The sequence below is a fragment of the Colias croceus genome, chromosome 20, assembly GCF_905220415.1.
Source record: "Colias croceus chromosome 20, ilColCroc2.1".
Classification (NCBI taxonomy): domain Eukaryota; kingdom Metazoa; phylum Arthropoda; class Insecta; order Lepidoptera; family Pieridae; genus Colias; species Colias croceus.
The window spans coordinates 9,606,790-9,678,878 of record NC_059556.1 but is presented as its reverse complement, the minus strand read 5'-3'; the positions used below and the strand labels follow the sequence as shown (position 1 = coordinate 9,678,878).

General features: G+C 35.3%; 2 protein-coding genes across 2 annotated transcripts; both read left to right on the top strand.

Moving 5' to 3' along the window:
• The first annotated feature begins 34,741 nt into the window (after positions 1 to 34,741).
• LOC123700707 lies at positions 34,742 to 69,478 on the top strand. Its single transcript, XM_045648017.1, has 7 exons — positions 34,742 to 34,827; positions 63,629 to 63,831; positions 64,895 to 64,999; positions 65,614 to 65,844; positions 66,014 to 66,204; positions 66,871 to 66,940; positions 68,172 to 69,478. The coding sequence occupies exons 2-7, from the start codon at positions 63,661 to 63,663 to the stop codon at positions 68,400 to 68,402; spliced, it is 999 nt and encodes a 332-aa protein (XP_045503973.1). The 5' UTR covers positions 34,742 to 34,827; positions 63,629 to 63,660; the 3' UTR covers positions 68,403 to 69,478.
• Positions 48,569 to 49,399, top strand: LOC123701071. The gene has a single exon (XM_045648482.1). It carries the CDS (start codon positions 48,569 to 48,571, stop codon positions 49,397 to 49,399), a length of 831 nt encoding a protein of 276 aa, XP_045504438.1.
• Positions 69,479 to 72,089: the final 2,611 nt, after the last annotated feature.

Genomic DNA, 72,089 nt, shown 5'->3' with positions numbered 1-72,089 from the left:
GTGTCTGTGTCAGCCCGGAGTCGACGAGACGGTTTCTCACCTGTTGCTCGAGTGTCCGATTTTTGCAAGAGATAGATATGTTATTGAGCAAAAATTGGGCATCGCGATGACGGGTGAGAATCTGCCCGCGGCCCTGGGGGATAAAATGAGAACTGAATTTTTGGAATTTTGCGAAAGAATTGTGAGGGTGGTGAATAAACGAAATTGTGATAAGCTACTGTGATATTAGGGTTAAGTTTTATAAGTGTTGTGCCGTATTGTTTTATTGTTTTTATAAATTTCATTGTAATGTTTTTTTAATTTATGTAGGTTTTAAATGCAATATTAAATTTTAGTATTTTATTTGTAAATTTTAAACTGTATTAATTTATTATATTTTATTTTTCCCATTGCAATGTTTTAATTAATGTAAGTTTTTAAAAGTAATATTTAATTAAGTAATTTTTATGTTTTAGTATTAATTTGGAAAATTGTAAATTATTAACTTGTATTTTTTTACTTAAAATTGTATTATTTAGGCCTAATTGTTAATAAAAAATTCTTGGTATTTATTTGATTGAAAGCAAAATAAACATCTCTGGACAATATTCCAGAGGAAAGCATACAACACCCTGAGATGGCGGGTGCTTTTACAAAAAAAAAAAAAAAAAAAAAAACCTAACCTAACCTAACCTAACCTAACCTAACCTAACCTAACCTAACCTAACCTAACCTAACCTAACCTAACCTAACCTAACCTAACCTAACCTAACCTAACCTAACCTAACCTAACCTAACCTAACCTAACCTAACCTAACCTAACCTAACCTAGGAGTTTCTTGCCGATTCTTCTCCGTAGATACTGCTTTCCGAATCGGTGGTAAATGTTAAAATATGTAATGACGTTTCAAAAGTGCTTGTAAAAGAAGTCTAATTGAATAAATAAATGTTTGAGTTTGAGTTTAAGAATGCTACACAATAGTTTTATTCGTGTCTAATTAAAACACATGATTAAAAATTAACATCTCAACTATCATCAACAATTATATTGTCAAGGTTCGCAGCTGGAAGCCTAATTGTGGGTTGGTGTCGTGCCCATCCAAAGTACCACACAATTACCATCACATGGGCACAGCAACCCGCAGTTCGAAGTTCACAGTTCGAAGAGTAGCTGCTTATGCACAATTAAAATGGATTTAAATAAATAGTCAAGTAAAACAAAATTAAAATATTAATATTTTTCAAATGGCCGTAACTTTTTACTGACAGCTTATTTTTTTTTTTGTGCTGAACTGAAAGTTACTCTATATTTAGTGGACTTATAGTATATATTTAGTGACTTATAGTCAACATAGGTCTCGTTAGTGGTGGATATTTGGACCACTTTTGGTCATTCTCCTTTGACACACACATTCTCCTCATTCTCCACACATATAAAAATGAACATATTATGAATATTTTTTTCCAATTTTCTGTTGGATTGCTAGTTTAGGAGATAAAGTTTGTACGAGTATCACGAAGTTGTATCATTATAATACGTTGTCCTTTGTAATATGGTGGACGCAAATAAGGCTGGGGACAAACTGGTAGAGCTACTATATTACTAGCTGTGCCGCGCGGTTTCACCCGCGTGGCTCCGCTCCTGTTGGTCCTAGCGTGATAATATATAGCCTATATAACTCGTGGATAATGTTGCTTTCGAATGGTGAAAGAATTTTTAAAATCGGTCCAGTAGTTTATGAGCCTATTCATTACAATCAAACAAACAAACAAAGTTTTCCTCTTTATAATATTAGTGTAGATAAAAGTTGTAAAAAAAGAAACTATAAAAAGGATCCAGGAAAGGACTATCCGACAATAATTGTCGAAGTATGAATTCGGGGTAAGAATAAAACCATTTTTTTTTCGACAAAAATATATTTCAAGTAACACTAGCTGCAGGTTATCGTTACCTAAAAAAAAAGTATCCCAAAATCTTGTCTAATTATTCCTAAATTTGGTATCAAATAATTCTAACCCTTAACAATAATTATTATTTTTAGAGCGGTGGTAGTACTATTAAATTTCGTCACAGAGTTTCTCTTACTATGACGTAAACACTGATTTTGTTTAAGTATTTCGACAGTGATATTAAAAAGGTTCAAATGGTTTTTATAGTCTAAACAGAGAACAAGTGCAAGACATGGCTGCGGATACAATGCTCCCGCGGCACCGTCTGCTTCTGGAGTGGAAAACATTTTCGATGGTTCCGATTGTTTTCTTTAACCTTACAAGCCCCTGATACTTTATCGTTATAATTCTTTAATTTTGACTATATGGTACAGAGATGTAAATTATGAATAACAAATCTACACCGCTACTCGGCTTCGATGTCTTAATGTTATTAAACCCAATGGGGACCGACTAGTTGCCCACTTCAAACTATTCAAACTTACAGCTACTTTATGCAAGTCGTTTGTAGTCAAATATAATACGAAGCTTTACCCAAAACTTTCATCATTATTCATTTGATAATTGTCCTCACGGAGCATTGTTGCTAAGGACGTGTAATTTTCTAATTATATTATGTGTAACAAAAAAAAAGTAGCTTACATTTTTTTAATTGTTTATTTTTATTAAAGAAAATTAATCTATAAGTTTGTAGTGCAGTCAGTCGCTTAGTTTGGCCAAGAAAGCTTCGGGAGTTTTGTAAATCATGGATTTTATAGATGTCAATGTGCTCTTGTCACGTCACTTCTCACATGACGTGACAAGGTGATGATTAACTGAATGGTAACCTTAGTGGGGGACTGGATCGTTCTTTTTGTGAATTTTCCTTTTTCAAAACATCTTCCGGCAGAATTCAATTTCAGAAAACGTTGATATTATAATTTAATTATCTACGAAAAAGATTATTAAGATAAAAGTTGTTGGAAATCTCTTGTTTATTTTTTCAATACAAATTTTACCCGTGAAAAGACTCAAAAAAGAGAAATATACCTACAATGGAAATTTTCTATGCGAACTACTTGAAATATATATTACTTTATTTTTAAAAAGAAAAAGAACTGCATTTGAAGATATTTGAAAATTCACTACTAGGCCATTGAAACTTTCCAACGTTTAGATACCATAAACCTGTTTTACTACATCATTTTTCCAATATTACGTTTGCACGGGCGGAATAGATAATAGATGGACAAGTATAAATTCGAAAAGAGCACCTCATAATCTATAGAATCACTCTTGTAAAACTTCCGGAAAAGGTCCCAGGCAGTACGCAGTAGGCGTTATTGTATTATGATGTCCAGTTTCTACCTCGTTATTTTTGTTTATGTATTACTTTTTAAGCGTATTTAATATGTAATGTGATTTATCTACGACGTATTTCATTGTCTGATGACTGCGGTGCGGCAGTAGTGGTAGTGGTAGTGGTGGTGGTGGTCGGCGGGTCCAAGCCCTTGATCTCGAACGGGCCGCGGAACAGCGGCCGGAACAGGCGCAGGAAAGTCTGGTACCGCACCGCTGAGTTCTGAAATATATTATACAACGAGGGCTTAGCTTTGAAATGCAACCATCTGTTCTGTACGCTTTGTTTTTCAGGTTCGGTACTCTAACGGTTGAATGGGATCCGTTTCTTGTAACTACGATAGTTAGATAGACACACAGTACAAATTATGTATTTCGGTTGAAATCAATTTAGGTACATCGAAATAAAAATAGTAAGCGACGTATCTGGAATGATGATCTGAATGATTACCTGTATAACATCTCCGATGATCTTAGTGGTCTTGATAAGGAGCGACACGGACGGTCCAAACAGGTTCCCAGGGAAGTCCAGGCTGACCTTGTTCCGGTCGAACACTGGTATATCGTCCGTAGGCTTCGGGCTCGCCTGGCGCTGCAGCCTCGTAGCCGGCGAGCGGCTCGCCGTACCGAGCGCCGTGCTGCGCGGCGTGCTGCTCGACGTGCTGCTCGGCGTGTCGCGCGCCGTGCTGGGCGGGCGGCGCGGCGACGTAGCGCCAGTCTGCGGCACAACATCCCGTTGGAGCTACGCGCCAGCCTCCGTCGCGCGTGTCGCGTCCGCTTGGTGTGTGTGTGTGTGTACCTACTGTGTATTGTGTATGTGTATACTGTATGTCCCTATTTTGTGTGCATTAGTGTTTACGAATGTATCGCCCTCGAGGGCTAGAGTATAACTATTCTTCAGATCCACTTAATGTTTTATGAATTTTTAGACAAAAATCGTAAAATTATAACTTTTCAACTAATTACAACTTTTACTAAGGTGTAATCGGTAACAACGATAAATGAAACATATACTCAACTATTAGATATCGAAGAAGTTATCGCTCGTCATAAATATTTTGTTCTCGTTCATAGGCAAAAGTTCTGCGCTTGGTCTATTGATTATTTTTCCTGAGATCATCATTTCTAAATTATTTTATTTCAGGACAGAGTCAAGTCGTCACGTCGGCAGACACACAGAGCCCGGTCACTGGCGTTCCTGTTCCACACCGCTACCTAACCTTACTCCGTGTCACTTCGAGGCGCGCGCGTCGCACCGAACATAAAACAAAATGTACTCGCTACAGTCTTACAATCCAATGTAAAATATCGAAACTATCGTGACATGTGGCAAATATTGTGATGTGAGATGGTTCGAAGACGACATGGATGAGTGAATGAGCATTGTGGTGAGATGCAGTACGATGTGACGACGACAGTGCGGTGCGCCACGCTCCCGACTACAGGCTAGGCGGATTATAGACTGATACCGATTACCATATTACACTACCGTAAGTTACCATTTATCATGCAAGTAAATATGTATCTACGATCTATTCATGGAGGGGAAATTCAATTTTATCTATACAGAATTTAGAAATATAATATACAGTTTACAAGGTTTACATTCTTTTTTTATTTACATTTATTACTAACAAATCTTATTAAGTATAGTTAAAATAAAATATAAATACGAATACCTTTTATTCAGCGGGACAAAAAGGTCCCAATATTTTGTTTTTTATACTCATTATTTCTTAGTGTTAGTTTAATGTATCTGTTTAATTTTTATAGTTCAAAGTATGTGTATTATTATTTACAAAAACTTACATGGCTATAAATAAGTATAGGTACCTCACATTTTTATGTATTGCAAATCTACTGCAAATGAACTAATTTCATGTGTTAGTTAACCAATATTCAACAACGACTATATACAACACATTTAGAACGAGTAGACAGTTAGGTACGATGTATAAATTCAGATGTACAGTTTCATAAGTTTTGTGGTAGATCACGTGGATATATATAATGTCGCCGTCATCTGATGGAATCTGCTATTTGATTGAATGACTAGCGCGTTAGCGCGACAGAATTCACTTTTTCCAAACACAAGAAACTTGTGGGACTTTGTCGCGTAGGCTTGCAACCGTTTTAATGTAGCGTTCAGGCGAGATTGGACGTTACGTACGAACATTAAATTAAAAATGTCGTAATTCAATGAACGCGCTAGTCATTCAATCAAAAAGGCGATTCAACCAGATGACTGCGACGTATGTCGTATACATCGCTCAGTTCATCGCGCACATCTGTACAGGCGCCCGCGCACACGGCACGCAGCGCGGCTCGCCGAGCGCGGGGCGCGGCACGGGCGGCACTCGCGTGTGTGGGGAACTGGGGAAGGTCACTCGAGTTGCACATATTTTTGTTTACGACATATGCCGCGATCGTTGACCTCCATTTGAAATTGGAAATTTATTCAAACTGTTTTCTATCTAGATTTTCAAGCTTATCGCTACAATGTCATTTTATTGTGAAATATTTCAGATTTCACAAAAACAGTGCTTACTCACATAATATTTCATTCTAACTAGTTAGTACTTTATTCGACAAATCTGTGTATGTTATGCCTAAAACTAAGCTTCTAATTTAGGTACTTGAATAGATATAGCCTGATCGATGACATTTTTGTCTGTTTAAAAAATACTATAATAAGTAAGTGAGAAGAAAATGACTATAAAGTACTGATTTACTGAAATATGTGTGAGATGGGCTCTGATTTCTGAACCGCTAAACGCCAAAGACTGGCGAGCGGGCGGCGGGTCACCTTCGCCGCGGAGGCCACCCTGATGCAACCACTACACTTCACTAATACCAATTACATACTCTGCTATTACACAAACATCATAAAATAAACATGAATAAGTGACTAGCTTTAATGTACCAAGGGAAGATTGCATTTTTTATAATTCAATTTAAAAAAAGTGTCATAATTTGACATTATAATATTAAATTTCGTTAAACAGTTTACTTATTACTTTTTTATAACAACGCGTAAGTGTCCTAAAAGTTAAAAAGACGAATCACCGATTCTGATATAGCTGTAAACAGAAACAACAAGGAGAACACAACTACGAAGTTATCTACAAGCGTGCTTCACTCCTGTTCACTTTAGTGAAAACAATAAACACAAATAATTACGGTGCAACACATGCAGTGCAAAAAAACAAACAAATACAAAAATAACATATATTATATTTATCACCAAACTCACCTAACACTATTTACATTATAAATACAGGTTGTGGCGCGGCGCGGACTGTACAGGCGGCGCACCGGCGCGCGCCACGCGCGGTGACGCGGCGGGACGTACAACAACCACGCTAGCTGCCTCGGGACGGTGCCAGAAATATATAAAAGTATACAAATATCACAAACGCTGTGCGTCAGCACATTACAGCACTTCCGACCTATAAACTACTCGACATAATATAATATTGTGTGTTACGATTAAAACGATCACCGTGATTCTTGTACGTCGGACGATAGTTAACTACTACTTTGAAAGCTCATAAGGAAAGATGGCGCGTCACCGGGCGTCGCGGAGTCGCAGAAGCGGTAATGTACAGATCACGAGTCGTCCTCATCAGAGTCTATGGTCTCGACAGTACCGCCGACGGAGACGCCCGCGCCGCCGCTGGACGACGAGCCCGACAGGGACGTCACCAGCGACAGGATGGAGCCGAGCCCGGAGCCCGAGCCGGAGCTCCCGCCTGTGCTACCGCTGGAGCCCGACGACAGGCCGCCCAGCAGACCCGACGCGGCCTGCAGCTTGGGAGCGAGGAACTGCAGCTTCGGCCCGATCACTTGTCCCACGACGCTAGTCAGCGAGGCGAGCCCGTTCTGCGGCGCTTCGATCCCGTACTGTTTGTTCAGCTCGATATTTTTCTTGTCCAAGTTTTCCACGAGTCGGGTCTTCGCGTCGATCAACGAGTTGATTTTCTACAAAAGAATGATTCGTTACTTAGAGAAGGTGCCGTTAAGAACCCGGTCGGTGTGCGGCGAGAGAGATACTCACGCCAAAGACGAACCCAAGGACTGCGTTCTTGACGCCGAACTTGGCCTCCGTGACGCCCTCCAGCTTGCGTTTCTCGCGCGCCTGCTCGTCGCCCGATTCCTGCACACACATACACACCGCTGTACACACACACTACACTGCACCACATGCTACACCACTACATTATATAGCCACCACCAAAATAAAGCTACGTGCCTGAAACTGTGTTCAATAAAGCTTCAATGTTCGAAAGATAAAAAAAGCAAAGTGAAATTTAACTATGCTCTATAATAGTCGTCGATAAAATAAAAATAAACCCTAAATTGACAGGAATATCAAATTCATGTGTAGGTAGATAGATTTATTTCAATACGATATTTTTCTAATATCCGTATGTAGGTTTAGAAAAAATAACACTATAATAAACTACGAACAAAAATAGGAGTATAATATTATATCGCAGAAATCTGGTCTGAATCTGGTATTTGATAGAAAGAGTAGCGCGTTCATTGAATGACGACATTTAATTGAATGACTAAAGGACAACTCGTCAAGTTGTTGAATGTAACGTTAACTGACCGTCATTTAGCATAGTCATTGGTTTGGATAAGGCAGTGGGTTAGGTTTGAAAAAAGTAAATTCTTAGCAACTTTCGTCATTCAATGCAAACGCTAGTCATTCAACAATATCCGCTCTGTTCATAGAGCTATGTATCTGCTAACTAGTAGGACGTTGAGTGACACTTGTTACATCAATGTTCAGCCTAGTTATTCAATAGAATAACATCTCAATGAACGCGCTAGTCATTCAATCAAATAGCCGATTCAACCAGATGACGGCGACATATTATACATATTGCTTTTTACGCGCTGTAAACATAAATTAGGAGCGCGTAAACGTGTCCTTTTCTAAAAGGCATACGCTCATTGACGCCTAATTTATGTAGGTTGAGGTGAGCGAGACGAGCAAAGTGCATGAGCAAGTATCGCGTAAGTGTTCTTTGAGGTTGGGGTCACGCGCCCAGCAGGCCGCGGGCACCGGCAGCGGCGTTCATGCCGCTGGCTATGATACCGGTATGCATCAGAACTAAATGTATGGCCTAGAATTTTCACAAAATATTACGTGTTATCTTAAATTTTAAACAGAAAAGATCCAAAGCGAAATAAACGGTTTGATTATCTTACTACCTATACGATCGCGAGCTGTGTGTGTATTGAGAGCTATCACCGCAGAAAAGAGGAGAGAAACACGGTTTTATGTCAGCTATAAATAAGCACATAAATTGAATGATGGATGGATTTCGAAAGCCAGTATTAACCTTTAAAGTTTTAATAACCTTCAAAGCGAAGAAGCAAAGGTAGCGACTCGCTCTGCAAATAACAGAAGCGAGTCGGGTTGCGATTGTGCCGAGGAGGCGGCCGCGGCGGCACGCGGCACGCAATACTGACCGCTCCTACAACTACACTGTACACACCGCCTCCCCCGTTCCTAATAATGCTGAAATTATTTCAAGTTTTCTAGAAATAATATACTTACTATCTCCCATTAAAACTATATACTATGCTTCGGATATTTACTTTTCTATAATATTATTAAAACTAAGTGATTTTACTGTTTGTATGTGGGAAGGATGTCGATTAAATTCTCATTAAGTAAATCTAATTTCAAGGCACTTAAAGGTCACCGTGTATTTAGGATAATGAGAGGCAAATTACATATTATAGCGAACGGTGTGGCCTCGTAAGAACTAATTATGAGCTCAAATACATAGGCTTTCAAAAAGTTCTCGAATTATTTAAACTTAACTTTTCTATAATTCGTTGAAAATTTCTTACAAATTAACTTGACTGTCTTTGTACTCACGGATATTTTTCGTTTACACGAATAAAATTTATTATCCATTATTGATTTCAGTTTGTACACCGAGCATCAATTTTGCGGTCGCAGCAGCACAATGTGCGAAAAGTGCAAAGCTCTCGTAAGCCGTGCCCGTGCACTGCAGATTGACGTTGAAACAATGTAAAGTTGTGAAGGTGTACGTATTCCTAAAATAATGTTAAACTTGATTTAATTATTATTATCTGCTAATATGACACACTTTGACACTTGATCTGACTACTGTCTATCTGTAAACCCCATGTAATTAATATTTTCTTCATTAACACCTGCTGAAGGTCAGCATGTTAAATATGAACTTCTTAACTTAATTAAATTTGATTTGCATGAATAGTAGGTACACGCGTAGTGACCGTGTGGTAATTGACATAATATTATCACTTCCTGCTTTAAAGTTTACATTTCAATATGATCTACTGTACTCTATGTACTTAATGTTTCTTTTTTGTTGTTATTCATTAAGAAATAATTTCTTATTCATATTCCTTAGATTTCTTTGTAGACCGTACATCTTCGTTAATAGTGAATTGCATGTTTTTAGTACTTCGGATTATTTACTTGCAAAACTAATACTGAAAAGAATTAAGAGCGAAAGTAGTTAATGTTTAATTAAATATACATAGTTTAGGGACTCCGTCGACATCACGGCTGCGATTGCGTCGCCTTTGGATCAAAGTGCTACGGAGAAACCGCACGGACGATACTCATACACATAATTTGCTTTTCTTATTTGTTTACTTAGTTTCGAGTTAAATATTCATTTATGCTATATTTACAGAGAACAAACTTGTGGTATTAAAATTAAATGTCAAATTGTTGAATATTACGTATAATATTATGGTAAAACGTAGTATGACTTGGAATTTCGTTTAGGAACGAAGCGGACGGACTGCGGCAGCATACAAATGTGCAGCAATCGAACCGTGGCGTGGCCCGCATTACATCACACCACACACAACCACACAACCGTCTCTACATTCCTATTGTACTTCACTGTGTTCCTTATACTCGATACTCGATACACCCGATCGCTTTCATTCACTAAACGTTCTCAGAAAAGTAATGCAGATTATGCGAACGACAATATCACTATTTGTAATACTGTGACAATCTGTGACAATAATATCTACAGTGTAGTAACAAAACCGTTACTGATTGACTGAAAAACTGTTTTTTGTAGTATTTATAATCTCAGTGCACATCTTAGTGCACGTTTAGACCGCTACTCGCCAGTTACAAACTCGTTGCAGGCGAGCTGAGTGCGCGGTTTGGAAAGCGGGTGCGAGCGCAGAGCGAGGCGGAAAGGCGCCGCCGACATCGCTCCCCTTTCACGGCTCTATCGATATGTTACTCGACATGCGATCCATTGTACACTAGCCTAGCCGTGATTGCATTGAGTGCTGCCGTTTTGGACAATATTGCTGGGCTGCAATGCAGGAACTTGCCATCAATTAATTAATGAAAAGGAAACATCAAATCGGAGTTTCAAACGAAGATAATGATTGACCTCATATTGAACATATTGTGTTACAAAATTCATTTCGTTCCAGTTTTGGTTATTGTGATAGTTTCTATTACATGTTTTGCTAAAAGTAATTCACCGATTGTTTTATTTACTATTTAATTTGAATATTATAAGTTCTGTCGTAAAAAAATGAAAACGAATGTTGAATAGGTAGGTATGTGTGTATGAGTGTTCGGTCCTTGTAAGAATATTGGAAGCGACACGCAATTTACAATAACGTAATATACAAATATGTTCAAATATTCATATTATATAATTAATTTAAAGAGGAATTTCAAATGTAATGAGTTTCCTACATAAGTGTTTGCAATCTAGAAATTATTCTCAAAGATATAAAGATATTGCCTAATAATATGTTTATTTTTATTTACTATTTTTTCTGATTGGGGTCAATCATTCAGTTACACATTACATTGGCAACTTTACATTTATTAGAAATTGGCCTTTATTTTATAAGCTTATAAAATAGTTTTTTAAATGAACTTTGGACTAAATGAATATTTGGACATTTGCATGTAACTTATCATACGATAAACTTATATAATGTTCGAACTGAACTTAATAGTTCAAGTACAATGTAAGCTGAAATGAAAGCTGTATGAGAATTGTGATGAATGGTAAAGCTTATCCCGAAGCGGGAGGCGCGGCTCCGCACCGCCAGCCGTCAGCCGATATCGTGTCGCAAGTGGAGTCCCGAGCGCTATGCGATAACATTAGGTACTTAATTGGCCGCGTTGCGTCACGATACACTCTCACCGCCAGCGAGACGCAGCCTCCCGCCCGGCCGCGGCCCGCCGCCGGCCGCAGCTGTGTGCGCCGCCGTACGTGACCCGTACGGTGGGCGACACAGTTTCGACACCCGGCTTAGGTCGCTTCTCATTATTCATATTACAACAATGTAAATTACCAATTAAGTACATTAGCTCAGTGTTATATACGATTTTAATGTTTATTTCATAAAATTTATTTTTTGTGAAAATATTAAAATTAGATTTAGCCGTTAAACCTACATCGAATTATATAGGTTCGTTAAAAAGATTCTATAATTATGTTTATGAAATATCTAACGAATATCAAATTTAGATATAAATATCTCTCTATTTTATCTAAATTATTTCCGTTAATAATAATCAATCAAATAGGAGTTAATTGATATGAATTAGAAAAATCGCATATCGTCGAGTAAATATTTCTGGGAAGCTACTTCTGTTCGAGATCGATAAACTGTAATTCTAATAGAGAGCAATAAATTTAACATGAAATTGTTATCGACGAATATCGGGCTGACGGTGCGGAACGTCGTCCATACGTGATAGGACGGGATGAGGGCGCGGACGAACACTTACGTCGATGGGCTGCAGCGCGTCGTCGTCGGCGAGCTGGCGGCGCACGCGCGGCGCAGGCGCGGCGGCGGCGGCCAACGCGAGCAGGAGCAGGCACACAGACAGACGTGCGGCGGACATGGCGGGACGGCGGGCACTGGCGCTGCGCCGCAGCGCGCGCGCCTCCGCGGCCCTACCACCACCGCCGAGCCTCAAGGTGACGCGCGAGCACCAGGGAATAGGATCGCCCGAGGTCGCCTCATTAGCCTATGAATTTTAAGCATATATTATGGCTTAGAGACCGTAATTAGCGTATGACAGTACTCATGCGATTACCGCAGCCTAGCTGTGCCGCGAGGTTGAAACCTCCGCGACCGAAACCACTGGCAAGGCAAGTATTTCCATAGCTTATGCGCTATTCTGATAAGTGACCCACGGAACTGCCAAGTTTTGTCAAATCTGTTCAGTGGTTTTTGACAATCAATTAAAATAAATAAAGTAAAAAAAAACTCAAGACATTACTCTATTCTCACCCATACTTGTGTGTACAGAGATCCCGGTATAATTATTGTGTACAAAGTTTCAATTAAACCTGTCCGTTTAGAATGGGTCAAATTTGAGTAACCTTAAGAAAGTTACATACAAACATGCAGGTGAAAATATTCCCTAACTTTTCCTGATTTTGATTGATTTGTTTCCGTAGTTTAGTAGTTCTAAATTTAAACCTTATATAAAAAATGTACTAGTTCAGAGAGCGTACTACAGTATTCAGGAATATATTATGGACGATAAAAACCCATGGAGGGTTGTCACGTAAAAACCACAGGACAGTTCTTTGGCATATTATGATACATTATGAAGTTAGATATAAGTTACATATTATGTAATATAACATGATTTTAAAAGAGCACCTATAGAGTTTCTTGCCGATTCTTCTCCATAGATACTGATTTCCGAATCGGTGGTAAATGTTAAAAATAATTATGTAATGACGATTCGAAAGTGCTACTAAATAGTAGTCTAATTGAATAAATTAATGTTTGAGTTTGAGTTTGAGTTTTTCCTTATGGATCAGAATTTGGTAATTTTTTTCATACATATTTTGTTTTAAGTAGTGTCATTAGCAAGACCTCAAAAGTAAACTATATTTTTTTGTAGATATCAAATTAGTAATTAATATACACAAACTATGTTTAACATTCTAATAATCTGTTAGAAAATAGATTGCAAAGAAGGTTTTAAAACTAGGTACCTCTAACGTATGTTGATCGCCTTGATACACTTTTGTTCGTATAATTTACAATATTGAAGGTATCAACTATTTATTTGATAAATGCATTAGAACTTTAACATAGAATATAATATAAAGTTAGTGATGCTAGAATTATAATATAATTTAATTTTACTACATTAACAGTATTTTTGTAGTTATCTAGTGGCACTAGTGTGATATTACAATCAAAGAATATCAAAGACCGCAAACTATTCAGTGAACGTATCTGTTCAGACTTATTCACAATAAAATTACATTTAGATATTTAACATTGTTGTAAGATTTTAACAATAACATTGACATATTTTTTTAGTCTTTAAAATATTTATACACATTCTAATACTACAGAAAATAAAATTAAAAAGTAAATCATAGATGCAAGGAGTCCACTATATTATTATATCTTCCATAAAAGATGTAGAGTCGGAAGCTCTACAATAAAGTTTGATTTAAATAATTAGTCATATAATAGGTAACAATTTATTGTACATTAATATTTTTTTTTACTCTACCTATTGAAAACTGGTGAAACTCCACTATTGGTTTGGTACCTATTGGGTAAAAGCCTATCAGCTGATTCAGACGATAATAATATTATAATCTTATCCCTGTACCAAATGTGATACATATTCAGTAAGTTTTCTGTGCGTGAAAGTGTACGCGTTTGTATTCGACAGTAAGACGCTCATTTATACATTAATTCACAGTTATAGTTTTAACCTGAAAAATCGTTAATTTTAAAAAGAAGCGAATGCAACGAATTGTAAGTAAATGCAATATAAATAAGGTCGAAGAGTAATTTCGCAAGTTGTTACCATCCTAAAATATGATCGTTTCCTTTGAACAACTCCAAGGCCTAATTTTGAAATTACGGGAAGTTTTACTATAATTATAGTTATTATTTTAATATTATTATTATTGTTAAGGCTGAATTGCGGTACGTGTAATCATTATCTAAATTTAGAAGACATGTAAAAGTGAAGATAATCGTATATTGAGATGAAATTTGCTCTTAGATTCGCAATTTCTTAGCGTGCACAGTGTTTTAAGCATTGTTCAACTGAGTAAAAACTTTTTTGTGCTTCGTCAGTTGCCTGCATAATTACCAATGGAACAATGTAGCAGAATATATGGCAATAGCTCGCACACCATCAAACGACACACCAAGTATCGGTGAGATTATTATCTATATCGGTGTTACTTCAATATTGCTTCATATATGGTCAATTATCTTTAGTGTCGTAGGTTTCAAGTTTCAGCAGTTGCATACTTTTGAGACATATTGAAATTACTTGTATTATTGGAAATTGTGTCTCAGAATGACTTTATAGAAGTTATTATTTATTTATCGACTCGGCGCATTTCGCTACAGATTTGTTCCGAGATTTAGAGGTGTATTATACAATTCGGTTGTGTGACTGCCAAAGAAATTTTACAGGACGATTCTTGGTATATAAAACTGTTGTATCTATAATGTATTACCGTTTAACTCTATCTGTAGGTACGCAAATATTTGTGCGTCTGTCTGTGGCATCGTAGTTCCTAGATGAACATAATTGATTGTGATGTTTAGTTTTATAACAATGAATAATTGCTTCATAATTTTTTTTAAAGAATGGAAAGATTTGGTCACTAAACGAGATTGAAGAAGAATAATTGTTTCTCTCGTTTCAATATTAGTTTTAAAGCCAATATATCGAATGATTGTTATTTTTAATACCAGATGTTTAGTGTTAGTCAATAGTATTTATTCGGGTGGACGTAAAGCACAGATAAAGACAGTTTCTATCAATAATTATCAGTGTCAGGAATGCGCGAAGATGCGCTTCAAGTAATGCTATACGAGTGAATAAAGAAGAGAATGTGAAGGACATGTTATTCAGGAGCTGCTCCGACACTCCGGGAAGGCCCCACGGCCAGCGCCGCCGCTCGGGCTGCCGGTCTCGCCGCGCGCCGCGGCCGGCTCGCTGTCCCACTGGGCCACTTTTTCACGAGTTTGCTCTATCGTACGCGCTACGCATCGCTTGCGCAAGCGCCGCGCCGCGCTCAATGATCCGGTTCATATTAGCTTCAGCGTCATATACAGTTGTGTAAAGCGTGCAATACTTTATAGCGTTTTGGCAATTGTTTATGATTATAATCTTAATCGTATATCGCTGGACCGCTGTAATGTATGACTCAAAGGATTTAACGCCTAGGATAACCTAGTTTTGAGACGAGAGTCGAATATTGTATGAGATAAATGTTTACTCGGTAATTAAACTTTGTGTCGATAATATTATATTATTATGTCGGTAAAATTTTAGTTTCGAGACTATATGGGAGATCAAACAAAACAGATTTTAATTCTATGCGATGACTTTTTACTAAGTGGCCATGATCACGATCCTTATGGAAATTTATTGTTTTAAACTGACATCATTACGAATTGTAAAAACGTAGGGAAATATAGTTGGGCATTTGTAGTCTGGAGGCGTGACAGACGACAGACAGACGGCGAGACCACACACTTGACACACTCTGACACACCGTATCGTATCGACACACCGTTTCGATTGGGTCGAATTGTAGATAATTATCAAGAGTAGCAGCAATATGCTGATTAATTAGTAGGAACAATATACTTAGTTATCGCTATATTTCCTTCATTATTCTTAATGTTTTAACGATACATGGAAATGTAAGCATGTGATTATAATTAGTAATTATTTAAGTCACGTTCGTGTAGTTGGTTGGCAGTTGGTCTCAATGACACAAAACATAATGTACAAATTTATAATTACACGTTTTCAGTTGTGAATAAATAATTTAAATACATTACTTATTCCTGAGTACCTGATTATTTTTATGAAATGATTATGCAAAATAATGATTATTTCACAAATTAAGATAAATTGGCGTAATGTTTCATAAATATTAATCCCTGAGTGCTTGAGGATTAGAAAGCCATACTGGTAACCAACTCGTACGTGCTCGGTTACAAAATGGAATTTAACAGTTTATTTTTTCATGTGCTTTCAAAAGTCTAGTATAAAACAATATAATTATTTTACTCATAAGAGAAAACAAACAATGAGGGAAAGATTTTTGAAACTTTTCTAAATTCAATTGATTTTTCCATTCATTAATAGACTAAGTACGACTTCGTGGAACAAATGTCTATGACGTAATTAAAATTAAAAGAACAATGTCTATTTTATTTTCCAAGTTGTGCATGGAATCCATTACGTGATACGTAATATCGTGAATACAGTTAAACAATAATACGTAAACTTAACAGATAAATATTACTAAATAGAGCGATCTCGACATGAAGGAAGGAGCCCTTCCTTGATCGAACTCAAGCGTTACATAAGTCAGTCGAAGCTGCATTGGAACAATGAGCTTACATAAACCCCCGTCACCGCTCGGAGCGCGGTACACTCTAACACTAAACACTGCTAAGGTGTTCTAAGCACTAATGCTTTGACGCTGCGATTATCATAACAGAGGCCCATGACCATCTGTGAGTATGGGAGACAAGCACATTGCGCACATTTGTAGCCCTTACCGCAAGTAGTGACACGATATTAAGTTTTTATTGGTAACCTTTATATGAACGAGGAAGTGAGCAGCCTATTCGATCTCTACACTGATAATTTTTTATAGATCCGTGCGGGGAACGTGCTCATTATAGCAACCTCAGTACCACTAAGGCGCTCATTACTCTATTTAAAGCCATTATTAATTATGATTTATGTATTGTTATGGAACGCAAATGCTCACACTGTGCGGAAGTGATGAAAGGATGAACTACAATGCAATGGTGATATTTTGAGACTAGTTACTTAACCTCATGGTACAGTTTACCATTATTATATAATATTATAATATGAGAGTTGTGTAACAACTACCTATACATTATTTATTATGTAGTTCGCTAAAATTTAAATGCTTATAATATTTTTTTTCAAATAAATAATCTTTGCGAATAAGCAAATTTTCATTCGCCATTTCAAATTAAACTTTCATACAAAAAGTCTTAGTTATCTGTCATTATTATAAAGAGGAAAGGTTTGTAATTATGTATATATGTATGTATGTATGGTTTTCACGCATAAACTACTAGACCGATTTTGATGAAATTTAGCACTGACAATCTTTAGACCCTGAGAAAGAACATAGGCTACCTTTTATTGCGAAATATGTACCACGGGCGAAGCCGGAGCGGACCGCTAGTAATGTCATAATTACGATCATAAATCATATATTATAGATGTGCAAGAATGTTTGCCTTCCCGTCACATCGGTGCGATGTTATGGTATGATTTTTGTGACTGGATACAGAGAGGAGGCATCACGCAGGCGAAGCCGCGGGAAAGCTAGTATAAATTGTGATAACTAATTAAATATCGCTTGAATTAGAACCGCTCATGGGCGGCCGCCCTAATCTAATTATATTACTAATTACAATTCGGTAAGTGTTGGACGCGCTTCTATCGGATGTGACCAGCGGCCGAACGCAACTCTGGACGCGTTGCCCGACTGAGCCGACTGTTTATTGCTGAATTTACAAAACAAATCCACTTGCACGTGGTTTATCTTGCACTAATGTAACAACGGACATTACATAAATTGTTTTCATACGTAAAATGTAAGAGTAATAAAAGCCAAGGTAACGAGCCGGTCACATTCGCGGGGAGCATTCCGTCTTCCTGAGCAGCGTCAGTGGAGTGGCGCAAACTGTTAGCTCGTAAACATATTACATATTATTATCTGTTCGTTATTTACATCTCGGTATATTAGTAACACTGAATCACTCACAGTTTAATAAATATATTACTGCATGGTACAGTAATGATACCTATTGATGTAAGTTACGTAAACGAGCTTATTGAGATAATAATATGGTACATTTATCGCAATTATTCATGTAAGTTTGAGTTACTCTTAAAGATGAAAGCAAATATGTGTGAGGGCAAACAATAGAGTATCAAGTGACAAACAACTATAAATCAAACCCGTCAGCTGCGCCCCAGTTAGCCAGAGCGAGCGGAGTCAGCGCACTTTGCTTTATATTTATTTTTTGCAAATAGGTATTAAAGCTTGCTAATACTGTAATAGTATTGCTAGCTTGGTTGTATGGATTCAGTTAACAATAATTGTTTTATTTTATATATATTGGAGCTACACATAAACACGATTGTTCTAAGGCTTATTTATCTATTGTTCAATATTTACGCTGTGACATATTATAATAGAGTAAAATGAGTGTCGTTATTTGCTCAAAAGGTTACTTGAAATGAATGGATCAATTTTAAACACATTACCTAGTAATTAATGCAAATTACGACACAAAAAAAATAATTGTTCTTTTGATTTATGATATTTTCTAAAATATTATATGTTACTCAAATATTTCGATAGAATGGAAAGCTTTCGAAGCTCATCCTTGAAAGAGTTTCAAATAATATGTCTTGTCATTTGAAGTAATTTGTAAAAATGTTTAAGAAGGCATTTAGAGTTGTGCAAGTGTGTGTAATTAGCGGGTCAGGGGTCGCTCGCGCAGAACTGACTTAGCCAACATATTAGTGCGACTCTTGCGCACTCCAACACCATTCGAATATGTTAATGAAAACATTTTTAATTTTAACATGATATTATATGGCGCTAAATGTTGTTTAAGGAGTTGGGCAATTTATACACACATCTTTTTGTTGCAATAGTTTCGTGTCGAGTTAGCTAACGCTTTTGATGTACAGCTTACAGAAATATATCGACATCGGCCTCGTATGTTTCGCTTTTTTATGGAATAGAAAGGCGATGATCGAGTAGATTTTCAGATGAGACTGTCATTTTATAATACAAAATAAAATATCTTATTAGTATTAACTGGACAAAATTGGCAGAGTAAAGCGGAAAATGTAGTTCATATTATATTAATTAATTATTATCTCAATAACAAAGAGCGGTGCGCCCGTTGAATTCTTTCTTCGCTATTGCTTGTGTTGTGACGAAACGCGAGCAAAGCGCAGAGTGCACGCCGCGGGTTACACCCAGTCAGTACTCAACACTCGTTACTTCACCGATAATTGCTCTAAACCACAAATATGTTGCGGCGACACATTGTTACGGCGACATACAGCCTTGTGCTTACATTGTTTCTATCCAATCATGTGAAAAATTTGTACCTATTCGCTAATCGAACGCTCGGTCTCATGCTATTCAAATTCCAAGCTTTATTATAATTGTTCACTCGCTTAAAACCGATTTAAATATATTTAGAATCTTTATTGATTTGGATTTATTGAATTATTGGGTTGAATTATTTACGATTCTTAGTTATACAAGAATCTTAACTCTGCCTTAACGTTGTTATGATCATTGATACGTTATTGTGGCGAAAGATTACGACGATTACGAGAAAAATTACGAAATACTATATGATACATGTGTTTGTGGAATGCAATAAATATGAATAGTTGATTCTATTGCAAATGCACGAGGCTCGTGGAGCGCCGCGGCCGAGTGACCGAGTCCTCTCAACCGTTCTCTCTCCAATGATAACTATTACCACAGACTAATAATAATATACTACGTATACAACTATTACATATCCGTAATAGCACGTTATTGAAACACCCAAAATATTAGATCTCGGGGTTTCAAAACAAAGTGCGAGTTATGTAAGTCGACCTTTCAATAAATCTGCATTAGAGGAAGTAAACCCTGATGTTATCGCAAGTTACATAAAGTGCGGCGAGCTTAGCGCTTTACTCGACTCTAATTATTATCAATTACAAATATTTAAGTAATGTTCGTTCTAGTATTTCAAACGCACCCGCTTTCTAATTTTTTCATTACATTTACACGAGAAAAATAATTTATGAGTTTTCGCAATACATATTATGTACACCAAATAAATTACCCACTTAGTATTTAGTACTGATTAATTCGATGCTACTCCATTCACAAGAATGATACAAATCAGTTTTTATAATAAGTCTTATTAGACTATCAGTGTTTACAAAAATGATGTTTATTTATTACATTGTACTTTATACTACGCAGGTGTATTCGCCTTAGGAAACATATGAGCATATTCACAGCTAAGATAAGATTAGGAATTATCTTCGACATAATGTTAATATTAAACTTGAATATTGTGCACTTTGAACTGTAGAATAAATGCGAATATAGCTATAGCATGGAAGTTTTATTATTTCTGTGTGCAGAGTAATTACTGATTAAGGGTGTGGGGTGGTAGAATACTATACAAATAATTATAATTTAAATTATTATTTAAATAATTCATTAAATATCTCGTATATTTCCCTCGTTACACAATAAATTACTGAGTCTTATATAAATATGAATACTGCGTCGAACGGAAGGATGACCCAAACCGTGTCTACAGTCTACAAGACAGACCGACATTATAATATTGGCTGAGTAAACGTAAATACAAAAATATTGACATTAGCAAACAATAGTGAAAAAAGTGAAATTTTACACTATTAAGTAATTTCTAATGACCTCGAGCAGAGTGTGAGCGTTACGGCGAAACCCACGGCGCATGGTTTCTCAAATTATACAATTTCAACAAGAACATCTGTTTTATTCCTCCTCTCATATTGCGAACAATCGTTGTGTAAGGCGTATCGACTATCGATAGCGACAGCGATGCGCCGCGCCGCCGGCCGTGGGAACCGGGCCGCCGCGTTGCATCGCCGTTTGTTCGCTGCACTCGCACGCACTGCGCTCTGCACCCGCTAACGACGCCTTCGCTTCCCAGAAGATGAAAATAATAAGTTTCTATCGATTTCGTTGTATGTTATTACAAATATATCTACGAAACTGCCAAATTACAGATTCATTCAGGTTAATCCAGTATCAGTAATTATGTAAACAAATGATAGTAAACCGTTTAATTAACTTATTTGAAGAAGGATGGTTGAAAAAAATATATATTTATGACTAATAGCAAATTCTCTTCCCGCATCTGTATGTATGTATATATGCTTAAATCTTCAAAACTACACAACGGATAAACATACAACACACGAACAATTGATGCAGTTTTTTAATAGATAGAGTTATTCAAGAGGAAGGTTTTACTATATAATTTATTAAGTTTTAGACAGAGCGTGCGAAGCCGCGGGCTAGTAAATTAATAACAAAGTAAATGTGGAAACTTTAGTTCGTATCTCTTGATCAAAGATGGCAATAACTTGCATTGACCCCGGCATTCATGAACGAAATTGGTTTCGCAAAATATTGTTTAATGAAGTTCTACTACTCACTACTAGATGGCGCTGTAAGTATAGGTACATAATATTATCAATAATTTCATCAATTTATATATTCAAATTTTATTTCTTTATGCATACTCTAATTTTTTTTTTTTTTTTTTTTTTTTTTTTTAATTAAATAAGGTTGCTAATTAAAATAGCACCTTATACAAATTACAATCTAGCCTACAAGACTAATAAGTAATTTTATGTTAACCTAAATTTCTAAATAACTTATTCTAAGAGAGTGTCCATTGTCACTTGCTTAGTGTCTGTTAAGGGGAAGTAAGTCACTTTGCTCGTGTGCTTTGGTATACAGATAATTGCCACTGTTCACTTTTCACTTATCACTACACTAACTCAAAAGGTTTAGTCCTTTTTAGTCTTCGCACTAGGTCCGTGGTGTCAAGGAGCTGGATAGCCTCAACATTCACGTGATGATGAAGTCGATGTTGATGAGCTTCTGCATGTTTTTGAACAATTTTGTCCACGGTGTCCACTTTTAGGTCACGGTGGAGGTCACCATTACGGATGTACCATGGAGCATTTACAATGTCTCTCAGTACTTTATTTTGGAAACGTTGTATAATGTCAATGTTGCTTTTTTTGGTACAGCCCCACAGCTGAATACCATACGTCCATACTGGCATTAGGACTTGTTTATATATGAGTAGCTTATTATGTATCGACAACTGGGAGTATCTTCCAAGAAGCCAATACAATTTCTTATAGCGCAAGCCTAATTCTTCTCGCTTCTTCTTGACGTGAGCCTTCCAGCGTAGCTTAGCGTCAAGCGTCATACCGAGGTATTTCGCCGTGTTAGCATAAGGTATTTGTTGGCCATTAAGGAGTATCGGGACAATCTGTGTTCTTTTGTTTGTAAAATTTATGTGAACGGATTTGGATTCGTTCAATCTTATCCGCCATTTCCGAGTCCATTCGTAGACCTGATTCACAGCTTCTTGAACTTTATCTCCTGCTTCCTGGTAAGTGATGCCTGTGGCCATGATAGCAGTGTCGTCGGCAAATGTTGCAGTAATGTTTTTTTCTAATACTGGGATGTCACACGTATACAAAAGGTATAGGATGGGACCCAAAACACTTCCTTGTGGTACACCAGCTCGTATTTCCTTGAGGTCCGAGTAGGCATCGTCTTGTCGAACTCTAAATACTCGATTGGTTATATACGATTCTAAGATATCTGAAATTTGTTTTGGTAGCATTGTTCTTATTTTATGAATGAGACCTTTGTGCCAAACCTTATCAAAAGCCTGAGCGACATCTAAAAACACTGCTGAACAGACTTTCTTTTCTTCAAACGCTTTTTCGATGACATTTGTTAATCTGTGAACTTGATCTATTGTGGAGTGTTTCTTTCTAAATCCAAATTATTGGTGTTCTGGAATTATTTTCTTCTCATCAAGTATTGGCATGATCCGTTTAAGTAACAGTTTTTCAAAAAGTTTTGATACTATTGGTAGCAACGAGATCGGTCGATATGATGTTACATCATTTGGTGGTTTTCCTGGCTTTAATATCATAATAACTTCAGCAACTTTCCACAAATTAGGCACATATTTTAACCTAAATGCAGCGTTGAAGAGTGTTGTTAATTTAATTATAGCTTTGCGTGGCAAATTATGCATTATTTCGCCTGTGATTAAGTCAAACCCCGGAGATTTTTTTGGGTTAATACTTAACTTAATTTCGTTGGAAATCTCTTTGGGTATTACAGACTTTATTTGTAATTCTTCATTAAGGTTTTGATCTTCAGGTAGTTCATTTGCGTCATCATCATATGGCTTAAAGATATTTTCCAGATGTTGCGCAAATCTTTTAGCTTTTTGTTCATTGTGGATTGCCCATTTTCCATTTTCTTCCTTAATTGGTGGAATATGCAGAACGGGTCTATTCATATGTTTCGTAGCTTTCCAGAGAGAGTAGTCTGTGCTGCGATCGTTAGTCAGTTTTTTGAGATATGACGTCATATTAGCGTCATTTAGTTTTTTTATCTCTCTTTGTAGCTGTTTTGTGAGATTATTTAGTAGCTTTTTATCACCAGGAAAACGGCATACTCTAATAATAGCCAATTATCGTATACTTATTTATATGAATAATCAGAATAAATGTAGAGCATTGTTGTAACGCAAGAAGCGAGCTAGATCGAATGGCGCAGGCCCATTGATACATTGATAACGAGCCGCTATCGCCTCATCGCTTGTTCGCCACTTGCATTTTCAGATGCGATGATAGAGCAGCCATACATTTTCCAAGAAATCCTGTTTAGAGTTTCATGAACAAACAACCCATTCCCAAATACTCATTATCATGTGATATCATAATTGTAGTAATATATACTTAAGTTATAAAAAATAAAGTAATTATTATATAAAATAGTACATTGCGCCTTGTTCGTGACCCCTGACCGCGTCGCGTGAGTTGTCTTTTATGTTAAGGACGACTACGAATATAACCAATTCGTTGATTATATTACTATCGCATGTAAAATATATATAATGTTTATTTAAATAATATAGTCTCATTCATGCTTTATACGAAGTTCCGCCTTACATTGAAGGAAACGATATTGTATTGCTACGAGAGTTGCTAAGTAACAATTTATGTCTTTTGTATAAAAAACTATAAACAATATTCCAGTACAAAGAGTTTTACTATTTTTGTAACTACCATCTCAATGTTTATTTCTATTGACAGATATTGAATACTGAGTTAATCAATCTTTAAAAATAATTTTCATTTACATATTGAAAACCATTTCATGTTCCAGGTGCAATAATGTGAATAAAGACGACGTAAACTCGTATGGAAGATTAGTGTCTTCCTGAACGTCTCTAGTCAGATAAGATTTACCTTCCCGGAGTATGCACATAATTCTTCATTATTCATGAATAGACATCATCAAAGCTGCAATCACTTTTATTGGTCAACTTTCATACGACACGGGTCGATCCGTTTCCTCGATATGCAACCGCGCTTTACGCAATTACTATTAACGTGTATGTTGTATCTATTATGATCATTATATAAAATATTATGACAGAAATTAATTCTTTATTATACACACCTTTTTGTGGCATCATACTTAATACTTTTTATGTCAGCTTTAATAAATTGTTTACTTAAATATTCAATTGCTTAACATGCCGTTAATCCTTTAATGATTTTGTTAATATGTAGCTGGTATATATGTTCTAATGTAAACCTTGGCAGTTGCAGCGACATTGACACGCAGGCAAGTGCTAAGTGTCCGCAAAATATTTCTTTTGCAATTCACAATAGTTTATTTTATAGCCAATAAATCATATTGGGAAATGTATGATAAAATTCTCTGACCCTCGACTTTTGGTATCAGGTACATAAGTGTTGCGTGTAAATTTCAATCTTTAGACATTAAGATGTAATTAACACGTGCCATAAGTTGCCATTAGGCAACTATATTCGCTTTATGTTAATATACAGAATGGAAGTGTGTGTACCGACCCTCTCTCATGTTCTCAATTCGGACTCTATCTACTGACTCCAGGTACACTCACTATAATATATCCTTTCATAGAACACAGCAGCTCTTTTTTAATTCCATAATATATTCCGTAAAATTAGAAATAATTCATTTTGTGTAGTAATAAAAATTAGGAACCGTTGTGTTGACTAATATCCAATTTTTAGATATCATTAATACTTATATTTCTATAATTTACAAATAAATGAACATATATTTAGAACGAATATTTTATTTCTTATGAAAAATGACACTAATTTATAATATTATTTGACACATAAAGCTTTTTGAGCGTCGCGCGCCCTCTCCGCCCGCCGCTCTCCGCCCGCCCGAGACTGTCATTTATGTGTTTACATTATCAATGAGTATTGGGAATCCATTTGTTTTTGAAGTAAAAGATATTAAATGAAACACAGCTTAGCAATGTTCCATTTTTTTTTTGTTCTTCACAATATTTCTTTTTTCCAGGGCAGGAAATTCCAATGCCTTTTTAATAAGTTATAAATAAATATAAGGTAATAGATATTTTATATATTTTTTGTCAATATAATAAAGAACCTGAATTATATAATGCCTTTCACCACACCAACGTTATTATTTTATATTTCAATATTAGTTTCATCACAAAATGTAGAACTGGGCATGTCCGTGCGTCATTCTGTGGAAACCCCGAAACAAGGAATCCAGTGCTCAACGCGCAATTTATTAATAAATTAATGTCGCAACTGAAGGAACTGTTGAAGGAAAATGTGTGATTAAATAATAACAAAAATGGGGTCACGTTGTTGGTGTACGTAGAAGTTAAAGCGTCACAGTAATTCAAGGAAATGTTTTATAGTAAGCTTAAGCTCTAACTAATAAATGAGTATTTCTACTTACGTAATAACGTTTTGTAACTTTTATGAAAAGCAATTCTTTTTCTTTGACGTATATTTATTCAATTCCCATTTATATCTTTCATAAGTTTGTTTTTATTAATAAGGCTAATATAATTTCGCCCTACCTAAGCTATGCAATTAACCAATGTTACACATTAATTACACATTCCTACATTGAAAAAAATAAAAAATAATAATAACAAAAAAAGTTTGGTCAATGCTAAGCAAGTACCTATATTGCAAAAAATATAAAAACCGTAAACAACGTCATAAAAACTTTGAAATAACGAAAACATATTTTCGCGTCCATTGCGCAAGGAGCACATGAGCCCATCACCGTTTTATATTACTGATATTGATCATCTGACGGTTGCACCCGAGTTTGAATATCAATTAATAACAACGTTGTGGATCTAATCTGGGTCGTCCATTCCGCAACTAGTTGCGCCACGCGGACCCGGATTATATTATTTGTATGTTATGAGCAAAAGTGCGGTGCGACCCGCGTGGTGACGTAAATGATAAACGGAGTAAGCTGTGGATGTCGCGTCTCGGCCCCTCGCCTGTGTCCTGAAAACATTTTCTTCTCCATATCCAGACAGTGCTTTCCGAAACGGTGGTAAATGTTAGAAATATGTAATGACGATTCAAAAATGCTTCAAGAAGAAGTCTAATTGAATAAATAAATGTTTGAGTTTGAACATCGTATAACTTTCGAGATTTTTTTCTTATTATAAGCCACGACCATTTCCGTGTATTCCCCGTGCGGCTAATGTGGACAGTTCGACTGTGTGCATAGAGCAAGACACGCACAATTATTTTAACCAACATACAATGAAGTGATGACAATTATTGTAAAATTACGAATCATACTGTTAATATATTTTCCTTCTCACAAAAGCACTCCGTCAACTCGTACAAAGCCTCGAAGGGCGCATCAATATTCAGAGGTTCACAGAGTTCACAGTCGGTTGCTATCTCCAAAAAGATAGCACAAAAGATAACTATTTATAGTTTTAAGATAAGATAGATTTCGCTTTATAATTTAATGAGTAAGAGTATTTATAAGAAACATTTTAATTTTGTTACTTATGCGTATTCAATGACATAACCATCTCTGACAGAATAAAATATATTTTGCAAACAATTTATTAATATTATATAATTAAAACTTTGAAAAAACATTCAAAACTTATTCAACGTTTCTCTAATAAGAATGTAATAACATGAGCTATTAATAATATTATAACTGTATATTTTGTTTGGATAGCTCAGAACTTTCCACTCGGTGTACGGATTTTGATGATTCTTTTTTTATTTGAAAGTTGGTGTGTTTTTTGTCATTTAAGTTACAAAATGCAAATGGTTGGTTGTCGATTGAAATTGATCTAGTTCTAACAATATGAAAGCGGTGCAGTATTTTATAACAATATTAATTGATTACTTAATCGTTTTATTGAAAAGAATTATTCACTTAAGATATTAGATTCCTTGCAAAGTTGCAATGGTTTTGATAAATAATGCAAATCTCAAATTCACTGTGTTACCGAATATTGCTCCGATGTGTACACAAAATAAACAAGTTATTGACATCACTTTGTATAACACTTATGTAAGCTTTCATAATAAATGAGTCGGTCATCTAGAGTCGATCTGTGGCTAGTGGGTAACTCGGCTACACTTCATGTGTTACGCGGTTAGTCCGCTGAGTAATTTTAAATCCGAGAACTGCATTTAAGTGAATGTATGACTATACCGTAACGCTTAAAAAGTGTGTGTCCAGTTTTGGCTAACTGTATTCCTACATTAGGTATCATATTATGTACTATGCGATTTATTTGCCATAATATTAAATACACGAGTTCTTATGTTGATTCGATAGGATTTAAATGTTAATTAGGTGCATTCGGGTAATTACATATGACGTGGATTATCCAATAATGTGATTTTATACCAAAATATGAATACTATTATTATCAATACAATACTTACACGATACTTACAATAATACGATTCTCAGGAGCAATATTCACAATTTTCCGGCATTACCCCAGATCCAAAATGTCCTTACTGCGCTATAATATGTTAAGAAAATCTAATAATGTACGATACGAAAATGTTTATTAAGTGAGCAGTTTTATTTAACGTTCATGTTAGGTACACGTTTAACTGAATGGGTTGCATCCGTGATCCGCCAAATATATCGAAATATTATTTTATAAAATAAAATTACCATTGGCCTAGATATAATTTTCGAAATTATTTATTACTTTATATAACTTTTGTTATGAATTCTCGTAGAATTTAAAATTATTATATATTACCTGTAGTAATTTTTATGAATTACTTAATATTAGGATTGAAGGTAAATGACGGAAAGACCATATAAAGCGTAGAGTACATTTTGGGCGAGTCTAAGCTACGAACCTACCTACTCAGGGCCCACACGGACTATGACAAATCTGGTTTTTGTTTTACGACCACTCGGTGAAAACTAAGCCAAGGCAGTACGATGGCCGCCGCGCCAAAGCCGCGCGCGGGCGGAGCGGGCGCGGGGGCGGGCGCGCGAGCGGGAGCGGGACCATTGATACAAAACTTTGCGATCCAAAATGACAGCCGCTATCTAGTTAGTAGCTGATCTTATTAAAATCTCAAATAAAAATAATAAATTATCTAATACGCATCTTTAAAAAATAATAATACCTGAGTCTATCCAGTAGCTTTTTCCTTGCGACTTCGCTCGCGTATTACTTACCGCTGCCTATCCAATTAAAACTCCCTTCGAGTAATGTAGAGCAATATAATAATTTTATACGAAAAATGTCACAGACTTTCCTGGGTATAGTCGTACCACTCCAGATGGTATTAAATGGGACTACAATTTCCTATCAAACACAAAAACAATCACATCAATGATCAATCGGTTTAAAGCAACGTTATCTGGTATCTACGTATAGAGCTGTAGCTACACTAAAAAGTACCACATTTCTTTTTAGGAATGACCTTCGTTCCCTCTGAATAGTTCATAATACATAATATATCTAAATATCAAATTAACTAGGTAAGCAGTTTTGACGTAGATAGTGATAGAGGGTTCCGCACAAAGTGAGCTGCTTCGCGCAGTTAATTGTTCGCGAGGCTGCTCGCTCTGTGTTGTCCCGCCTTATGACAGACATTACTTTTGATATATCATTTTTTTATTAATAGTAATGTAAATAAAAAATATGTTACAATAAACTAATAAAAAATAATGAAGAACTTAATAATTTATGGAACAAAAATAATTTTAATTTGAATTTGTCAATTCATCATAGTCCTTGTGTGTCATAAGTTAGTTCAATTTTAAATCCATCCATTTTATAGGTAATTTTATATTAAATAAATTCTGATAAATAGATAATAACACCTATATCCGCTTTTCGCATGCAATGAAACCTCATAATTATTCAACACTTGTAAACGATAATGATTTTGACCATAATCAACGTTGTCACGCGCAGCCTTCACCCTTGTAACCCCCAACCCCACTGCATCTAGACCCCGCCGACCCCCTAACCATTGAAGTTATTAAAGGGTCGTTGAACACATTTTAACGTTTCTATTTCATAACGAAACATTGGTCTGTGGCAACAGCAGCAACATTTGAATTTAAGTTTGCTAAATAGTATACAAATCATATCTAATTTATCTATTGTAATAGAGAATGTTAAATTTTGCTTTGCCGCGCAAAGTGTGAACGAATAATTTTAGCATCTGGCGGATGGTGTTAATTAAAATAATATTTTTTGTGTAAATATCATACAATTTATTATTTATCCGTATTGCTAAGAAAGTTTAAGGTCTTAGCCATCCGAGAAGTTGCTTTCTGAATTATTTTGTTTTGATAAAAACTCTTACTACCTACTTAATGAAACTTTGAGTTCTTATACATGAAATTTTTTAAAGGGATTTTTTTTAAAATTTACCCAAACTATTTATTTTTGGAGTTCTTTAATTTTGTAAATAAAGAACTCGGTAAGTATTTTTTTCTAAAATGTTGTTTTTTTTAAGATTAATATTATACAGTTTTTAATTAAATAATAGGTTATACTACCACTTCTATACCTTCTGTATAAACTTGGGTACTTACCTTTTCATTTTCATTTTCATTTTCTTTTATCTTACAGAAAAAAAAATTACATCATTAAACTAAACAATATTCGGATATAAGAACCTATTTCCAATAAAGTGAAAATAAGAGGTGCGTTATGAAACTGAAAATAAAAAAATATGTATTGAGCTATGTATATATTTTACACTATTTTGATGCTCACCACATTTGGATAAGGATTTCTGAAAGTACATAATATTTCATTTGCTATTGAAAATAATTTATTATTATTTTACCTTATTTACTTAATACGCAAACAAATATTCATTAATTGCCAAAATAATAAAAATCAAAAGCCTTCAGTAAGTCAAGCTTAACTTAGAAATTATATTGTATACCTACAATTTATGAAGAATAAAGCATTTCTCCACGAGTCTCCTCTCTCCTCAAGTACGTACTGGGCACTGGCACTGCATGTGCTGCATATGCAAGTAGTATAAGCTTGTATTGTTTCTTATTGTGACTTTTGCGCTTCCAATTTTCCGTATGGCTTATATTGTACTATGGAAATTGCTATAAACTACGTACTACGTAAATTCCATGAGATCCATATTTGTGCAACCCCTCAGCGTTTTGAACCTCGTCAAGTGAGTGCTTTCTTTGACGTAAAGCAATCGACATAATATTATTAAAATGTTATTATGATTATAATTTTGTACGGTTTATACTTTATTTTCGTTTATACTCACCATTCTTGCATATAGGTAAATAATTATTTATAGACACAATAAATGTAAAAAATGTCTATTAATAAACAAGAAAAATATTTGACCCGGTTCAATGATAAATAGCGATACATCACAATTTAAATGCAATGCCCTTGAATAATTTTAATTTATATTTTATTCTTAATTTTGTTTTGAACATGACATTTCAAAACAATGATTTATAAAAACTTAGTTTTTTAAGGTTGTTTTCAAATGTCGTATGTCAATACTAACTCGGTACAGCACGAGCACACTCAACGTTAAAACGTTTATGTTTGATAGACTGGAAAACGAATTAGTAATTTAAGATTGAACCCAATGTTGCGTTTAAAATTTATAATTAATCGTCAGATTATCGGTATACTTCTTAGGTTACATCATGAATATATTCAACAATTTGTTGCTTAAAATATTAGCATACTACAGGGATCTTTACGAGAAACACATTCAGTTCGTAAGGTTGGAACCTTTGTTAATGTGTATACATACTATATAAATATTATATAATAAAAATTTGCCCATTGCCTCACAATCGTTACGAAATTCTAATTTATTAAAGCCACGATTTGAGTCCGATTAATTAAAATTTCCAGTTTTAGCCTAGACCTACAAATCCTTCTTAAAAACTATAACTTCACCTTCGCCACTTGACCTTTTACATTTAAAATTTTAAGCGCTATGACAGTCGGTGACTAGTGAATGAAAAACTATTGCGAAACTAGTTCATCCCTGTCCCCTGTCCCGCTCCGCCCACGAGTCCGCTCTCCCGCCGCAGCCCGCGCCGCGCGCCCCGCGCCCCGCCCGCCGCCGCCTGCGTCCTTCTGCTGCTGTTCAGTACTCTATAACATTGATGATGTGATAACAGCACTCCACCCACTTTCTACAGCAATGGAGCTGGTGAAGTGAGATGTATTGCAATGTTAAGAGCATTACGATTTGCCGCCCCTTTTACATACACATTGAAAAAATTATGAACTTACGATTTATTTAAAACTTTACAGTAAAACTCTCATGGAAATGCTATTTTTCGGTGAACGTATAGATACTGCGAAAACTTTCTGCCTATACAGATACAAAAATCATATCATAAAATGGCTCCGTTGCGATTTTGCTACTCTATATTAAACTATTTATATGCTCTTTATTTGTAAGTTTTATAATGTAATGCTGAATAATAAGAACCGAATACATTATTTCTAGTCTTCTATACATATAATATGATATATAAATCTGTAGAAGGCCGTCAATTCTGTACATTGAAAATATTGAAAAAGTAAATAGCAGGGCTTGGCTATAGGGATGTTACTGGATCGATACCAATCCCAAATATGTGATTAAAAAATTTTTTGTCTGTCTGTCTGTCTGTATGTGAAGACATCACGTGAAAACTACCGGTTCGATTTCGATGAAACTTGGTATACCTTATTATCCTGGGCGTAAAATAGGATACTTTTTATCCTGGAAAAATACGTAGAAAAAAAAATAATCTCAATTTTTCAGTTTTATCCATAGACGTTGCTCACACACGTTGCGTATTATTATAGGCCTAGCCGTATTTGGGCCCAATAGATATTTATAAGATTTCATTGTCAGAGTTACTCAAAATGGAGAAATAAACCATCCACGCGAAGACCGACATCCGCGCGGACGGAAGCTAGTAAAGTAATATTATTTTAAAATTCCCTTTGTTTGTGGAATCATACCTATAAGCTATAATTTTATTGAATTATAAATAGCGCAGTAAACAGCTTCCGTTTGCTATTACGTTAATTATATTGTAAATGGCATTGAAGTTTGGGGAAAATGAGAAAATAATTTAACCGCTAAGTGTACAAAAACAGAGGTACGATGTACTTATACAATACTTGTAAAGTCAAGTAAATCCATGAGACGCATTAGAGCAACCGCAACCATGGCGGCGAGCAAAAAGCTTGATCAACCGACCAAATTAATAATATTGATATTTTTTGTGCATGCTACTGTGGAATTATGATATATTAACTATAGTGTATTTCTTAGTAATAAGGTGGTAGTTATGCCTGAGGTGATGGTACACATAAAAGGATTTAGATTTAATAAGAGAGGCAAAGACTTCAACGACTCTCCGACTACCTGTAAAGTTCCGTAGCAAATGTCAGGTAATTGAGAGCAGTAAAAAGGCCGAGATTTATCAATAATTTGTACAACCTTTCGCCATTTACGCGTGTGCTCGCAATTTATGAAATATGCCTGAAAGGTCGAAACCGGCTATTCAAGGTGTACCACATTTATTGGAGCAAATTAAAAACACTTTAATTTTACTGAGAACTTTACCTTTTCGTGCAACATTTGATATGACAATCCATTTCGTGTACAATAAGTTCAATTTGTAGTAGAATAACAGATATGTCCTGTGTTACAAATTAAAAGCTAAGTCCTCCTATTGTTTAACAATGTGTCATGTCCTACCAAATTGTCACGAAATTCCTTACGTGGTCGCATTGTCCTGGTTTTCGTTATAATAATATCTTGCTTTAGTTTTCAATATCCAATAGGATAATAATTTGACATAAACATTAGTGATGAATCACTGTATAAAAGGTACAATAGTTAGGTTATCATTAAAGCGACACCTAGGTATAATGATACACTACATCTACCGCATGTATATGTCGTGGTCATATCGTAGATTTGATCATTTCATGATATGAGTGGCCATTTCACGAAATGGTCGCATATCGTGAAATGGCCAACATAGTTTGATCAGATCGTTAAATCGTCAACGTTTCACGATTTGGTCATCCACATTTGGCCAGATCGTATAAAATATAAAGAGTCCATAAAATATTAAAAAAATTCAGAATAACTATATTCTAAAAACTTGTTTAATGTCATTTAAGTTAGTGCCGCGGCAGCGGCCGGCGAATGCCAGAAGCGAATCGTTTTTGCAATAGAAAACAGTTAGGTTAGGTTAGGTTAGACTTTGATAAACAACGCACGAGCCGAGCGAGCAAAGCGAGCGTGCCGCGGCAGCGGCCGGCGAGTGCCAGAAGCGGATCGCTTTTAAAAAAACAAACAATTATAATAATATAGTAGTAGTTTCTTAAATTATTTTATTTAAGTCGCATTTTTTCTTAAATACATATAAGATATCCACATTTTCCATAGTACTTGTACCTCTTCGTCGTAAATTCTTTGCTATGACTTTCTTCATAATATTGTTATTAAACGAATTATGAAGTTTTTAACTGTGAATAATTTAATTTTCGCCAGCGGCCGCCATCTTATCACATAAACACAGAGCTTGCAGCGCCTCTACCAACGATTAATGTAACTATTTTACGATATGATCAAATAATTTTGATCATTTCATGAAAAAACCGTGCGTTAATTGGCCATATCGTGAAACGATTTCTTATCATTGATCTGCCCAAACCACATCATGATGTGGCCAAACTAAATTGGCCATTTCACGATATGCGACCATTTCGTGAAATGGCCACTCATATCATGAAATGATCAAATCTACGATATGACCACGACATATAGATACAATGCTTACATACTATATACAGTATTATCTATGTTACATACTCTGAGCTTGTACAATGCTTATACATATTCTGAACTGAGATCTATCCATGCTCTGGACTCTAGGAGAGCCTAAAATGCTCGAAAGTCTTGTTACTCCAATTTTTGTTACAAAAAACCAAAACAAACGCTTAACAAACTTCTAGCATTCCTACAGCTCCATTGCCCAATGGGTACACCTGTATCGAGTGCCTTCGAACATGGAACTTTGAAAGCTTCAGTCACAGTTCTTAGGGTGGCTGATGGCTAGTGGCTGGTGGCCGGCGGGCGGCGGGGCGCAGGGCGCGGGGCGCGGGGGACGCGGCGGGGTGTGGAGGCTGGAAGGTGTCGGCTGCTGCGCGCACGCTGCCTCATTCGGTGTCCCGCGACTGCCACGATCACACGCGTCCACAGCTCCGTGCCGACGCCGCCCGGTACGTACCGCGCTTGCGCAACCGACGACGTTTTGACCACAACAACTCTATTTAGAACACCACACTTCCCATCGGAGTCGAGTGTTCGAACTAGCCGTCGGTAAGGATCTCTTTAAATCCTTATCGATAGTTTCATAGTTATTTTTTGTCTACTTTAGTGTTACATTTACGAGTAAATAATAACTAATTTCTTACATGATACGAAATGTGAAGTTGTTGATCCTGAAAGAAAAGTCAAAAGATCGTCGGTTCAATATTTATATTTTGTGTATTTAGTAAGTAATTTGTGGTGTGTTTGCGTCGAGGTCGACGGGACCCTTTCTAACTATTTCACTAAGCAGTGGCCGAATCAGCTAGGATAGTGACTAAGTGATCGGTTCTAAGTGCAAAGTATAGCATGCCGCGGCCGTCGGAGTCGGAGTCGGTTCTCACTAACTAATGAATAGTCAAACAATCGATCGTGGAACATGCAAATACTGCGTCTTTTAGTGTTTAGATAAAAAAAAAAACGTTTGTATGCAAATGTGGTCACTTCGTGCGGTGGCTTCCCAGTATGTCATCACGTTAGCTTACATAATGAGAGACCTTTTATCGCTGTAACCTACATTTTACTTCTCAACCTTTTATTTTCTTCACTCTTTCTGCACATTTTCTTATTTCAGGTCGAAGTCGAAGTAGTTCTTATGTCACGGTCGCATATATATATGATTTATGACCTGAGGTCAAAAGCCATTGAAATAAACATCGCTTTTTATAATAAACTTTGACAAATATTATAAGACGATAGAATAACATTGTTTAAACAATCATCTAGCGATAAAAAGTAGAGAAAATGTGTCAAAGTTACAAAAGGCGTTGGCCTTACAGCTGAAGCGTGTTGTTCAGATCGATCTTTTCAGACGACAATTACTCAAACATAGCATGAACGTTTTCAATTCAGAAGCCAAATTGGTTTTGCGAGACAAACGTAATTCGGAGGTCAAGGATAGAATCTATATGAAACCGATGATTGGTGGAACATTCGATTATCGCGATTCGAGTCGCGCTGGAAAGCGATATTGCGAGAGTTGTTGCAAGAGAGCGCTGCGCCGCGGCTCTGCTTCCCGTAACCCGTAAAATGCATTACTTATTTTCTAAACAACTAATGTGCGCCTAAACTGGAACAGTGAAACTTATAAAGCTCTACATCTATTTGCCGTTATCGTCAGTTACTTGAACTCTATAATGACTATGTCACAATCAATTCTTAAAATAATTGTCAAAGTCTAAAATATTCCCTGTACTTGCTATACTATAAAAATAAATTTATAAAATATAAGTACCTACTGAAAAATTCTAAAATATCCATCCGTCATAATTTCCTCTACGTAATGGAAAATTATGACATTAAGAAATTTCGATAGAGTTGTAATTAAACACGCAATCGTAAAACTCGCTCACTTTTCGCGTTGCTCTTAATAATCAATAGTTTAATTATAAGTCGCAATTACCAGCTGATGTTATCTGACTATCGTAGTATCAAAATAAACAAAGTGTACGACGCGTCACGCGGACGGTCGCGACGGCCGCGCCGCTGGTTCAGTTCCGACTTACATAACTGCACCTTTCTATGCGAGCTGATATTCGATTACAGTTCGATTAAAGAAACAAACGTTCGCTTGCATAACCCGCTTGCAACACGGCGGGATCACATATTGTCTACGACCGCTCGTGGAATCCTTACCGAATGTATACAAATCAATATTTTGTATGTAAAACATATTATGTAGAGAAGAACATAGAGCAACTTAAAAATATAGAGCAACTCTTCAATTTTTGCGCTACCACCTGTATTTTCCTAAAAAAGTAAGCTAGAATCTTTAATTGTTTGTCTAATGGCTTCCTCAGCAATCCGTGATTACTATATAATATGTGTTACACACAACCGCAATAAGCACGGTAATGTAAGTTTAAACAAATGCTTTCAAAATGTAGCAAATTGTTCGCCTTAACCGTAACGTTGCGAAATTAATAGCGCCTCATTTTGTGCGCTCGGGTTTTGTAAAATCGTTTACAAGCTTATTAAGGATTGTAAAAGAAGACACCGACAAAATAGAGAAACTATTCGCATGCACGATATTATAATGAGGTCGTTAAAGTATTATTTAAAGAGTAACTCCATTTGATTATACTTACATCATTAAAGTAGACAATTTATATGATTGCGTCAAATATATTCACCTCATCTCTCTATAATGTTTATAAATTAGTTACTTAATACCTTTGAATTCACACACATATCATATCAACAAATAACTTCATTTGACTCATTTGTCTTTGGCGAACCTTACGCACCCAGACTCACAAGTACATACATTTGGGTATTTCCTTATATTATTTCGAAGGTTCTACTCATGACTCAATTGTTATTGGAATTTCATCCTGTATTTAAGGCACATACCCTTTAAACATTCAACAAGCTAAATAAAGATGTTAAACTCTAATCATTTTTACGTAGCTTGTATTTGTTTTTGTTGGAACACGTTAGTGAAGTAGAAGTTACTACGTACAATTTAGTTAACTATTAATAGAGTGGCCATAACAATTGAGTGCGGGTTCGCACGTGTGCAGTCGGCGGTCGCATTAGGGCATCCTTCGCGAGCGTTGGCCAACAACACGCCGCTCGCATACTGACTGCCTTGCGAAATGAACGATTTTCCTTGCCTAAAGTTGAAGGGAAATTTAATTCGTATAATCAGCTAGAACTAATTTTAGTTTTAAAAACGTAGAGCTAGAAATATTTAATTCTATTTTTTTATAACAAACATTTGAATGTTTATAAGATAAAGGTTCAGTAAGCAAACTAATAATGGTGTCCAAAGTACCTACCTATTATAATATTTTACATAGAACGATTTCACAAATCTACATTCACTTTACATTTTTGCAAGTTCTTAACTACTTATAAATTATTTAATAAATTCGTATTCTTGACTGATAAAAAACCAATTCACGGTCTAATTGTACCGACTGTTGACTGGAAACAGATTACTCGGTTCTTTTCCTTTCTTATAAAGCTGTTTAAATAAATATTCATAAAATGAATTAGCTTGAAACGCGCAAACTATAAAACCGCAGCGAAAATTCTCAATTACCTAGAATACAGGACATAACAATTATCGGCTGGTTGGTGTTCATTAGATTTAGTTGTAAAATGACATAATACAATGACATTGAGTGTGAATGTTTAGTGCCGCGCGGCCCGCGCTTGCGGGGATCCGCCATCGAACGCTAATAGTCTAAGATCCGGCTGCAGGATTAGTGCGTTCATCGGTTTTTTGCTGAAAACCGAATTTTTATGTATATTTATAATTAGGAGAATATATATCGACTAGGTTGCCAGTCAAAATTTGGCCGCAAGCATGTTTAATTAAAATTTTTCTAATCGATTTTTGGGAAAAAAATTCGTTCACATTTTTTTTTGAATAAAATGTAGTCTATATCACGGCAAATGATATAAAGATTCAAAAAAATCACGGTTGCCGCTTTTCACCTGGCCGCAACATCTTGGCAGCCTGGTGCAAACAGGTATGATTTCGATTCATTTTTACGTTCATAACGTACATTTATGAATCATATATCAAATTAAAGCTAATTTTTTTCTATTTATTATCATATATGGTTGCCTAATTAAATCCGGCCGCAAATAAGGGTTGCCGGCTGTTAAAAATTATAAATATTTACGCCTATTAGTACACCGACGCATTCTTTTTATGAATATTTATAATTAGGAGAATATATATCGATTAGGTTGCCAGTCAAAATTTGGCCGCAAGCATGTTTAATTAAAATTTTTCTAATCGATTTTTGGGAAAAAAATTCGTTCACATTTTTTTTTGAATAAAATGTAGTCTACATCACGGCAAATGATATAAAGATTCAAAAAAATCACGGTTGCCGCTTTTCACCTGGCCGCAACATCTTGGCAGCCTGGTGCAAACAGGTATGATTTCGATTCATTTTTACGTTCATAACGTACATTTATGAATCATATATCAAATTAAAGCTTATTTTTTTCTATTTATTATCATATATGGTTGCCTAATTAAATCCGGCCGCAAATAAGGGTTGCCGGCTGTTAAAGATGTTGAATATTTAAGGTTGAGTGAAAGAAAATATGTCGTCCTTTTCAAAATGACAAATTTAAAAAGTAATATTGATTTAATATAATTAACAGCCGATCCTCTCTTTTTCTAGTTGTTTCGCTGCCGCACGCGAATGCGTCGGTGTACTAATAGGCGTAAATATTTATAATTTTTAACAGCCGGCAACCCTTATTTGCGGCTGGATTTAATTAGGCAACCATATATGATAATAAATAGAAAAAAATTAGCTTTAATTTGATATATGATTCATAAATGTACGTTATGAACGTAAAAATGAATCGAAATCATACCTGTTTGCACCAGGCTGCCAAGATGTTGCGGCCAGGTGAAAAGCGGCAACCGTGATTTTTTTGAATCTTTATATCATTTGCCGTGAAGTAGACTACATTTTATTCAAAAAATAAGTGAACGAATTTTTTTCCCAAAAATCGATTAGAAAAATTTTAATTAAACATGCTTGCGGCCAAATTTTGACTGGCAACCTAGTCGATATATATTCTCCTAATTATAAATATACATAAAAATTCGGTTTTCAGCAAAAAACCGATGAACGCACTAATCCTGCAGCCGGATCTCGTACTATAACATCTAAACAAATCGCTAAATATAAACTTAATGCTTCAGAGATAGCTCATTATCTATGTTAAACGTGTTTCACACCATTGTTTGATTTACATCGACAAACGATAAGCATCGGAAAACATAATACACATATTATATTAACAAGTTACTGTGTAAACGGCGTCACAAATAGTTTGCATTGTGGAATTGTAGAGCGTTTGTTGCTGGGAGTGTATTGTCAATAACCGATCGTAAAGAGTTATGATTTCTCAAGATATTGATTACTATTTACTACATGTATGTGCACGTGTAAATTACGCTTTATTTTTTATTCAGTCTACACAAGGTTGAAATTTTTGAACTAATTTTCACGATTGATAGAGACTCGTGTGAACAATTTATTGAAATAAAATTAAATAAGTAACTGGAATCCTTCACACGACGTATTTAGGAGTGTGTCCTTGACGTTATTACTTTTTTACACCATTATAAGTAGTTATACTCATTATGGCATTTGCATAATATACGTGGACATTAACGATGCGAAAGATATTAAGATGGCGATTGAATAGTTAATAAAACGGCTTGAATTTTTATATGTAGTAAAAACTAGCTTTGTAAGATGATCCTTACATAATAATTAATCGCGACTGTTAAATCAATATTTTATATGTATACTAGCGGTCCGCCCCGGCTTCGCCCGTGGTACCTACATGTTTAAACTATCCTATCTCTCAAGTTGGATCGAACTGCACATGGTGTGCGAATTTTATTATAATCGGTTAAGTGGTTTAAGAGTCCATTGAGGACAAACATTGTGACACGAGATTTATATTATATTAAGATGAATTATAATATTTTAAGCATAAATTATTAGTAAAATTAAATTCTGGAAAACCCAAAATGCGAACTTCAATGTTTAATTACTTACAATTTAATGTAAAACCAGTTTTGAAAAATATTATTTAATACGATTTAAATGTCCATTTACTCTATAAATGAAGGGAAAACATTGAAGAATGGTTTTGCTACCAGTGATTAGAATCCATCAAATTTGTTAGTAAGCAATATAAAATGGCTTATAGTATGTAGAGGGCGGATGAGGGAGGATTTTCTATCTTTTTTTTTTGACTTCTCCATAGCATTTGACTGTGTAGAAAATTCGACCTTATTGCATTAACTCAATCACTATGTAATTAAAAGACAAGCCCAAAACCTTATAGGGATGCAGACAAATGGGTACAAATTTTGAATTAATGTAATTAACTACCTATATAATATATAGAATACTAGTGGTCCGCCCCGGCTTCGCCCGTGGTACATATTTCGCAATAAAAGGTAGCCTATGTCCTTTCTCGGGGATCAAAATATCTCAATACCAATTTTCATGCAAATTGGTTCAGTAGTTTAGGCGTGATTGAGTAACAGACAGACAGACAGAGTTACTTTCGCATTTATAATATTAGTATGGATAATATTTCAATGTTTGTTTGTATTTGAAATTCTCAGATTATAGTTACGATGAAGATAAAATGTAATATTTACACAAAAATATGCGTGATGTAATTTGCGTAATAAACGCCGACATTCGCCAACACGCGGGACGCGCCTGCGCCGGCAGCCGTAGCTCTGACATAACCCGACTATCTATTTGTTTACTGTTTAGTTTATTTCCTGCGATTAAAACACTGTACTGTAACAACATAATCCATGGACCACCCTACACCAACCCCAGTCGTAAAATCGCAATCATTTCATTGAATCCCACTCCGGGATGCGGCGTGGGGCGGCGCCTCACCTCCGGGCGCGTTGCGTGCGGCCCGCGCGGGCGGTTACCCAACGTTGCACCATTTGCATCTCTCGTACGAATAATGCGAAACTTCCTCAATAATTCTTGCATCACGCACGTTGCTTCATATAGCCGACGCATATTTTTGTGTTTCTTCATTCACTTGTCAAACACTAATATTATGCTAAGTTATGTAACTACGTATTCGTTTAAAAACTTCGTTATTTCCTTAACTATTAAGATAACAGATTTTTATCTGAAAATATTGACTAATCTGATTATAACGAGGAAGTCTTTTTTGCCAGTTCTTTTAGTAGATTTTTTTTATATTTGCCATTACGTACATGTGACGGTACAAACGGAAACGTGAAGTCGTAAGTCGTTACAAAATTGAACGCGTGACAAATTAGGTAGAGGATGTGAGCTCAGCGGGTTGGGTAACTCCGGGGACGTACTCTTGTATCTTGTGTGTTGACCCGACCTCGCCGCGCCTGCGCCGCCGCCGCCGCGCATCATAGAGCCTCAACTGGTACGGAATAAGAATTCGATGGGTACAATAACTGACATATCCTCGTTTAAAATATGTGAATAAGGTTTAAAATCCATGACTGATTATTGTGAAATTCTGTAATTTTAAAGAATTAAAAATAATCGTAATTGAAAATTAACGACAGACATTTTATTATTTTCTGTTTTTGATATTTTCTTTGATAACGTTATGAAAATATTTGAAAAATTTCTACTATATCTACCACTATTTTAAATCATAATTGGTTAAATAACCTAGTTTCGTATTTCAGTTGAAATTACTCGCCCTGTTAAACTTAAATAATAGCATCTAATTTTGTGTGTCAAGCTGTTATATAATAAAGCACTTCAGTTAATGTATTCTTTATAATGTAAATTCCAATATTTATGAAAAGAACATTTATTTGAAGCTCGCTTCATCGCGCACGTGCCGAACAATAACTGAAACTGTAACAGAAGGTTCCAGACGGTTTGTGCAACGGATCGTGCGCCAGTCAGGTGTTTTTGTTCAAATCCTAAGACAGAAGCGGCTGTCGCAAGCTCTTCGCGGTTACTTAATGCAGGAGACTCAACTCTGACCTTTGACCGTTAGCCTCGCCATTAGCGACGCGTGCGACTCTACACTCGGCGTAACAGGTGATTTGTATAAGGGCATCGTGTTCTAATGGAGCCTTACGGATTGTTGCTTCATCCTTCACTGTTTACAGCATTTAAAGGACCTTAGTTCAAATCTATTAGGGAAAATCGTTGTCTATCTAGACAGTTTATGGATATCGACTTCGAAACTTAATTTTTATGAATATTTTAAAAATTTTGAGCATATTGCGATAATGCGAAAATGATAATTCCATTTACAGAGATAGAATTAGCTGACGAGATCTCATTCATTCAAATACCGTGAACTCGTAAGGTCTGCCCGGTCGTGAACTTGTTGGCACAATACAGATGTAGATAAACCTTAATGACATACAATTTAACTGTTCATGTCGTAGTGTATTATTATATCTATGGTCGTGGGAGCACACACGCACACACGCGCGGCGCGGACGCACACACGCGCCGCGACCCTGACCTTGTGTGCATCTTCGACCACCAATGTAATGCGGCCTCTTTGCATTTCGCACTCGTGTTTGTAATTCGTTCCTCCTCTTATACGGCTTGTGCTTTATATGAATACTATGTAGGACATGAATATACGATTCGTGTTTGATACGAAGTCGGTGTAATTGATGTAATCGAGACGTAATGTACAGCTTATTACGAGAGAAATGAGTAATAGACGAAGAATGCTCACGTTTTCGTTGATTGAACTGAGCACAATATTGATGGTTAGTTCATTTATTTTATTCAATCGTCTTTTATAGAACCTACCTTTTCAAACACCATTTACTGGACAAAACTTATTCTCGTCTAGTTATTTATTTCATTAACGGAAAAGCACTATGATTATTCACTTCAATACGAAGCAAGTAAATGTGATTTAGCGCATCAGTAATGACCCATAAATATTAAATAAATAGTTGTATTGGATACGCACTGCGAGGCGCAGGAGTCGGTCATGAGGACAGGCAGCATGTTACATAAGTGCTGATGTCTGACAACAGGTAATTACGGCCAAGTAAGGCAATAAACTTAATTACGCGACCGGAATGCAAAATTCATATCAACTACCTGAATTTAATATAAACATAATCTTTCTCTGTGTTTTGTTACTTAATAAATATATTTGGGTACAATTTTTTCACGAATTACGAGGAATATTTATTTCTTCGACGTTTAAGCTTCTTTTGATGAATGTAAGACAAGTAAAGACAATACAATGTTGCACATAATTACAAAATATAATAATTAGTGCACTTCTAAATTAATTACAAATTGAGTGTTCAGAAGGAGCTAGACTATAACTGCACGTTCTGTTACGTCACTCATTGCGTCACTAAGAGCACTTTCTCGCGCACACAGACGCACACAGCCGCACACACGCCAGCCTGCGGGATCACTAACACACGACCCATGTGGCACTTTACCCGATAAATCAGTCAGTTGGAGCTTCCGTGACTTCATAAAGCTTACAAAGTCGAAAGAGTAGACGGTAAATCTGTCAAATTGTGTCGCAACTCGCAATACCGTAGAGGAGAGGTTAAGCGAACAGTATGTCAATATGAAAGTGAATTGACTTCCTTTTCAACATTTTAAATGAGCTGAATTATGTGCATCGTGTTTGTTATGGATACAGTACAATTAAATGAGGTGAGAAAGCCAGATGCGAGTGTTGTATCATAGTACTTATAAATACATAAAAGAAACTTCAATTTCTTTCCTCTTTTTAAGATAAAACATTTCTTATAAAATAATAAATAATATAAAGTATAGTGCATAAACTAGGAAAACTATTTTATATTTTGTTACACAAACGAAGTTTTTACTGGATAGGTCATAAAGAAGTCCATTAGGCTATTTCATGAATATAGTCACGCGCAAAAAGTAACCTTTAACGTGTACGAAGTAATATGTTACAATAGGAGATTAATATTCACGATTAAAGTTTACAGTTATCTACGCTACGTTACGAAATAACACCTTCAATGCAATACTTAGATACAAATATTAGTATATTTTTATACGCTAAAAAGTAGAGCTGTAAACAAATATCGCTGATTTATTGATAAATACTCTAAAGGTCTAAATATTCGAAAACTATTGTTACACATATCATTGACCTTAGCTACGCGTTACCACAATTAACAATATGTTTACAAAAAGATCAACATTGAAATATGTTTAAAGCTGCGATTCAATGACATAATTTAAAATGACATAATATTCTGATTTATTTATTTATTTATTTATTAAGCCAAACCAACAGTAAATACATACAAATCTTGCAAGCTTAAATCTAGAAATACATAAATGTTAAGGATGTATCAACCAATTATAGGTAAGGACAAATTAATTTTTATATCTTAAACTTACTTAAATAGTACCAACTAAATCAACACAACGCTTACGTTAAATTTTGTTATGACTAACGTAATTATTTTTAAAGTAATTAACAATATTTATAGAAAAAATTGAATACGAATCAAAGTAAATATCCACCAAATTAGGCTGAGATGCGCACAATACATTAAACTCACTGCACATTCTAATAATTGGCGAATTTTTACCAACATTGTTCCGATAAAACGGCAAAATTAAGTAAATATTGTTCGAAACTAGGTCATACTGGTTGTCGAGGCGGAGTGGGCGCGGTAACTAGTTCGTTCAATAATAAAATAATTGAAACATGTTTTAAGCGCCGTTTTTTTAATTCAACAAAAATGATAAATATGTATGAACTAGCGGTCCGCCCCGGCTTCGCCCGTGGTACATTTTTACGTTTTCTCTCCATAAGAACCATCCTCGTACTTCAAGAAATGTAATAAAAAAAGAATTATCGAAATCGGTTCAGTTGTTCTCGAGTTATGCGCTTACCAACACATTTTGCGATTCATTTTTATATTATAGACTAGCGGTCCGCCCCGGCTTCGCCCGTGGTACATGTTTACGTTTTCTCTACATAAGATCCATCCTCGTACTTTAATAAATATAATAAAAAAAGAATTATCGAAATCGGTTCAGCCGTTCTCGAGTTATGCGCTTACCAACACATTTTGCGATTCATTTTTATGTATAAGATTAAACGATAATCTTAATTTTACTAAAAACATAAACATAAACTTAAACGTAATATGCCATTCATGAAAAAGTCAAATTTGTGTCTTGCAAGAAGTTTTAATAATAATGGTCACGAATTAGAAATTAGTAATATTAAACATAATATAATATGTAGATTATTATAGGTAATAAAATTAAAGAAATGTTTGACGTATTAGTACCTAGTACCTACATCTAAGAGTGTGCATGTTTAACTTCATGCGGTAAGGTAAATTTTTGTCTGTGTCATACTTTCAAAACTACAAGTTAAAAATCATTTTGTGTAAAAATTTATTATTTTTTACATGTAGATATAAAACATAGCATAATAAGAAGCATTTTAGTTTTTACTAATATTAAAACAAAAAAAAAGTCATTAAAAATGCTACATAATTTGAAGGTTGTAATTTTTTATCTTAAATTAAAATATTTTTTTTTTGTAATTAGTGCTTACTGTTTGTAAGTGTAGACGAAGGTCGCATTAGCTTATGATTGTTACACATCAATTAACTCGCTTTAGGACTTGACAAGTAGATCAGGGGCCTTAGACAAACGTACGTAACGCCATGGAATAGAAACTGCTAACGCTAATTATTGACATAAGCTCATGACATTTTGGTAATGGTTCGATCACACTACCAACGACGCAGACGACCACGACAAAAGTTCCAATCTTGCCGAAATTTGTTCAAAATCAATATTAAAATCTCCCGTCATTCTGGTACTCAGGAATAAAAAAATTCGAGGTCAATTAATAAAAAGAAATAGGGTTTTTTGCGATTTTCGCCGAGACGGTAAGTTTATCATACAATCACCTGAACCAAAATTGTATATAATCTAATTATCTATAAAAAAGGTTAAATACATTTTTTTCTAGGAGCCACCGTTTCTATGAAAAACCTGTTTGTTTATCCATTGATCTCAAAATTTTTTTTTCCAAACACCAATACGACAGGAAATTCTTAAATTTCATTTTTAATTGTGTTTTGCACAATTTTATTTAATTGCGACTGGATGAAAATTTTGTTCGTGGTCGTCGTTGTCGTTGGTAGGGTGACCGAATCCTTATGCAAAACATCATACGCTTATGTCAATTTCTATCGATAGCGTATTCTATTCCTTGGCGTTTTGCCGTTTGGCTAAGGCCCCAGGAACTGGTCACACGTCAGAAACCGAATAAAAATATCCGTTACGCAAGTTGGTATTTTTTTATCATGAACCAGTATATTGTCCTACATACGCTTGCATGTCAATATTTTCATTCTGCAAAGTCTGCCTTATTTGTATTTTGTGTATTGTCGTCTGTATACTTTAAACCGAATTAAGAGAATTGAGACGAAGTTGTCAACCTTGCGCGATACAATTACATATATTAAATGAAATTACAAAATATTCAAGTTTTAAATCGCCAATTTCCTTTCACCGCGCAAATAGTTCACGATAATTATGAACAACGCAATGTGGATATATAACATTAAACGAGTAAACGGCGAAGCAGAGGCCATTAAATTATGTTATTCGGTTTGTATGCTCTGCAATTATTATGTGCAATAAACTGCTTTAATGCTTATTTTTGTCTTTAAGTGAAGTAATTATGGAATATATTTATTGAAATAGCCTTCACTCGTAAATCTAATATTTAAATGTCCATACATCATCTTTCAGCCAACTCATTTTGTTTGACCTTTTGTGTGTTCGTAGCGATACATTAACCTTTATAATAAAACGTAAAATGTAATTAACGTTTAGAAGTCATTGATAGCTGTTTTTATTGGAAATTATGATCGAAACGGCGCGGGCGCTTAGCGCAACCGCTCGCGCTGTACGGTTATGCAAACATATTTATGTTCCACTGAAAATATATTTAGAGTGGAAACAATCTATTTGCGTGTCTTGAATCAATGTTAATGTTATTTGTTGAGGATAATTGCATACCAAAGTTGTAAATAAATTGAATCAATAAATTAATCAAATACTCGAGTATAATGCCATCAAATTTTGTTGACATCATTAAATAGTTCCCAAATATTATGTTATAATATTATTTCAAGGATTATGTCACAAGGTAATGTGCAGACCAGCGCGAGCGGTTAGAAACTGGCTTCAGTTGGATAAAAAATTGACAACTACTAACAAATATTTAAATGGCTTCCGCCATATAAAGTCTTGCTTCAAACCGCACTTTTTTGCTTTCATAAAATTGACATGAAATGAAGATAAAATCAGTATTATGTGATTAAACAAAGCGAGAAAAACAATCACGTCAAATCTTAAACGTGACTATCATTCTATCTTTAAAGTCATCGTTCCCCGTACGCTCTAACGGTTACGATACGTTTGATTTTGCTCCGTGATTATTTCGAATTTATAATTATTTCAACGCTAGTAAGCAAATAAAAACTAATACAAAGTGTTAAGCATATAGTAGTGAAGTGAATTATAAGAATAGTACATGAAAACTATTGTTCTTATAAATGTAAGCAGACTACAAATAATTAAGTTATAACTTGCAGCTATTCACCGGTACGTACATGACTTGTCATTTTTAAGCGTAGTGGCACGCAGCTCTCGCAAGTCGCACGGTTAATTATTATAGTGCGTAAGGAATAGATTCGCATGCGTCCACACCGTATGACTCACGCTGCTAATGAGTTTCAAAGATTAATAGGCGAGTACGAAGATTGTTTTATGCCTAACTGATTCAACCTCTCAGAGGTTCTTGGTGCAATTTTTGTTGTTTCCTGTACTTACTTATTATTTCATTGGACATTAAATAAAACTAAGTAGTATGTCGGGGAGTTCTGAAGTGTGGGGATGTTGTACTAATGAAAGTGATACAGATGCAAACCAGAAACATATAAAATGTACGTCCTGTGGAAAATATTATCATTATGCATGTTTATCCTTAAAAGAATCTCCAAATAAATCGAATACTAATAAAATATGGAAATGCCCTTGTTGCTTAAATAAAACACCAAAAATTTTTAAGAATGACTCAACGCCTATTTCACGTAACATTAACATGATTAGAGGAAATAAAAGACAAGCTACTGGGTCTCCGTCACCTCCGTCACCACATTATGAAGAATTACATTCTACTATCCAAAATATAATCAGACTGGAATTCAGCGAGATTCAAGCGCAACTAAATAGCACCATTACCTCCACAATTCAAAAAGAACTTATACCAGTCAGAGACGAAATGAAAGAAATCATACAATCAATGCAATTTATGAATGCAAAATTTGAAGAAATCGAAAGGATGCAAAAGTCTTCTACTGAATTAATAAAGAGATTGGAAACAGAAAATAGTGAGCTAAAATCTTCAATCGAGAACCTCTCTATACGTATTAATAACATAGAACAACAGTCGCGCTCGAACAACTTAGAGATACAATGCCTTCCTGAAAACAAAAATGAGAACCTTATCAATACAATCAATCAGCTGGGTCAAATAATAAATTGTCCAATCCAAGAGAAGGATATATTTCATTGCTCACGTGTGGCCAAAATCAATACATCCAGTACTCGTCCGCGTTCTGTAGTGGTGCAACTTGCTTCAACCAGGCTCCGTGATCAAATTCTTGCTGCAGTAATTAAATTTAACCAAAACAACCCTCAAGAGAAACTTAATTCTGCTCATCTGGGATACTCCGCGAAGAAATCGCCAGTCTACGTTGTGGAACATCTATCCCCAGCAAACAAGGTTTTGCATGCAGCTACAAGAATCAAGGCCAAGGAAATAGGCTATAAGTTTGTCTGGATAAGAAACGGTAAAATTTTTGTTAGGAAAAGCGAAGGCACTGAATATGTGGTAATTAAGAACAAGAACAGTCTAAGTAAATTAAAATAGATTAAAAATATTAAAACGTTATCTCTTTAGCATGCGTAAGACACTCTTGTTTCATTAACATTCAATAGTTTAAGTATTTATTATCAAAATTGTAGAGGTCTCAGAACTAAAACAAATTCTTTTTACTGCAATCTATGCTGCATAAATTATGACATAATTATACTAACTGAAACCTGGCTTAATAGTGGAGTTCTTAGCAGTGAGCTTTTTGATGATCGGTATGTGGTCTATCGCCGAGATAGGGATTCTTCTGGCTTTCACCACACTAAAGATGGTGGTGGGGTATTAATCGCTGTATTAAGAAAATTCAACTCCAATCGTGTTGAAATATGGCAAAGTAAATGTGAAGATCTATGGATAACTATAGATTTGCCAACCTACACGATGAACAAACTAATTTTCTGTGCAGTTTATCTCCCTCCCCCTGTTTGTTTATCTCTTATAGAGCATTTCATTGATAATTGCAATAAAGTTATAGAATCAACTGATATCCCCTTGTGTATAATAGGTGACTTTAATTTAGGAAAAATTAACTGGACTTCTGATTGTGCAAGCGATTCTATTCCTAAAATTTATCAAACCTTCTTGGACTTTCTGAATGTCAATATATTAAATCAATATAATAACATCAAAAACATTTCCGATCGTATATTAGACCTTGTTTTATCGTCGCTACGCACCTTATCAGTTGCTGAATCCGATTATTTCTTAACAACAGTAGATCCATTGCACCCTCCTCTCATTATAAATATGTCACTGACTAAAGAAATTAAGCTTCCTTACAATAATCTGGCCAAAAGAAGAAACTATCATAAAGCCGATTATGACAAAATCGTAGAGAGATTATATGATATAGACTGGGCTAGTCTCTTTGAGGAACGTGATGTAGATAGTATGCTTCAGATTTTTTATGAAATTTTACACAGTTTAATAAATCAATTTGTACCGTACCGTAAATCATTAGCCAGCCAGTATCCACCTTGGTTTAATAAAGCACTAATACGATCATTAAAAGAAAAAAACAAATTAAGACTACGATATAAATCTTATAAAAATTCTATGGATAAAATCGAATTGAATTTGATATCTAAAAGATGTCAAAACCTGGCAAAGGATCTATACAATAGTTATATGAAAAATATTGAAGCGGAAATAACCAAAAATCCAAAAATATTTTGGACACACATCAAGGCCAAGCGTGGTGGATCTAGCGCATATCCCATAACTATGACTGACGGAGATACTACCTCATCCGATGGTTCAACTATATGTAACCTGTTTGCGTCTTATTTTTCTTCTGTATACACACCCAAAGGCGAGGATTCCTCGAGCAATGATTTGTCCTCTCTCAGCTTTATCAATGTAGGTGGTCAGTGTCTTACAGGTCCAACATTGGATAAGGATTGTGTTTTGAAAACTTTAAAATCTTTGAACGTTAATAAGGGAGCGGGTCCTGATGGTATCCCTCCTCTATTTATTTCTTCTACTGCTTCGGCTTTGGCTGCTCCATTAGTAATGATTTATAACAAATCTCTAATTTCAGGTTCCTTTCCACAGGAATGGAAAAAAGCCAATGTTGTGCCTGTTCACAAATCTGATAAAAAAAAATTTATCTCAAATTATAGACCGATTTCGATCCTCTCTACATTTGCCAAGGTTTTTGAATCTTTAATCTGTCCTTTTATTCAACGACACTTCAGGCAATATCTGAGTGATCAACAACATGGCTTTATTCGTTCAAGATCTACAACAACAAATTTATTGTCCTTTACTGAATCGCTAGTGCAATGTGTTGATGAGAATAAGCAGTTCGATGTGATCTACACAGATTTTAGTAAAGCTTTTGACAAAATTTCCCATTCCATACTATTACAGAAACTTTCGGCTTATGGAGTTACTGGCTCGTTTTTACATTGGCTACAATCGTACTTAACAAACCGAGAATTTGTCGTTGTCGTAAATGGCTTTGCATCCGATGTCCATCATGTTACGTCTGGTGCTCCGCAAGGATCCCATTTAGCGCCAATCCTTTTCAACATTTATGTTAATGATTTGCCATGCTGTTTTTCTTTCTCAGAGGCTTTTCTGTATGCAGATGATCTTAAATTTGCCATAAAAATCGATAAACCAAGTGATACCGGTCTCCTACAGGAAGATCTAAATCGGCTTATTCAATGGTGTGCACTCAATAATATGCAGTTGAACCCAAAAAAATGTTACCATCTAAAATTTTCTAGAAAGAACTCTGTAGTGCAGTCAAAATATTATATTGGAAGCCATGTAGTGCAGGAAGTAGACACAATAAAGGACCTCGGTGTCCTGTTTGATAAATCAGTAACTTTTGTACCACATATTGAGAACGTAACGAAAAAAGCGTCCCAAATGCTTGGGTTCGTATTACGTAATACGAAAAATTTTAGTATGGGCCGAACAAAAATTATTTTATACAACTGCTTGGTACGAAGCAGCCTGGAATATTGTAGTTCCGTATGGAGACCCCACTATTCTACTCACATGCTAAGACTAGAAAGAGTACAAAAAAGATTTCTATGGCACTTAGCATTTTCTGTTGGGAAGCTTAGACAACTACCTTCATATAAGTCGCGTCTTAACTATTTTAAAATGCGTGCTTTGCATGTTAGATACAACATTATTGATGCATCTTTCTTATTCAAACTTGTAAGAAATAAAATTGACTGTCCCGGTTTGTTGAGTCAAATTAGATTTCGCGTGCCATATAGGTATCCCCGTAGCTGTATTACACCTTTTTACCCTCCATTACGAAGAACTGTTCTTGGTACTAATTCGCCACTTCTAAGAATGTTTAAAATTTTGAATGAGTGTAGTGATGTAACAGATATTAATTTTGATAGCCATAGATTGTTCCTGAATAAAATCTATGAACACTTTATTAATTTAATTTAAAATCATTGAGCTTATAATATAATTTCATTCATAATGTCATAATGTTAATCCAATTTAGATTATTAAGAAAATTATTTTTGAAATCTTTTTTTTTTTTGTTTAAACTTAAGATGTAAACTAACTGTATTGTAAGTACTAAGTAACTGCCTTGTTTGTTTTCATAACCGTTTTGTTTTTATTATCTTGCATGTGGTGTTAGCCTTTAAGTAGCTGTTGCATTTATATAAGTTATTTTGTGTTATTGTTTCTGTATGTATGTGTTGATGTAAACAACTGTTGGCTTACCTTAATTAAATAAAAAAAAAAAAAAAAAAAAAAAAAGAAAATATTATATTGTGTATATAAAAATTATAGAAAATTGTCTGAAAATATATTTTTATTAAAATATGTGTAATTAGTAAAACGACTACAAGAAACTAATATTGCGGATTTTTTAAAATGTTATTAACAAGACGAAATAATAATCGTAATCAGGGGCTGTACTGGTTTCCAATTTCCATACAATTGGAAGCATAGTTGAAACGAGAGCAAAGTCGGTTATAATGTATACGCATCTGAGTGTTATGCGGTCAGTGAGTCACTGAAAGCGAAAGGAGTTGAGTAACGCTCGCAGCGGCGCGCTACTGCGCCCGCGCGCGCCGAGCGGCCAGCGGAGCGCCGCGTTATTGTTTGACATTGACACCTACTGAAATGTTGATAATTATTTTTTAACATACAAAACCGCCTTTAAACGATCAGAACAAAACAAAATTAAAATGGGACCAATCGGAGAGCTTTCAAATAAAAAAAATAATCATCAGAAACGGTTTACCCATTCAAAAGTTCTGAGGTAAAAAACACAAAAAATACAGTCGAATCGAGAACCTCCTCATTTCTTTGTAGTTGATTGAAAACACTTCATAAAATTATATCGATTTAACACAACTACAGAATATACAGGGTTAGTTGTAAAACACCGGCAACCTCGCAGGACAAGATAGCTAACATCATAAGCGACAACATTAATAATTGTTCTACGACTTTTGATAATTTATTTTACAAGTAACCCTGTATAGCTATACGCGCTTACAGTTTACATACCATACGGAGTTACGACATAAAAAAATATAAATATATTAATAATAAGTAGGTACTGTATACACTATTTTAATAAGGCGTTTGTTTATAATGAAAATTGAGGAAAATGAAATAGAAGTTGCCACTTACTGAATGTCACCTCACACCTGGGATCACCCGGCGAGTTCATCGACCCTCTGTCGTTATTAACAAAATCAATAGAATTGAAAATTGTAATTGTTAAATTCAGTTGAAACCTAATGGTTTTTCCGTTTGCTAATTGTGTAAAAACAATTGTGATGTTTTTGTCTAATTGTTATTTCATCAAATACAATAGTGATTACGGTGATTAACTGAAACTTAAATACTTACTTAACTTGGAGATACCCAAAATTAACTTATAGAAGTAGAATCTTTAAATTATCGTAAAAAATATAATATATTTTACCATTATAATTAGACATTTATATTATTTATTTATAAATAATGAATCATGCAGATGTTAACATGCTGCAGCCCAAAATCCCGTTGATGTCTTTTGTATGAAAAATAATTCGACATGTTTACCTACGAATATTCCCAAAGTTCGTGACACATATTTTTATTTTTTAATAGAGCTCACATACCTTTACTTATTATCGTGATGTAAATACGATATTGCGGTTAAAATAGTAAATAATTTTCGTAGTGAACGGTCCGTAAGCGATACTGAAGGCTCTCGATCAAGGCGGCTAGTTGGCTGATAAATATCTGATTATTCGGAATTAAGCACAAGGCTTTGTTTCTCGTGTTTCTCTTCGCAATTAAAATATTGATTTCAAAACAGTGTCAACTCGAATCTGGGCCACGTCAACAAAACAGAGCTCGCTCGTAACAATAACGTACAAAACTAATTAAACGTAATAAAAGTATGAATTAAATCGTTAACGATCGTATTTCTCATCTTTATTCAATAGATATCTGCAATACCAACATGCAATACCAAAATACAAATATTCGTACATCTTATCTTTTGCCTCCAGTTTCTTTCCATTAAGCACATTGAATGATTACGCTACTTTAACTACTACTCTATTTTTTATAAATATTCGTTTGGCTCTCTCAAAAACAATTCGTTCATGAATGAATAGTTGAGAATTTCCAACTAGACGGGAAGGAATTAGGATTTCGCAAAAGTACACACAATGCGGACGAAGTGCCGCCGCCCAGTGCTGCGCGCAGACGCAGCGGGGACCGCACAATGCGTGTGGGGCAACACCACGTATGGGGCAACAAGCAACGCCAGATAATCGATTAGTTTTGCAACCACACACCATTCTTGTAAACTTCAATTATTTCCGTGACCTGCGGATTGCTGATTTACAATTACAATAGGGTGAATTATGTTTTTAAATCATATAAATGGCTCAATTAAAATCAACCCTGCAGCTTTTCTCGTGTGCCAACACTCGACCGTGACTTTATTTATACTTTTACTTTCAATGTTAAGATTAAACTTATCGGTAATTGGGCCAATCTCTTTATGTCATATATTTTAATATTCAGAATACAAGTGATAACTGAGTTAAAACCGACCGACTTCAAACTTGCACTTGCAACATTTACAATTATACATACAAAATGCTCATAAAATAAAAACTGCTGGGCCTATCCGAATAAAATTTTTATGAGACCAATTCGACACCATCCCGCATCGAACAAAAAAAGAATCACATAAATCGGTTTAGAAACCTCGGAGTAATCGGTGTACATACATTAAAAAAAAACATACCGGCCGAATTGATAACCTCCTCTTTTTTTGAAGTCGGTTAAAAATATTACTCATGATTACGGATGACAAATTTACGAGTTGTAAACCGAAAATAACTTTGACATTTTTCAAGATTATTTAGTTGTCCTCTAAAATCTAAAGCTTATTTTATGCATATTGTATGCCAATAATCAATCGTTTAGTTTTAAATGAATAAGTGTCATTGACACAAGGTAACGTGAGGGGGGAAGTGGGGGGACGTCCGGGCGAGGTCACTGATATCGATATTATTATTATCTATTAAATCGTTCGGTTCCGGTGCAATACACTTCTTTCATTTAGCGAATGGTTTGGCTGTAAATTAAAAATATATTATTACGATCGAATTAAAGCTTTTCCTTTTAGACAACAATAGGGCGGATAATATTTTATACAAATGGCCCTTTTGGTTATTCGTAATTTATACAGTATTCGATTCCTGTATGCCGCCTGAAGGTCGTAGTTTATGTACCTATATTTTAAATTCCTTATATTTAATTTGACGAGGTAATTATGAATATTAATTGATTGGATAATAAATCAATCACATTAATTAATTCAAAGTATCTCAAGATATATTTGGTAATAACCTCGGTGTGATGTAGAATAAAAACACAGTAAAAGTGGTCGGTGTCACACCGAAGGCCGACGCGACGTGCTGCCACGGCGAGATATTTTCGAAACTCGTGTTATCGTTTTCTCACGGCTAATCATATTGTATATGGGTATTTAAAATTGGTAAAATATCACATACGTCCATAAAAAAAATGTGTGAACATTGAATCTCTTAAATTAACATATATGGTACACTATATTATTATGCTTAATATGTAACAAAATATTATTTATGTAATTTATACCTAAAAAACATTACATGCTAATGGCACCATTATAATTTTAATTAAGGAAATAAAAAACACAAATAATAAATATTAAATACACTGAGTATACATTACACTGAGTAGGTACTATAAAGGCTTTTGTATCAGATTGTAATACACTTCCTCGTATTAAAAACTGTATAAAACAACTTATAGCGAAATGGCAAAAAATAATAGCCGTCTAATATAAAGATAATTATTTATATATTATGCCACTGCATATCATTAAAAAAATACCAGTAAGTACCTTATACCTTACCTTAAGTATCATAAAAACCCATTTAGGTCACTTATATTATTGAGAAATAACATGCAAAATGTTTTACGAGCACTCAAGACAAATCCTAAAAAGATAAAGTTTACACAAACGAGTGTAATGTTTGTTTACTCGCGTTTTACTCGCTGTTTGATATGAGTACACTTATATCGATACTCGAAATCGATATCGACGCCAGAAAAAACATTAATAATCACTAATGTCCTTATAGCTTTGTATATTACATTGATGTTAATAATTACAATCGAAAGGAAATAATGTGAGTAAATTACATGAAAGCTGCCAGCAACCAATATGATCTTTGGCGCATCATGTTACCAATAGGTAATTCCACCCCATGCCAAAGTTACAATAAACGCATATCGCAGTTCTTCTCTACATTTATATGAAGAGTAAATCTAGTATAGTATTATCTGTGGTAAACTATAACACACTGTAATACTGTATCCACGAAGCGGACACACGTGACTCTCATAAGGAGACCGTCTCAACGCACGGAAACGCCACTCGCAACTTACGTGGGAGGTATTGTTCTCCGCAAATTATTTCATTACCCCAATAATGGGGTTCCGCTCGGCCGCGCAGCTGACATGCGCTCAGAGACAAGTGTGTTGTGTAATCATTATTATTATCAGTGACATTGCCTCACTTGTCCTTGCTTTGATTCGTTAATAAAACGATTTTAATGAGCCCTGATAGATTCAAACAAGAATTTTATAATATAATATGAGTATATATATATATATATATTTATAATCCCACTGTTTTGATTTTTGCGTGTAGAGTATCGATATAATGATTTCCTTTGCATTTTGCTCTGAATTAAGCGCACACACTATATTCTGTTAGTCATTAGAACCGCTTGATAAGTTCACCCGAGTAAATAACATAAAAAAATATTTTATAGTGTGTAGCTAATGAATAATGATGATGTTCAATGAGTAAGATGGAGCTATGGTATTATTTATCACCTGTGTGCAGTGTATGGCCGCGTATGGCGGGGCGCATCCTGGAGCCGGATGGAGCCTTTCGTCACTTCCCCGCGCCCCGCGCCAGTTGCCTCACACGTGTTGTAAACCGATTTAACTTCAGATTAAACAAATACCTTTTCAGATTGTTATTGCTAGATATTTATAATTAATAACTATAATTGGTTGTGTTAGATACCTTTAAAGGTTTCTATTTGTTGAGTAGTATTTATGCCAACTGCCAAGTTATAATTAATTTAACAGTTTTCTGTGAGTACAATATTCTTGATAAGTATAATTGATAAGCGGTTCAATTTTTTTTAGAAACAAACAAGTCATCAGGCTAGATTCAATGATACCTTTAGAACCCTGATAGTAACGATATTCTTTTAAAACAACGTCAAGATTACGCTTCATGTTTGTACAATAGTGCACACTACCGGAATTATTAGTGTACAAATAGCCATCTTATTTAATTATTATTAATATACGAGGAAGGTGTCTCCGTCGATGTGCAGGAAGATAGAGCCGCGGAAGGCTTCGCGGCGCGTGCGTTACGTGAGCGACTGTCCACTCACCGTCTACTCTCAAATAACAATCACTTCACATAACTAGCAAATAATATAACTTCAACACGGAGTCATTATGATTGCTAATAATAGTATTGTTGTTTCCTTGCCTCACACGCTTATGTGTTGTAAATAAAGCTTACGTCACTAAACATTATAACGTTTCGATCAACAGACCGTGGAATATTTCAATCTTTTGGTATTAAATTGTTTGATAGTGATCTAAAAGAGTTGATCCAATGTATAATGACATAAGCTGCTATTTGAATAAATGTTGTTCACTGTTTGTCAATCGTTGCGACAGCATAATTATTAAAGTGGGTGGTATAAGGTCTCGATTTAAACCGATTTAGAAAACGCTATATTTGACACGACTCAACGCAAATGGTTGTCTTTATGAGCGCTCGGTTTTACCCGACGTTACTTAATTCTGCTGGTCTACTTGGTTACGAGATACCTTCGTTATATTCAGACTATCGCTCGTACAATGTTTGAATTATACGAAACGTAGTAAATATGTATATTATGTAATATGATTTAATATTTTCATACATAAAAGAACACATTCGTAGGGGTCATTCAAAAAACCAATGAATTTTATTCCCAGATATAATCTCAATATTTTTAATATATGTAAATAATTATTCACTTTTAACTATGTTATAATGAATTAATTAATAGGTAGATGAATATGGCAGCCAAAGATTGGAGGCCGCGTCGGAGAATGCGTGTGAATGTTTATATCTGCTTGTGTGTGATGTTGACGGATGACGGATTACTTAATGCGATAATTGCCACCACAGACATACGAACCACGATTCAGCAAGAAGGTCGATATAATCAACATTGGATCTTAATCACACGTGACGTATACTACCATCGATTGTAACGCTACGTTAAAAATGATAATTGACATATCAATAAATAAGCGTACATACAAATTTATATTTATTTAAAATGACTTGAAACACCATTGTTTTTATAGCGTTTTAAAAAGAAAATTGTAAAGTACAATTTCATCTCTACAATCGGAGCATATTATAGATATTAGAAATACATTATTTTATTACTTACTTACTTATTAATGGTAAAGATTCTAGATTGTAGAACACTTTACTGATAACTTAAAATTGTGACAAAAGCTTTTGGTGATGATAGTAATATGAGAAAAACGACTTTGCAGAGTCTTTACCAAAAACATTAATAAAATATGTTTGAGTAATAAAAGATTGCATTGTGTACTTCTTATACATTATATTCTTATATCTGCCTATCGATATGCTCCGATTGTTAACCTCTTCGAATGTAACAATTAATGTTCATAAATTGCGCTGTAGTATGTAATGTAATGTTTTTGTATGTGTGATAATAATATATAGTTCTAATGTTTTGAATAAAGTGCAGTCTTAAGTAAGTCTACATTCGGGTACAAGTGTTTAACCAACAACCTTCACAGTGCACAGATAATGTAACATTGCTACACCGTCACGCGTCGTTTCGAATCCATCTCTGCCATGATATTTAAAGTTTAATATCGCATTAATAATTTCAAGTAATAATATTAATTTAATATTTGCTTTTAACAATAAAGTAAGAGATACTTCAACACATAATTATATATCATTAAAATCAAGCGATAAATTCGTCACGATCAAAATATCGTCTTTCATAATGTACAGGTACTCGATAGACAAAAATAAGTTATAAATTGACCGCTCAGTTTCTCAACAGTTAAATTATCTTTCAGTTGCGGTGAGGCAACCGCCCCGGTGACTTCATATCGGACAATATTCGACCATACAGACACGGACTTAAATAATAATGCGTGCAAATGCCAATGTTTTAATATCAAAAAGGCAGACGTCTTTAGTTCCCATATACCCGGGCTGGCACCAATCCATCTAACACCCCCTTTCCATAGCCCAGATTTTTAATTCCCATATTTTGCAATAGTCCTACATCATCGGCTGCGGACTGCCCAGGGCTACCCGTTTATTATGGAGACATGCGTGCAAATATGATCTTTGTGCACGTTATAATATAGGCTAGAATAGAAATTCTGATATAGAATGTTAAATGTGCATTTGTCGCGTGTCTGTACATAATAGATCGGTCGACGATGTCACAAACTGTTAGAGTTTACGACCGCTCGCAATTTGAGCCCGAGCGTTGCGATATTGTATCAAATTATAATTACCACACTACTTTGTAACTCGTAGAGGAAAAAACATATTAATTGTGTTGGCTACTTAGCGGGGCCAGCTGCAGTGAGAGGCTTCGTAACTTATAAATGTATGTGGCTCAACTATGTTATACGAATTAAGTTATAACGTAGAACAAAATAAATGTAAAATGAATAACTACTGGCGCAAGTTCGGTGCTTTGTTACTTATGGACTCGTTAAGTAATCAGTCTAGAGACTACATAACATGATGGCCGTTTAAGAAACACAAACAACAATTTAAACGCCATAAAGTTGAGCATGCATTGTGTCTGCGGTTACGTGCGGCGAGGTCGCGCCCGTGGTGTATCGCTTGCAAGCCGCCATTACTTGCCCATTACACATCTTGCGATCTTCGTAATGTTCACGCTTTTGCTAAAAATATTTTGAATGTACTCATTCACGTGTGTTGTAGGATAGAGCTTAATTTACTAAGCTTAACAATAGATATCGATTAACATACCAGACGAGGTGTATCTAGATCTGTACCTCTGCTAATCATATATATAGCTTCAAGTAATAAGTAAGTACAATGTAAAGTAATTACAATGTACCTACAAGTAATTAAACCGTTAAGCGATTTCGTGGAAACCTTCATCCAAAGAGTGAAAATAACTTCCGGTTGTAAGCTCCGACTAACCTTCGAGTGTTGCCTCATTTGTATCACGATATTTGATTTGCGCAAAGCTATAGTGAAATACTATAATTTATGAACGTAAACATTAAAATACAAGTGACGTATTTTTGTATAGAGAAAGTTGAACGATTGATTCCATTTTGTATTACAATTTACAGTAAAATAATGTACAGATAAAGAACGTTAACATTTCTTAAACTATTTATTATAATATTAAGTATGATAAACTAATACAAACTATCAATGGCCCAATTATTAAAAGTGAAACTGTAGGTATAAACATATTATATTGTAACTGTAAGTCAGATACAATAAAAAATTGTTATTCTTATCCGATACAATTAAAAATACACTAAGAACAATAGAAATACCTAATAATATTTTTTCTTTCAATTTAATTGCATATGATTTTAATTGGGTCCAGATGTTCATGGCAACATGTAACTTGTTTGTTTAAATACATTTTAAATGATAAATTATACAAATAAAATTAAAAGATATTCTGCTACGTCACATATTTCGTTTGTAAAACATTATTCTACTTGTGAACACCATATAAAAAGGATATACTCTCCTTTTGTATAAATTTTTGATCATAAAAACGATAGCAATAAAATAAAAGGAATGGTTGAATTATTAAAATATTTTTTACTAAGCACTTAATATAATACTTTTTATAAGACAACATTATGTTCTATTGTAGCTCGTAATAATTAATAATTAGTCATGCTTCTTTCAAAGCTAGATTAGGTTATCATATAAACATATAGAATACGTAACAAATGTAATAATAATAATCTATAAAAATGTAAATAAGTATCACCATTGACAGATTGATTGATTAATACATCATAAACATCGAACGAATATTTACATGAATTAACATTTTTGAAGCGCTCATTGAGTAAGCTCTGTGGCAATCAAATAATAAACAAGTGCTAATTTAATAAACAGCCGTAAAAGTAAATACCAAAGTAATACAAAATCTGTCGTCATTCTCAAGCAACACAATAGAACTTTGAGCGGACAATAATTATAATTTAAGTGCCGATAAGAAAACGACCTGATTGTTTAATATACAAGCACTATAATATAAAAACGTCGTATGAAATCTATTGTATCCTTTATTGAAATTTTCCAATTAATCGCTTAACACTAAGGTTTAATAAAAACTTAATTCAAGTATAATCAATGATCATGTGAGAACTCTATGAAATACTAATACTTCATCGACGTTTTCGGAATTATGTAGAGCTTGGACTTTATTCTTATTAATGATCGTCTCATGCAAATATATGTGTAATAAAGGGCATGTCCGACCTTCAGAATATTATAAAAAAATATGTAATTATCGAATAGGTAATAAATAATAATATATATAGTAGGTATTTATCGTGGTATCCAGAGCGTCGCCGAGAAGCCGGAACCGCGCTCCGCTGGTAGCTGGCTACACTGACAAAATGCGCCTTGTTGCGCTCGCTCCTTACAAGCTATTGTAATTCGCAATTACCAACTGCGCTAAATTATAACTCTATAAAATAATAAAACAAGCATGTTCAAAAATAATAAAAATAAAACACGGTTACCTAATCGTTAATATATCATTAATATGACGGAAATAATAATCTGCACGCGTGTTTTAAGTTATTTATCACGTTTTTGCTTCCAGTATAGAAAGATAGCAAATAAAAAGATATTAAAATAAAAATACAAACAATATACAGGCTACACGCAGGCAGCAGGTCGCAGGTCGCCACAGCTGGGCGGTGTCACGCGGTCGCCGCGACGACTTTAGGGCCAAGGCGTGACCTTTGCTTGCGGAAACTTACGCACTTCATATTTAAGTGGCTTGTTCAGCTTTGAGTACACTTGGCGGTGAACACACGGACATGTGTCGTAAAACGTGGAGCCTAAGTTATTGACAATGTATGGAAGACGCCGTTAAAACTTAAAAATATATCAACGCGATATTTGTCAAAACAATATTGTGACAACTTTATTCGGTTGTAATATGCGATCAATGATCAAAGTTTAAACGAATGAAAACTTTGCGTACGAAATTATAGATATAATATGTACGAAGGAGACTTCTATTCGTTTATAAACTGTATCCCATTTTAGTATTGTAATTGTACACATTTTGTTGGGCTGCGATCTGCTCGTAAAATTGATGTGGCGCCTATGGACCCGGCAAGATCGTGGCCTGTTGTGTGTATTAAATTGAATAAATAAATAAATAAATATAAAAGATAATGAATGCACTTTAAATGAGACCGGAAAGTTGAAATAGCACTTTAGCGTGACACTTGTCACATATCAATTATTAGCCGGTGTAATTGCACGGACAGACAAGGAAACTGACCTCGCTATTTTCGTAACATTAAGGACTTTTATCGCATACGCATGTTTGTTAAGAAATAAAAGTGGAATAATAAAATTATTGTATAAAAACGTGAAGGTTGTTCGTAACTTTCCATTTGGAATGAGTTCAAAGTCGCAACCGGCGACCGCAGCCGACCAACTCGCCGCTCGCTGCCAGCTGCAACCCGCTCGCGTGGGCGCGCTAAACTGACTCTATAAACAATTTTGTTGATGATTTACAAATATAGAACAATACTTAGAAGTATGCGGAATGTATGTCATAATAATGAAAAATTTCACGATTATTAAGAACCAGACCAGATCATAAATTTTATTAAGAAAACTCTAGATTTATATATAGGTTATTAAGGTCCGATAAAATTATTTCGTATATTTTATTTCGTTTCTCTAATAAAAAACCGGGATAAATTCATGTAAATAATCGTTTTATATATACAAGCAACAAGACAATAACAATTAAACAATTACTGTTTCTTGCCGATTGTAATCGAGCTCGTAGCTAATTATTCCTTAATTTTTTACAGATAATCATCACGCAGAGCAAACAATCATCACAATGAGAAGCGCACTGTTCATACTAGGCCTGGTGGCGCTGGCAGCGGCGGCGCCCGCGCCCGAGGCGAAGCCCGAACCGGCCGCGCAGCCCGACCCCGCACCGCAGCCCGACCCCGCGCTCGACTCGCAGCCTGAAATCATCGAAATCATCGCTCCCGCTAACAGCGCACAAGTATGTCACATTTTTGTGCTTTTCCAACTTTTTAATTTTGTACAATGTACATATCAAGGCTAAAGGAATCAATGCCTAATCCAGTGGATGTCGATCAAATGAGGCAATATCTAAATATGAAATCTAATGATTAACATATTCAATCTCATTTAAAATTTTCCTTTCGTTCATATTTACAAATCAAAATATGGAAAATGTTCGTAAGTAGTTCAGTAAGTGAAATACCATAATTAAAGAACCCGTTTCATATTGTACCGCATGCACCAGTTGTTCTTACATAAGGAGTTACGTAACAAATACCAGTATTAATACATATATAAATGTAGCTCGGCTTGACAATTCGGCCGCAGGGAAGAAGTTAGAACGACAATATCGCGTGCGTAAGATCTCTCGCCAAGATAATTGCTAAATGTATGGGAATTGCAATTATTGTGGTATTTTGTGGGCAATGGACGATAGTTTCGGAGTTCAAATCCTTACCCTTACGTATATACCTAATAGTATGTAATTATGAAATCTACGGTTAATTGTTGTAATTATGCAGAATTACTATGCAGTCACCATCACTATACACATTCTTATTTGACCACAATGCAAACATAGCAAGGCGGGTTATAAGCATACTGAACAAAAAAGTGTATACCTAGTACCTACTCTAAGCTGTACATTTCCACATAACACAATAAATGTTCAATAACTAACGAATAAATTTAATGAAAACACGTATAAAGTTACTTTATTGTGTATTGTTTTAGAGTTAAGACTTTAATATCTAGGCAAGAATATTATTACTAATATTTACATCCAAGACGCACATATCAATCGACTATTAATTACAGAGAATAATATAACGAATAGGTAGAGAGCAAACATTTCTAAATACAAATCATCTTATCATTGATAATATTGTATGCATTACAGTAGGAACTTTATATTAAAAAGTAGATAGATATTAATTCCTGGCTCATCATTATTCAATTACAATGTGCTTAAGTACGTACACATAATATGAAGCCAATATGAAAGTAATAAGCGTGTAATAATAAACGGCATATTGTTCCAGGAAACCCTTGCTACTCTGAACCTGGGTGCCCCGGGCTCCGAGCTGAGCGAGCGCAACAAGCGCACCATCGGCATCCTGCGCCAGCTGTTCCCGCAGCTCACACAGGTAACACAGACACCCTCGCCCGTGACGTTACCCGTGACGTCACACGCTTCTTAATTACGCATGATCCGGAATACTACAGCAGAAACACAGCCACGGATCATTTAACTCCTCTGTGTTTGAGTTATGCCCTCATGTGTGACGACATTGAATATTTGAATCTTAAACTTGTGATAAGTTTGTGTAATTTAATATACTATATGTTTAATGTGGACCTTGAATGAGCTATTGAATTAATAAGTATGTTTTTATGTGACGGATAAACACACTGAAGTATTTCATTTTATTGTGCGTGTATTCAAATATTTGAAACTGTAATTTGAGTTATCCTCCATTATTTATAGAGCTGTTCCTAATATTTAGAAAAGGGGAAAATAATTTTTATTGTTGCAAAACAAATAATGCATTAAAATATTTCAGTGTGGTTTTAATCTATACTTTGCAAAAACATTTTGATAATTACCTACTTTAATAATTATACAGGAGTCTAACAATGCATAGAATTTATCGTTGATATTTTAGCTTGAATTGAAAGCAAATAAAGCGAGATCAACAAAATGTGAGTGCAAAGTATTAGAATATCAGTAATGGTACGCCAAGGGCGGTGTATGTTCTAGATTATCGAACAGAAGGTACAGCAGATAACGAGCATGGTGCTCAAAATATTCGGGCCCATCTTCCTGCGCGCCTTCCTAGGAAACCGTAACGGCGGCGGCAACACTAACGGCGGCGGCGGCACCGTCGAGATAGAGGACGACGACGAGGACGAGGACGAGGACGAGGACTCCCCCTCCACCACCACCACGTCCGCACCCAACAGACGCAAGCGTGCGCTATTCTTCCTGCCGGTATGAGCGCAGCATTATCGCTCATGAGCGCCGCATCATCGCTCCATCAGCCTGCCCCAAGACGGCAGCGCGCGCGCAGACCGCACGTGTCACGTCACCCCATCTCCACATAACCTAACCATCATTGCCGCGCAATCCTTTCCCGCAGTGATCGAGCTTTGTGTTTCAGAACGCGCTCGCCGAAGACAACCAGCTGCTGTCCGGAGCGGAGTCGCAGCAGGCGGAGGTGCGCGTGGCCTTCGGCGACAACCAGGCGGCCGCCAGCGAGGACCAGCAGACCGCCGCGCAGACCAACTCTGCTTCTATCGATGAAATAACGCTCGACGACGCTGACGACAGCGAAGAAAATAGAAACAAGAGGTAAACTTAATATAGTTATCCTGTGCCATACTTATGATACGGTATCAACCGTTCTCTGGGCGATGTTATTGATGATTTTTTTCAAGGACAATGTAACCTAACCAAAGCGGAATTTCTTTGAAAATGGGGACTAAAGAGAGGGAGGTTAAAATGTTATCAACCCGCGCGTGACATCGAGAGTTGCTCTGAGTATGATAATAATTCAATTCACGTGAACGTTAGACATGTCACTGATCTCGCAACAGTTAAATGAACAATACTCTGAGAGCGAGAACGTTACTTGTCTTTTTGCAAACTTTTCAATTCGCACGATTGATTATTTCTTTATTCGCCTGTGGCTGTACAAACGCTCATTTCGTTCACGTAACTTCTATTGTAACATTCAAAGCGCTACATAGTCGTATTACCTAACAATAAACTATAATTTACTGTAATGTTTTATTCCAATGCTAGTCGTTTCGTTAGTTTTCATTCCGTAGGCGATATCAATGTGTTCGATTTAAATACAATATAACCTGAGGAAAAAGTTTTGTCTAAACACTTTGTAATGGGTGGGTTCGTTACTTTAATTTGTTCAAAAAATTGTAATAGATTACATAAATTTTAAACTATAGCGAGTACACTTTTTGCATTTTAAACTAAAAACTTTTCCTTATAAATTTTCAGGTTCTTAAGCTTCGGAGGCGGAAGCTCATCCGGCGGAGGTTCAGGCAACTTCCTCTTTGACGTCGTCAGAGTATGTATTTAACCCAATTAACCGCTTACCTCCTTCACATATCTTCAATCTATCTCTGTAATCTTTTTTCTTCTTACTCCCATTACATTCCTTTTTGAACATCCTATCGTAAGGGTATAAGGCAATAAGCAAACATTTATGCAAGGAATTACCAGATAATATTATCGTGTGTTCCAGATTTTGTCTTATTCATTTTAAAACATCATCAAATTTTTTATATGTCCAGTAGATGTCATTTTTTATGTAGGTATAGCATTGGAATGGTGAGGCTCAATTCTGATCAAGATCATGTAAGGTCTTCATTAAGGCACGATGTTTTATCTGACCAGCGTTTTTAACTTTTCATAAAGAACTGTTTTCCGGTTCAATATAATATGACACAAAGGATTCTAGACGGCAGCGGTCCGTAAGTTGGTTTGTGTGCGAATGTGAGATGATGTTGCAGCGTCCCGCAGAAATGGTAGCTCGCGCGGCGGGAACGGCCTTTCGTCTGTTCGCGGGCACCGACTCCCTCAACGTCGGCCTCACTGCCTCGCATTCCGCCACTCTGGACCCTAACGACCCACAAGTACACACAGATACAACTCTCTTTAGAGTGGAATTGCCTGTCGCTCAACTAGTAACAAACTCGTTCGAGGTTAATGCAATAACTAAACACCGTGACTTCAATTAATATTTGTATATGAATGAACGTATTACCAGTTCAAATATGACAATATCACGATGAACAGTCAATTTTACTCTAAATATTATGAATATAGATCATCACACAGGCACATACATAGAAATTACTAGAAACACGAACACAATGTAGTGGTTGGGAGTGGTTGCAAGTTGTATTGCTGTTGAGTCGATTAGGTGTAGTAGTCGGCTGTAGTTAGACATTTCAACTAACCTTTTCTTCTTTCCTTACTAATATTCTACTCTTGTAGATTTTCTAAGTTATGTGTAGTAATAGACGTAGATGTAGTATAATAGTACTTTTAATTTTGAGGTAAGTGTTGTAAAAATATGTAGATGTTAATTAGTAAGTATGTAAATTATTATAATAACAATGTAAATAGGTAAAATTACTGCATTACTGAAGTAAAAATTTGTAAAAAAAATTAACTAAGTGAACTTGATTAACTCTCAATTTTTTACTTTAATTCTACAGATGTGTAAAGCAGTAGTGTTTGTAAGAGATAACTGAATATTGAACAAGAAACTAATGTAAAGCATGGCGTTCCAGCTGGTAGCGGGCTCGTCGTCCGGCGCGTCGTCAGGCGGAGACGCGGCCGCCGAGGGCGAGGAGGGCAAGGGCGACAACCTCACAGAGGGCGTGCCCGGCCCCATCACCAGACTGTTCATTATTGCCAACCGCGGCATCGCAAACCTCATCCAGGACCTCATCCTCCGCATCGCCCAGACCTCCGAGAGGATAGTCAACTTCAAGGCGCGATTGATCACCTCCATCATTTAAATTCGCTCGCCTTTAGAACAAATTGGGCGGCAACATGATCAGATCTCCACTCGAATAGATTGCCAACGGATAGATACTATTTAAGAGATATTTCCCATTCCTAGATAAGTTATCAGTGTGCTGTGATACTACAACACTTGTAAATTATCAATCGAACTTCTCTTCGAAGTGAACGTTTTTATACTTTTATATTGCCTCTATTCGGCTCGATATCTGATCAACGTAAGGCCGGCTGAGAGCTGCCGCGACGCGTTCTCCAAAGCTTGACTGAACACGAGAAATCAAATCCAGCTTCTCGACTTTTCATGTTTTTGTTAAATAGGACTTCGTAGAACTTGTACTCCGGGTGTGCATTTATGCTTTTGTTTATGTTATTTAAGTTATGTATGTTTCGGTGGCGCGGTGTTAAGCTAGCTTGCATTGCATAACGGAATACCAAGTTCTATTTAGTTAAGCTCCGACACCGGTTTCCCAGTTGCTATTTATATAATTTTATGTTATTGAAAAGCGAGTTTAGCTGGATATTTAAATAGTGAGGTTACAAAAGCACTGCAAATTATTTAGATATAAATTTATCAGTGAAAGTTGTTTAGGTTGTGACCTATATTTATTGAGAGGCTAGGCTACTCGTAGCGCACTACATGATTGTAAATAATAAATGGTGATACCAACCCTGAACATCTTCAAATACGCATCTAAAATAATGTGCCCATAAAACAAAATAATTGTGATATGTATTACAAAAGAAAAATACATAGAACAAACGCTGACGTTTTAGTGTTAATACAAAATGAGGTACGCTAAAATTGAAAGCAGAATTGGGGATAGACAATCGCAAATGGTTTCCAGTGCTATGTGACGTAGGGCGGACTGTGATCGAGTTCCCGTGGGCACTTAGGCGGAGAGGCGGCGGGCGGCGGCGTCTCGTTAGCGTAAGGTTAGCGTAAGTAGGTCTGGGGACGGCGGCGCCGTCTTGCTCAAGCTTTTTATAATGTGACATTCTCGATTCGTTTTACGTTTGTAAATATGTATTATAGCGGAAATTGTGTGTAAAATAAATGAATAGTTACTAGTTATCATCGTTTTTTATTGCTTTTCCTAAAAATCCCTTAAAATGTATTACATGATGAAATATCATTTTTGTATTACATGGCTTCTACGTCTACTATGCTATGGCTTCTCATTTTGATTTCAATACAAAATACGTTTCACTCATTATAACTCGAACACAACGTACACTTATTAAAACTCATCAAATTTACGAGTAATTAGTAAGAAAAGAGTCAATGAGTTTTGCCATACAACCAACATAGCATCTTCTATGTGACATCTTGGTGTTAGCCCGAGGGAGGCGTGGTTTGAAGGATTCGGTTGCGATCACGCGAGGCCCGCGCGGCGCGACGTACACCGGCTTCTTTACCCTCGAGAGAACAGCCGTGTCAGCCACACGTGGTATATTTTGTAATAATGACTTTTGGAGAACACTCATCTCCGAATTGCGATGGCTAGAAATAATATAGCTACATAAAGAAAGATGAGATATATGTATTGTAGATAGTAATAAAGATCAAAATATACATACGAATGAATCATGTAAATAACGTATTATGATAAAATTGGATCAAAAATTAATACTATTTACTATTTTCTATTTTCTATGAAAGTGAAGACATTTTGTTTTGACTTTGTCACTCAAAATTTTTGATTTAAATTTGTTTCAAAATGAAACTCTACTGACGCTACTGGCTGTATTATTTATACTTCGTTTGATGGAACTGCATTTTATAGATAGATTTTTTAAAAGAAACACACAGTTCACTAAGGTAAAAGCACCTAATACGGAGGTAGGTAGTAAAAGTAACTAACAAAGCATTACTAATAAGCATTTGTAAGTCTTTCTAAAGGTGCCAAACCACTTTATCGTTAAAAGCAGAACTTAAATTTTGTATTGCTGTTGAGTCTATGTATATTTTCATGATATTTCTTATTTTAAAAAAATATTTAAATGGTCGTCAGTAGGTCGATTTTCCCTAAAACGAAGGTATGATTTTGGTCAGAACCTATTACTGCGGTAGACGGCTCCTAATACGGAGGGTCAGAAATGATATTCATTGAAGTTCCATACAAATAATATTTATTAACGTAAACGCACCCATCACCGCCAGTTTAAGAGGAGTTCAGATTAATATCCAAAAAATAAGCACAATATTAATAAGTTGCGCCAATAAAAACATAATAAATTAAAAATTAAATGAAAGTCAAAAGAGTATTATCGATATATATCTATATCTATCTATAGATATCGATAAAGATATTTCTTGTTTTATTTTTAAAAAATTATTATGGCCATTTTACTCATTACGTTATGTACTTTCGATATCAGTTTAAAGTTGATATCTCTAATAGTTACGGAATAATCGCTTGTGCACACTTAACGATTACACCCTGTATATGTATATATAGTCGAGCCAATTTAATAGGCAACATTTGACGTCTATCAATTTTATCTTCGAAGAGAGGTAACCTGCTTAAAAACATCGATTAAAGTGTATTAATCGATACGGATTTGAAACATTTATCAATCGACTTTATTAATTTATGATGATTTTTATTCACAAGTAATCAATGCATTCGATTCTAGATGTCAGATTTCGATTTTTAGAGTAACGTCTCTGGTATTTAAAAAGAAAAAAGGTTTATTGACACAAAATTGTAGCGACGTCAGTTCTTCAATTCAGAAATTGTTTATTATGTTTAGTATGGTTTATCAGTAAAATGAAATCTTAAAATTACTTGTATCGGTCATTATAATTATAAATATGTAATCATAATTGAAAAAAGTTAAGCAAATGTGCAGTTCTAACAAAACGAAATATCATGTTATTCTATGTCGTCGTTACTAGGTTACGTTGTTGAATTTTGTTGAACTTTCAAATGTTGCCTATTAAAATGGCTCTACCTACAGTAGTCGCGTGGTCTACAAGTGTAATCCAGTGATACAAAATTGTAAATTTCTAAAAATCTAATAGCTCCAGTTATTTCATCCTTCTTGTACTCCAAGTTGAATAATTGTCGCATGCACTCAGTGCAGCGCGGAGAGTCGGGTGCGCGTGGTTGTGCAACAGGAGCTCCGCAAAATTCTCGATCTACGTACGCATGCCGCGTGACCAATTATGTTTGTTTTTTTTTTGTGACTGTTTCATTTATTTTTTACAAATATTATATTGTGATTTTAAAAATAATGTTACAGACTTATAAATTATTATTGAAGTGAAACTTCTTTATGGGGGTTGGAAAAAAATTTAGTGTAACATTTTTCGTTACGCGTGACATTTTTCCGTTACGCGCCATCTTTTTCTTATCCCTAACACGAGTGATTCGACGTATTTCTGTAAAGTTGCATAAAGTAAATTACTTTTTGAAAAATAAGGTCATAAAGAAGTTTCACTACTGTGTGTGCACTAGTACACGCACACATTTTTTTAATTTAATAGTGTATTTATTATATTTGCAAGTAAAAACAGAGTTATTTAGATAAATATGCACAACAGACGAATGAGACTGATCGAGGCATGGTTATGGAGAGAAGCAGCCAGTAAATTGAAACCGGAAATAATATCTCCTTATAATCGCACTAAATATGAAGTGGATCCGGTTGATAAAAGTGTTCACTGTATCGTTTCTCTC

Coding starts and splice junctions, on each gene's coding strand:
- LOC123700707 (XM_045648017.1), top strand. CDS start 63,661: ATGAGAAGCGCACTGTTCATACTAGGCCTGGTGGCGCTGGCAGCGGCG. Junction 65,845..66,013: donor GTGCGCTATTCTTCCTGCCG/GTATGAGCGCAG, acceptor TTTGTGTTTCAG/AACGCGCTCGCCGAAGACAA. Junction 66,205..66,870: donor GAAGAAAATAGAAACAAGAG/GTAAACTTAATA, acceptor ATAAATTTTCAG/GTTCTTAAGCTTCGGAGGCG.
- LOC123701071 (XM_045648482.1), top strand. CDS start 48,569: ATGATTAGAGGAAATAAAAGACAAGCTACTGGGTCTCCGTCACCTCCG.